At 34.8% G+C, this 72,089-nt stretch overlaps 2 protein-coding genes across 4 annotated transcripts; one reads left to right on the forward strand and one right to left on the reverse strand.

Moving 5' to 3' along the window:
• Window positions 1-11,461: 11,461 nt before the first annotated feature.
• LOC149575005 (O-fucosyltransferase 35-like) lies at window positions 11,462-54,862 on the reverse strand. 3 transcript variants are annotated; one of them, XM_089814853.1, is made up of 10 exons: window positions 54,674-54,862; window positions 14,950-15,036; window positions 14,541-14,615; window positions 14,158-14,230; window positions 13,981-14,051; window positions 13,741-13,829; window positions 13,518-13,650; window positions 13,178-13,410; window positions 12,555-13,031; window positions 11,462-12,437 (listed from the first exon to the last, which is right to left on the reverse strand). In XM_089814853.1, exons 2-10 carry the CDS (start codon window positions 14,986-14,988, stop codon window positions 12,212-12,214), a joined length of 1,416 nt encoding a protein of 471 aa, XP_089670979.1. In that variant the 5' UTR covers window positions 14,989-15,036; window positions 54,674-54,862; the 3' UTR covers window positions 11,462-12,211. The 3 variants fall into 3 exon arrangements, with proteins under 3 accessions (XP_089670979.1, XP_089670977.1, XP_089670978.1); XM_089814851.1 differs by lacking the exon at window positions 14,950-15,036 and adding an exon at window positions 53,679-54,415; XM_089814852.1 differs by lacking the exon at window positions 54,674-54,862 and adding an exon at window positions 53,679-53,815.
• LOC149575006 (uncharacterized) lies at window positions 18,733-20,810 on the forward strand. Its single transcript, XM_089814854.1, has 4 exons — window positions 18,733-19,601; window positions 19,713-19,837; window positions 19,932-20,208; window positions 20,316-20,810. The coding sequence occupies exons 1-4, from the start codon at window positions 19,380-19,382 to the stop codon at window positions 20,700-20,702; spliced, it is 1,011 nt and encodes a 336-aa protein (XP_089670980.1). The 5' UTR covers window positions 18,733-19,379; the 3' UTR covers window positions 20,703-20,810.
• Window positions 54,863-72,089: the final 17,227 nt, after the last annotated feature.

A 72,089-nucleotide genomic window follows, 5' to 3' on the forward strand; every position in this document is an offset into this window, starting at 1 on the left:
ATTCATCTTTATGATGTGTTTCCTCACCTCTTCATGGATGTTCTTCAAATGTTTAGCAAATTCTTCTGCTTCAACACTACTTATCTCGCCTTTATCCAACTGCCTCAATTCAGAAGCATTTCTAGGACTACTCCCATATATAATCTGGAATGGTGATTTACCAGTACTCCTATTCATAGAATTATTATATGCAAATTTTGCATATGGTAAAATCAGATCCCACCCTTTTGGCTTGTTTCCAACCAAACATCTCAATAAGTTTCCCAAACTGCGATTCACAACTTCTATCTATCCATCAGTCTATGGATCATGTGATGAATTAAACTTTAAATTTGTCTTCAACTTCTTTCACAATGTACGCCAAAAATACCCAACAAATTTGGTATCCCTGTTTGAAACTATACTCTTTGGAAGACCATGTAGTCTCACCACTTCTCTGAAAAACAACTCTGCTACATGAACAACATCACTAGTCTTCTTACAAGGAATAAAATGTGTTATCTTTGAAAACCTTTCAACCACCACAAAAATAGAATCATGCACACATTGTGTCCTCAGTAATCCAAGAACAAAATCCATACTAACATCCTCCCACAGTTTCTCTACTATAGGTAATGATTGATACAACCCTGTATTTTGCTTCACTCCTTTCACCATCTAACATACTCTGCAACTCTGCACAAACTTCTTCACATCTTGTTGCAACTATGGCTAGTAATAATTCTCAGCAACCAAAGCAATGGTCTTATCTCGGCCAAAATGTCTAGTCAATCCTCCACTATGCTTCTCCTTGATGAGATTCTCTCTCATTGAACTTCTTGCAATGCACAACTAGATTCCTTTAAACAACATACTATCTTGGATCATGAAATCCAACCACTTTTTCTTGTCAAGTATAATAGGTTCTCTACAAGCCTTCCATGCTTCGCCAAAATCAGGATCATCTGGATACAAAGTACCAACTTCCTTGAACCCAACCACCTCTATCTACATTTCTATCAGAAAAAATTGTCTTCTACTAAGAGCATCTATAACTCTATTAGACTTCCCACTCCTGTGTTTCAAAACAAATGTATAACTTTGCAAAAACTCAACCCACTTCAAATGTCTTTGGTTCAATTTTCCTTGACTGTTTAAATATTGCTAATCTTGATGATCAATATACAAAACAAACTTCTTAGGAAGAAGATAGTGTCTCCACTTCTTTAATGCTTGAACTATAGCATAAAATTCCTGATCATAAATAGAATATTTTCTTTTTGCATCATTCAATTTCTCACTGAAATAAGCAACGGGTCTACCTTCTTGACTCATAACAACTCCTATTATAGTATCACTAGCATCACAATCTACTTGAAACACCTTGTTAAAATTAGGAAGTGCTAAAATAGGTTGCTCAGTAACTTTCTATTTCAACAGATTAAAACTCTTATCTGCTCCTACAGTCCACGTAAATTCTTTCATATCCCCTCTCATTGTTTCAGTCAAGGGTCCACAAATACTGCTAAAACCTCTTATGAACTTAAACTAGCCAGTCCATGAAAAGATCTTACTTCTGTCGCACTCCTTGGAGTAGGCCAGTCAAGGATAGTCTTCACTTTCTCTAGGGCCATTTTCAAACCTTCTACTGAGACTACAAATCGCAGGTACACCAACTCCTTTACAAAATTGCACTTCTTTAGGTTTATCAACAACTTTTCTTCCCTCAACTTATCAAACACCTTGCACATATGAATCAAATGCTCCTCCAATGTCATCTAGGTAAACAATGACAAACTTACCCAGAAACTCCTTTCGTACCTCATTCATGAGCTGCATGAAAGTGCTCGGTGCATTGGTTAGTCCAAAAGACATGACTAACCACTTGTATAGTCCTTATTTGGTCTCGAAAGCAGTCTTCCACTCATCACCTTCTCTGATACTAATCTGATGGTACCCACTCTTTAGATCTATCTTTTTGAAATACTCAGCTCCACTCACACAGTCCATAATATCATCCATCCTTGGTAATGGAAATCTATACTTGATTGTGTTCTTTTTGATAGCATGAGAATATGTGCACATCCTTCATTCTCCATTCTTCTTTGGTGCTAATACTGCTGGTACAGCACATGGACTCAGACTCTCTCATATCAACCCCTTCTGCAATAACTCATGAACTTGTCTATTCAACTGTTCACTTTCTAATGGTGTCATTCTATGCACTGCCTTGTTTGGAAAACTAGCTCTTGGAACCAAATCCATCTAGTGATTGATCTTCCTCATTGGGGAAATCCTTCAGGTACATTATCAATAGAATATCAAAAAACTTTCCCAACATATCTGCAACTTCTGCAGGTACCTCCTCTACTTCTTCTTTACTATCTTTTGGAATTATAGGAAAAAACATATATTCACACTTCATACCTTTGAGAAACTCTTTTCCATCAAAAAAACATATTTTGACAACACTACATACCTTTTCTTCTTTCTCCTACAACAACTTCAACTTATGTTTCACTCCATCCTTGGTCAGAGTGTAGGTATTTGCTTGCCCATTGTGTACAACATGCTTGTCAAACTACCATGGCCTACCCAAAAACATATGACATATGTCCATAGGTATGATATCACAAAGTACCTAATCCTAGTAGCTTCCAATCTTGAACTTCACTAAGCACTGCTCATTGACCATGACCTTGTGGTAATTTTGCACCCAAGCAATATGATATGGATGCGAGTGTTTTTGCCTCTTCAGCTTCAACTTGGTGACCATTATTTTTGACACCAGATTGTCAGTACTTCCACCATCAATGATCACATCACAACACTTATCTTCACATCTACACCTTGTGTGAAACAAGCTCCTTCTTTGATTAGGTTCATTCTCACCACTTATCAGGACTCTTCTATCGATTAGGACATCAACATCTTTAGATTATGATGATCTGACATCTTCATCAACATGTGCAACTCTAGCCTGGCCTTCAGTTCTTCGATCTATACTTCCTTGGCACTGGGTACATTCAAATGCTCTATGCCCTTCTCTGTAGTGAAAACATTTCCCACAAAAGCCTCCTCTTCTAGATCCTTGTCCTCTACCTCTTCCTCTCTGATCTCTATTGTTCTGATCATGGAAACAATTGGTTTCCCCTCTGGTTCTAACTGCTACTTCCAACCTCATCCTTGTTCTTTTGATCGTCATTACGACCACCATAAGATCGTCCACCAGATCTTCCACCGTGACCTCTTCCACTATTCTTGTTGTCAAACTTCTTGCTCAGTTTCTCCTAAACTCTTAGGGAAAACTGGTATGCCTCCTCAACACTGTTCATTCAAACTAGACTCAGCTCATTCTGAATGCTTGGCCTTAACCTACTAAGATAATAGGCGACTTTCTCCTTATCAACTTTTGCATGGTTGATTCTAATGAGAACTCGGTAGAACTCTTCGATATACTCTTGAACAAATTTTCCTGCTTGCTTCAACCCTTACATTTTCTTCCATAGATTAGGATCATAATCCATGGGAATGAATTGTTTCTTCAATTTAGCTATCATTCATTCCCATTTGGTGATTTTGTCCTTTCTCTTTCTATTTCACTCTAATTGAACCTCTTGCCACCAAATCTTTGCATGTCTCTTTAGTTTTGCCTTCGCAAACTTGACCCTATCAGGATTGTCAATATCTTCATACTCAAAGTACTCCTCTAGTTCATTGATCCAATCGGTCAGCTCCTCTAGGTTAAGATTTCTCGAAAATGTGAGAACTTCAAACTTAGGTCTTTTTTCCAATCTTGGAGATGGCCCTAAAAAGCCTCTCTTCCTCTGGGTTTAGAACTGCCTCTGCTTCGGCATTTTCTTCTACTTCGTCCTCATGCTCACTTTCATCTCTTATAGGAAGATTTATCACTCTATGCATTTGTTCTTCCAATGCTTACATTTGTCTTTGGAGGGCTCTAAAACCCTTAAGTGTAACACCTACCACTCTTCTGCCACACTCTCTTCATGGAGGCATTTTTGCACTTCCGCTGAAACCCTAGTGCAAACTGCCTCACAATCAATGATCTGTCTACATGCTCAGCCCAAACCATAGTCCTGGTGCAAACTACCTCACAGTCAGAAATCTATCCACACACTCAAGAAACCTGGCTCTGATACCACTTGACGAAGGGTACTCCCCTTAATACCATAAACACGTAAAAAAAAAAAAAGAAACAATGGCAAATGTGAGAACAAAATATGAACTTCTTATTTGTGCTGCAAATGCAATATTACAGAATTCACAAGTACAATATGCTAACCCACATGGGCACCTTCATTACAATAAATCTGCAAGACAACTGTGAACTATCACCTAGAGCTATCTTAGAAAATGTTCGAGCCTTTCTTAAATAGGCAATTTTATGTTGCCCGAGAAAGTTCTAGATGCTCAAATTTAATACCTAGGGCCAACAGATCCTAACTATACATATAGAGTCGGCTAAATACATTTTTGACAAATTATTTTAGATATTTTGGTAGCCCAACATCGAAAGGCCATAACTCTTGAACCATTGTTCTAATTGGCTATTATAACCACTTTTCGAAAACGCCAGCTTCTAATCTATAAGCTCAAAACAATGCTAGTGCCCTTCTGTTGAGTTTTTAGACCTCATCTGGGCACTCTAAGGCCTCCAACAGTGAGCCTGAAGATTTTTCTCCAATTTTGTCTACCGAAAATCTGCAATAACTTCTCTAATACTTAAGCTGGAGCAATAAGATTTTTATGGTAGGCTTATAATTCCAAAATGAACCTTCATGTAGAAAATGAGGACATTCTGAGCTCATATGAGAGACTTACTAAAAATAGAAAGTTCTCATTAATAGTAACCACCCTATCTACTAGTCCTTATTAAAATAGAAAAGACTGGAAAAAAAAAAAATTTGGCTGATGCAAGATTGCTCTTACACCCAGGATGCTCTTGCATCACGCCCCCAAACCTTCGTAGTAAAATCTAGGGGGGAACCGTGCCAAAAAAAAAAAGTGGGGAAAAATTAACCTCCGAGTCTAATTAGGCTCCACATCACACCAACAATATGTGTTACATTTTATTTCTTGCATGCAATGCAATGTGGCATTTAAGAAAACTATCTACCACAACAAAAATTGAATCAGTACCACTTTAAGTCTTTGGAATTTTGAGAACAAAGCCCATGGTTTTTCCCATATATATTTTTTAATGTAGGTCCATGCTACCAAATTGTACAACTCTACACTTTGTTCTTCACATCCATATTCATCCTTGGCCAATAGTATCCTTCACTCAATTGTTCCAATGTCTTAGCTATTCCACTCCTCCATGACATCCCATATGTTAATTTCTATAAAATTCACTCTAATTGATTCTTGGGTTATTCATATTTGTTGTCCCTCAAATAATAAATTGTCTTGAATGGATTATTCCAACCATTGTATTTTAATCTTATTGACTATTTGTTAACAAGCTTTCCATGCCTCTTTAAAATCTAAATCTTCCATTAAATGAAATCTCAATACATCAACCCTCAACTCATTCTATAACAAAAAACTTGTACTTAGTACACCAACTACTCAATTATATTTGTCACTTCTATGTTTTAAAACAAAGAACAATTTTGAAGAGATTTTACCATCTACTATATACATTTGACTCAAATTCCACGGTTATTTATAAATTATATTGTATGATTATCAATGTACAAGACCATTGGTTGGGTTTAGGAAAGAGCATACAACACAACGGTAAATTGTGTGCCTCTTATCTAGGAGGTCTTGAGTTTGAATTTACTTGAGTTAAATAATTAATTAATTAAAACACATAATAATTCATCTTGACTTCGACCTCTTACTAATAAAGGAAAGACAATTGTTTGGGTATCAAATAATGTCTCCATTTCTTGTTTGCTTGCACAATTGCATATAACTCTAAATCAAGCTCTAAACATTTTCTTTTCACTTCTTTCATATTCTTAATAAAGTAGGCTATGGGTTTTCCTTTTAGACTTACAATTCATCCTATTATTGTCTCACTTGTATCACAATCAACTTGGAAAACTTTGTTACAATTTAGGAATGCCACTAATAATTGTTTCCTTACTTTTTCTTGACCAATATCTTGAACTTGAACTCTTTTATACCTCATGTATTGTCTCCATAATGGGTGCACAAATACCTTGAAATTATTAATGAAATTCTATTGAAACTTTCCAAGCCATGATAACCTCTTTCTGCCTACATGTTTTTTGGTGATGGCCAATCAACAATGCCTTACTTCTTTGTTCCTTCCCTAGCCTCATTAAATAACAAACTCCAAATCAACTTATTTTCTTTATATTTAGCTACACTTTTTGAAATTGACTCATGATTTTCCTTTTTCAATCTTTGCAAACAATTCTCAAATACATCAATTTATTTTGATTCTCTTTACTTAAAACCAAGATTTCATCCAAATACACAATGACAAACTTACTATGGAATGGTTTCAGCACCCTATTTATCGCTCTAGTGAATGTCCTTGGAGTATGGTTAAGTCAATTTCCATTACTATGTACATTTAAATTTTCTTTTTTGAAAGTAATATTTCCCTCATCCCCTTCCTTAATTTTTATTTGATGATATTTACTCTTTAGATCAATCTTGGTGAAATACTTGGTTCTACTTAGACAATTTTTTGAATCATGAATAAGTGGCAATGCAAATCTATATTTGATTATTGTCTTGTTTCAATAGTTGTTGAATTCATACACATACACCACTAGTCCTTTTTTTATGCAATTATTGTTGGTGATGAACATGAGCTTGCACTTTCCCTAATCAATTTTTTATCCAACAATGTTTGTACTTGTTTGTTTATCTATTCTTGTTAAGGTCGTCCTATAAGTTGTCTTATTTGGAAAACTTATTCCCAATATCAAATTCATTTAATATCTTACACTCATTGCAAGTAGCAGTCCACCCAATAATTCCTATTTTATATGTTGATTTGGCATTAAGAGGCCATTGCCCAAAAAACTAGAAATTACATCAATAGATCAACAATGAAAGATGAAAAAAGTAAACAAAGATCCTAGCCAGTACTCTGTCACCACCTCTACTAACACTTGTCCTACTATGCCCAGAATAGGGAATATAGAAAGTCTATATGCCACCTTCATAATGCCCAAGTTATATCCTTAAGGAGAGTAATTTCTATGCTCACATAAACTCATCAGAACTCTTCATCCTCTTCTCACAAATAGATAAGAAAGGGGATCCATGACCCATTATAGTAGAGGCTAGGCTATGGTTAGAACTCTTCTATCAAACAAACTCCAAACCCAACATTTACATGTCAAGATAATGATGCATATGTGCCTACCATTTCACCTTAACCATTGCCTACATAAGGAACTTGATAGCACTCTTCTCCTTGAGTCTGTAGTAACCAATGCATGAAGATAAGATAAGATAAGATAATTTATTAATGTCCAATAGGAGACCACAAGCGAGTCTAAGGGATTGAGAATAAAAATAGGGGCTAGAAAGCAGCCAAACCACCAAACAGTGTCCAAATACAACAAAACAAAACAGAAACAAGAACAAGAAGAAAAGAAAGAGGGGATCATGTCACTATTGACTCAAAAATGATAGGTTGACAAAGGATGACCTCCTCAAGAATATTTGAGATGGCCTTCATTCCATATTGCTTCATCTTGTTGGATATTTTCTTAAATATATGCCATGTAACTCTCCTACTAAAGTTTGTTTGCCTCACTTGAGCTATTAAAGAACACATCATTTCTATTTTGTAGAATGTCATCTCTTGGCTTAGTGTGGCAATTAAATCCACTACGCCTCTCCATCTCAGCTTCTTAAATGCTCTCTCACTTCAGGCATTAATGCATTATCATCAAACATAGTTTCCATCAATCACATCTCCCATGGAAAGGCTTGATAGATGTCAATCTAATATAGAGACATGTGTAATCATTTTGATCGCAACTTTTGATAGCACGTTCACTTCTATGTTTCCCTCTCAGAAGATATGTGTAAGTTTGAAGTCCTCTAGCTAGGCCAACAACTATTAAATTTTGTGGGATTATCTTTTTTAGCTTCCAATTTGGTGCATCTTAGCATTGAATTGTGTTAATCACAATCATTGAGTCTTCTTCAAGGTGAAGTTTTGCAAACCCTATTATGCTGCACAAAAGGACTCCAAACCATGCCACCATTAGTTTTGCTTCATCATTTGATCCTATTGGTAGTTTCGCAGCCTCTATCACCAAGATTATCACCATGTGATCTTTGAAAACTCTACTCTTTGATTAGAGGAAGGATCAACCCAAAACGGTCTATAAATGAAGCATCCAACACTTACTTCGTTAATACAATAGCAAATTCCTTTAAAATTTCCTTGATTTCCATTAGAATTCCATGTTCCTCATTTGTTGTCCCAACTGTTTGTAGGTAATGTATAAAACCAAAATATGTTACTTCTTTATTTCCTTGAAAAAAAAATTAAGAAAATAATATAGATCCTTGCGCCATCGTCCCGTTCTTCTCATTTGTCCTTAAATGGACACAAAAATATGATTTCCTATCATTTTGATTGTTTAAGTATTTTCTCTACCATCATGGACAATTTTATATCATATTGTCATGGTCTGTCCAATAGAATGTAACATTTGTCCATGGGAATATATCACACATAACTTCACCTTTGTAATTTTTAAACTATCCAAGAGTTGATGACCTCTTTGCAACCAAAAAAGTTTGTAGGGGTTACGATGCTTTGTCCTGTTCAATTTAAACTTTTCTGTCATATATTGTGACACCAAATTATCTTAGTGTCATTGTTTTGTATTGCCTTTCAACATGTTTCACTAATCCATAGTTCAAAATAATTTGTCCATTGTGACAGTTCTTGTTTCTCTGTCTTTGGGTTCAAAAGCACTATTTTCATTATGTAGGGCTATCCTTGCTTATGTTATTTTGTTTCTTTAGGTGAAGCTACTTTGGCTTCCGTAAATTTTGCAACATATACTCTTACAACATTGTCCTTTCCACTACTTTATTATACTTTGAGGGCATTGGAAGACTCAACGATTAACCTACTCACAATCATATCATGTACCAAAATTCTCTTTGTTTGTCTCTTTCATTCTAGCCTCTTCCTTTAGAAAATATCTTCTTCTTAAGAAATCTCCTCTTCCTCTTGTATTAGAACTATTATTGTTTTGCAATGAGCTTGATTCACCTTTTATTGATTACCCTCCTCTTCTATTTGATTGCCCTCTAACTCTAGATGATTTTCCTTTATCTTCGAAATTATCTTATTACACCTTAGCCAAATTTTCTCGCGCTTCCATATAATTTAATAAGCTTCTTCAAGTGTCCTCATCCTAGTTACACCAATCTAAATTCTATTGTACGCCATTAGTGTATCTTAACACCTTTTCATCATCTTCAACATGCCCAACTCAAATGCCTATAAAATTCTTCAGTATAGTTCTTAACTCACTTTTGTTCTTCAAATTTTGCAATTTCTTGTACAAGCTAAGGTGGATAGTCTATTGGCAAAAATTTAACCTTCAACTTTGTCACCATTTTCATGACCTCTTTTCCTTACCTTTTCTTTGTATCTTTTTATTTTTGTTCATGATCCCACCAGAGTTTTGTGTGTCCTTTAGCTTTGTACAACCAAATTTTACTATGTTCAAATCTTTTATAGATTCAAAAACAAAGTACTTCTCTATTTTGAAAATCAATCTATGATTTCTTTTGGGTTCATAGTTTCATGTTAGTTTTGTGGATCAAATTTTAACTGCCTACTTATTTTTCAAACAACCCATAAAAACTTCCTTCTTGCTCATCTATCTAATATTTTATTCCAAATTTAATTTCTTCAATTTCATTTTCACTTACATCTTCTTCGCTTACTCCCCTTCATTGTGTTGTTTTTATAACATCCAATCTTCTTGTTATTCTAACAATAAATATAAAATTTCTTCCAATCTAAACTCATTCTCTATGTTCACCATGTCTCCACAAACCCTCTATAGTTGCAAGTCTTCATTTTCTCCCTTACCAACAACAAATTTCTTAAAGGTTCAACAAACCACAAATCCAAGCATTAATTTATACTATTTCTTCACTAATCACATGCTTGGCCACCTATAGCTATGAAATGTGGGTAAGCAATACGTTAAAATGCAGTTGAAGATAGCTTGATAGAATTTATAAAACATCTAATCACAGGTGATCTCAAAGTTAATCCACAATTAATGAAATTATTTTGGCTGAAGGAGCACTTCTCCTTTGGAAACATTGGCAATAGTATGGTTGGCAAGTTATTTTAAAAAGGTTGAAAACATGCATAACCATGGGTGGCCCAAAATGGTTGTGAAGTATGCTCTTGACCACAGGGAAAAAAACCTGGATGAAGCAAAATAACTAGCATCAACTTGTAAGAATATCTCAGCATCAATGAAGAAATAAAAGGTTATGCAACGAGTGGACAAGGCAGATTGGGCAAGTCAAAATATACTACATGAGAAAAATATAACACAACTAAGGAACATGGTGAAAAAACATATCTAGGAACTGCTACTAAAGGAAAGTGAGATTGTTAGTTGCACAATTGAGGATGGGATCAATCATCTTAGGTGTGAAACTGGTAGGTAGAATATGGCCAAGGAAACTTGGGAAGAAAGAACCTACACATTTTGAGTAGAAACGGAATGACAGTTCATCATGGAGTGCACAACTTATGAAGATGTTTGTATTCACTATAAAAAAATCTTGAATGTTGACAACATGCACCAGCTATTGTAAGAAGAAAAGGTTAACCAGACAGCCCACTTCCCCAGTAGAAAAGTTGATAAAAAAAAGAAATTCTCAGTCCCGTACTCTTTGATCTGGTGGATGTCATTAAAATCAAAAGTTACAACAAAGAGAAATGAACCGAAGTACATTACCCAAATACTCAACAAATTTTAGAATATACATCGCAAATTCCTTCCTTCTCGCACTTTTATTCCCACCAAATTTCAATGATATATTCATTGCCAGTAAAATGCACGCATTAACATTGCTGGGTATTTTAATGGGTTAGACGTCTCTATATTTTCATTTTGTTTCTCTGAGTTTTATCCCACTCTCTTCGCTTTTCATTTCATTCTTGTGCTGGGCATTGGATTTCTCCCTCTATTTTTGGCACTTAAAACTGCCATAAATGAATTCCGTAGCTCCCTGCTTGGTGGCTGCAAATATCCCACTAAGCATCCCATTTTGGGTACACGTTTCGATTACAAAGTAGAGAAATTTTTTTCTCAATTTGGACGACCCATACATGATTCACTTTAAATTAGTGTCAGTTACCAATTATTTAGGATTCCTTCAACTATCAGAATTGACCCTGTAGTAGAGCATGAAAGGAATCAATAAAAATTGATTAAATGAAATCAGCAATCCATGAGAAAAATGACATTAATTTTGAGCTTCTTTATATCATAACTTCCACTTGGGAATTTCACCTGAAAACTCACCAGAATGCATAAAATGATCTCATGATACCCTCGGAGCCATTTTTCTCCGGCTTTCGAAATTTTTAAAAATATTTTTTTCCGACAACCAGAAAAATCATGCTTTTGTTGATTGGCAAATATTTCAGTCATAAATACTTTGCAAAATGACTGAAATGAAGTTATAAATGCCCCTGCAAAGTGAGTTGACTCTGGCCCTAATTGATTTTTCTAATTAATTATTTTCATGATTTGCCTGTTGAGCTTGTAACTGTGACTAGGCAAAATTGTCACAAAACAAAACCTGAGTCAACCAAAGACTCCACACAAACTACAGACTAAAAGAATCTTCTGCACCAAGACAAAATAGAAATGATCACGAAAAAATATCGGGATGCAGGATAGCCTGTGGATCTGAATGCTTCTGCATCACAATGCCATTATTCTCCACCGCAATCATTGGTTCCAAACAATGAATGGGCATTAGATTCCGAAGATAACTTAATTGGCTGTTGTCTTCCGCGTTGGTACAATTAATATGTCAGCAGAAAAGATCTGAGTGCTTTCCAGTCACAGCTAAGTTGCAGAGAATTTTGTTGTGCTAGGAGAAGTAATTTAGAGAAGGAAAAACATGCTTTCGTTTCCTCCTATTAACTTGTATTATAATACAAAAGAACTCAAGATTCTTCTGCTTAGTAAGATGTACAAATTCAACTTCCATCTGTAAATAGTCTTTGCTTGCTGTGATGCTTCTCACATATACAGCCTGGTAAGGGATTTGCATAGAAATATTCCTCAAATTTTGGTAAATCACCAGCTTCTCTTTGATAAGGAGTCCCATCTCGGTCAGAGTGTATGTTTTTCACTTTTGATGCGAATTTCTTCCATGAAATTTGACCTTGATCTAAGTTATCTATCAGCTTCACCAGGTTTTGCCTGTAATGATTTCCTACTGGTAAATCTTATTTGCAAGTCAAAATTTAATCACGTGGAACATAAAGAATTCATGAGCATAGGAAAATATATATATCTTTAGAATGTTAAACTGTTTACCTGTCTGGACTGATGGTTTTCCTGAAACCTTGAAAACGCCTATGCCCTTGCACTGCTTTTGCCATGTTCCCGTCATAAGTGTAAACAAAAATATCGCTTTCTACAGCCACTATATAATCCAAGGCAGCAAGCCTGTTCTGATAGTTTTTAAAAGGTTCCAGCTCCTCTTCTGTAGCTAATGTTGAGTGGGTAACTATATTGGGGAATTCATCATATAGAGGCTTCATGCTATCAGGTCCATATGTTTCACCTGCTACAATATAGATATTTGTATTGGGTGGGAATCCTAAGGCCTTCAATAGAAGAGAAGTTTCACGGGGAGTCATAGGACAGCCACCTTGCCTTCTTTTCTCCTCACCATCAATATCTTTCTCCTTCCAGTGATCTACTGCATATCTCATTTTCTGCAGCTCCTTAGCTTCTTCTAATGTCAAGTTGTGTGAGCAGCCAGTGAATGCCAACATATCCTTCTCAAATCTATACCATTCCCCAAAGCAATTAAGTCAATACACAATTAACTGTTGCAAAACCACCTTTTCACCAGTTTAAACCCCGACCTTTTAGTAAATGAGCACACCACTGTTTACAAATTTACATGCATATCTAATTCAGTTGCAACTTACCTTAAATGAAGTGCAATGTATGGATTCCCATTCTTGTGCATCCTAGATACCAAGGTATTCCCAAGTTCCTCAATGGATGATGTATATCTTAGGGCTTGAAAGTTTGCACGGCATCTCAACTTCTGAATGGAACTGGGAAGACCATTATTGGCAAGCCGAGAATCTGTATGAGTGAAGGATAGAACCTTATGGTGCTTCAGCAAGGGAAGTACTTCCGTCTTATAATAAGAGACCTGCATTAAATAATAGATTTACAACAAGCTGTGATGATCAATGACAACCACTTGTGATGTATTAATTTAATGAACAACTTTGAAAGAGATCTCCTGAAAAGACTGACCTTTGACCAGGATATAGGAGTTCTTTTCAGAGGTTCAACATTTGCATAGGACTGTGGTAGGGACTCCACTATACTGATATCATCCTCCAAAGTTCTAATGAAGTGTTGCCAGTCAAATAGATCCTTAAAGTCACTGAAACCAAAAATACCAACATAAGGGCCTTTCGAAAAATAAAATAAGAGCTTAAATAAGCTGACTGGTCAAATTTCAGGACAGACAAACCTTGGATCATCCCAGAAAGATGTATGGTCCAAAGAGGGGAGAACAAGAGTTACATTCAAGATTCTTGCCACAGCAACCATGTCGCATATCTACATTGTCCAACGCAACCAAATATAAATGGCACCTTTGGTTCTGACTCAAGAACGTCTGACTTAATAAAGTATAATTTTAGATCTGATATACTGATGAACTGACAAAGAAATGATACTCGCAAGAACAGGTATCTAAGAGAGAACATACCCCAGTTCGCATTTGATTCAAACCACCATTAGCATTGACTAGAAGGTATCCTTTAGTTTCTACCCCAGGCTCTGCAAAGAACAACTATAACATTAGTAAAATGAATCATGATTACCAAACAGCTATATTGGCATGACAGCAAGATACAATTTGAAAGAAATAACACTTGCAACTTACTTGTATAGGTTTTTGAATGACGAATGCATTGTTCATACCTATTGCTATTTGGCTTCAACCAGATCACAGAATTCTGAAAGAGAGAAAGAAAACTAATCAATAATCGACTTAGTACTAGGTAGCTTTTACAAATGATCTAGCCTCCACCAAGTTAACCTCCTAACATCCATCAAATATTTTGATTGCTGCTGCAAATGGACTAAACTGTTTGTTTGCGACACAAATTTAGCCGAAAACATTATTGAACAAATATAAACAAGATAGACCAGATTACCAGTACTCCGTTAAGGTTTTAACATTTACCTGTTATTACCCTACTTGTTAACTAGAGTTGTAATTGCATCTAATGGTTCAGTCAAAACAGCTTGGCTGCTGTCCCTTACCTGTAAAATATGTTGAGTATTCTTCTGCTTGGAATTTGTGAATGATTGTAGAACTATTGAATTATGAAGAAGTTCCTGGTAATCCAACCATTGGCATTAATAATAATTGATAGAGATCAAAGATAACAAAATATTCAAAATCCCTCAAATATTTTAATACAGGAATAGAACAGATACACACTATAAATAGATCCCCTCCAATACAGTACGTAAGCTTGTAATTTTATGAAATAGCGAAAGAAATTTGATTAAATTCCTTGACAGAAAATCCATCATAATAATCTCCCACAATATGTAGAGCAAAACAATGTCATGCGTTTGCCACAAAACATTACTATCCTAAGCTTTATCTTGATTGATTAAGCATTTGAAATTTCTTAAAAAACTAATAATGCCCACAATACTCAACTGGGGATTTGCCGGTTGACTCTAAACACCCATATTCCATCTGTTGTATTTTTTCATAATCTTTATGCAGGAGGCATACTCATGAATTCTGTAGTCAGTTTGCATCATTATCAGTGGCAATATTTCACTGTGAGGCCGAGTTTTTAAATAATGGAAAGTGGACTTTTATTTTACAATATAGAACTACGACAATGCCTCTGGTGGTTGTGTTCACTCAACTTATTGCAAATTTAATGATCTGCAGATTTTAAAGATGTTTGATGCAGCAAATACAATTTCAAACCAGACTACTAATACAGAAAAGATAGTTGGGGCAATACAATGATAATCTACTGAATAAAGGATGCAGTGGAATTAAGAAAGTAAAACCAGCTATTATGTACATTTGCAAAATTTGAAAGACAGGTTACAGTTTAATGCATGAAATATCTGAAGGGTAAACAAAACCCTTCTCTAAGATTTGCACTTATATACTTGGGTTATTTTGGTGTAAAATACAAAAACAATGAATTTAAAGCATAGAAATGTTTTTCCGTATTTGCCAAGACTTTCAAATTTGATAAGCTAGTTGGTACATAGAGCCCTTATCCTGGGAAACAGATCTGCATGAAAAACAATTTTCGAGGGTACCTGCATCCTTAAAATTGAGACGCTCATGAATACTCAACACACTGCCAGATGAACAAGCACACTTCTGAACAGGAAACATAGATGTAGGTCTTATCTTCTTGCAAGGCACATAATGGTTCAATAAATGAACATTTACAGTTCACAATATGCACATTCACCAAGTACCTCATACTTATGGAGGAGTTTTGAATTGATTGCTGAGGTTAGTAAAAGATAAAAACTTGTGGCACTTAGTTGATTGGTTACCCACCTCATCAAAACATGAAAGAATGGTACTGGGCTTGTTTTTAAACCATGAGTTTTGTTGGGTGAATATTTTGCAATCAACTTAAATCAACCAACTGCAAAATAGTGATTTCAACCACAATGTGTGAGACAAAGTCTCTCCTCTTGAGAAGGGGTGGCATCCTTCTTATTGCCACCGAAATCAACTTAACTAAGATTATTTATATTAATCTAACAATAGGGTGTTATTTTCACCATATTCTCTTCTTTCAGGATAGGCATTCTTCCCTTCATCATGTTCTCCTTTCAGAATAGACTATTCTTTCTTGCAACAAACTTTCAGAGTTAGTAACCAAGAAGCTCACAAAAGCTCAAAGACTTTCCATGACTTCTTATCAAGATCAAGAAACAATGATGACATATACATGTAGCTCAAAGACTTCCAAAATACAGTACACCTTAATCACACCAAGATGAGAATAAAAGCTGTTCAAAAACTACAACTTATCTTTAGTTTGAACATATAACACTAGCTCCAAATACAATAAGCAGTTCAAAGACTGCAAGATCAGGTTTGAATCCCTTTTAGATAACACTACAATACTCACAATTAATTCTGGATAATATCATTACATTACAATTTGTTCCAACACAAAAATTGTAAGCAATTTGCCCTTTTTATTGATTGCAATTTGGTTTGAACCACAAATCAAAGCTTTGAAATGCTTCTCAAGATGACAAAGTTGTGTTGTTTTCCCAAAAGATGATTATTTACAATGAGCACCTTCATATATAGGCAAGAGCCTATGACCAAAACATGGAAGAGAAAAGTATAGTCCTATTTGACTATGACTTGTATTGTTACATGTAATTACAATATTTCATTTTACATGCAATATGTCAAAAGCAACTTAATGCATAACCAAAAATAAACTAAGCATCTAAAAATGTGTTTTTGTTGCCAACAGTCTTTGCCAATGGAGTCTTCATATAATTGTGAGGTATCACATACTTCAAGGTCTTCTAGCCCTGGTGTGCAAATTTTGGCATCCAAATAGACTTGTAGCTTGGATTTGGAAGATTCTTGTAGTTGGAGAAATTTTGACAAAAACCTTGTACTACCGGAGAAAAACCCAGAAAACACACAAAGGAGGGTCAAGACTCAAAATTGTCTAACTCTGAGAAATATTGTAATTTGGGTCTTAAAACCTGAAGTAAAAATGCAAAGGAACGGAGGGCATGTCAATCAGGTTTTAAAACCCAAATTACACAACGTATTTGCAATTAGAGTTTAAAACCCAGATTAAATGGTATGTTTGCAATTTGGGTTTTAAACCCCGAATTAGAAGTGAAAATGTAGAACACATCAATCAGGTTTTAAAACCCGATCAATAAGTTTGCAATGGTCATGCAAGTCGGGGTGATTTGCAAATCAGGTTTAAAACCCTTAATTGCAACTATGACTTGCAAATCGGGTTTTAAACCCTGCGTTGTAAATATGATATGCAGATGATGAAAATAGTTGATTGGGATTTAAATCCCAATCAACACAGGACAAAACATGAAAGGAGATCCAAACCATTGAAACATGCAAGGGCATTCAAAGACTACCTTGATATGTATGCCTAGAGGGCATAGGCTACAACAAGGAAGAACTTTGTAGGGTTATCCCCTTAGTTACCGGATTCGCCTGGAAAAGGCCAGATCCGATTCGGATCCGGATCCACGTATGGATCCGTGAGGATCCGGGCAGGATTAGTAATCCTGCCTGTGGATCCGTAAGGATCCGCGGGCCGCGGATCCTTACGGATCCACAGGCAGGATTACGAATCCTGCCCGGATCCTCGAGGATCCACGCGCGGATCCGCGTGAATCCGCGGCAATGACAGGAGGAGTATGCAAAAACGTGGGCCCATTATCATTTTTTAATATTTTTTTTTTGCCCTAAAGGCCCTAAACCCTAAAAACGACCCTCTAAATCACAATGCAAGTTCATTTGCTCTCTATTTTGCTCTCTCATACTTGCTAGTTTGAAGTGAAGTGCTTGGATTCGAAGGAGATCGGTTGTGGAGCTTCAAATACCTTGCAAGAAGTGTTTAAGGTATGCATTTCAACCATATTTTTGAATTCTTTCATAGATTATTGATTTATTTTTAGTTTTCCAAATTTTCAAGTTTTTGTGCAAGTGTGAAGCATGGTTTTCTTTCACTTTTTCTAGATTGCAAGAATAGAACAATGAGTAGTCAAGGCTCAGTGGGTGGGGGTGGGGCTGCATCACCAAGCTTCAAAATGGATAAGGGGTCTCCTTTATGGAGACACACAACAAGAGTTGCACAATGTCCTGGGGGTGGGGCATACATATGGAAATGTAATTTTTGCAACATACAACATAGAAGCTCCTATTCCCGAGTGAAACTACATTTTTTGGGCCCTGCGGGTGAAGGAATTCACATGTGTCAAGGTAGTGATAAGAAGGGATTACCAGCTGCACAAATAGCAGCATTAGCAAAAGAGCAAGATGATGCTGATAGAGCAGTTGCAAAAGCAAAATGTGGTGCTTCCCAAAAAAAAAATATACCAACACCATCATTTGATCAAACAAACACAAGAACACATCCTTTTTTGCCTATGCCAACTACAAATGATGAAGATGAAGACCCATCTCCACTCACCCGCAAGAGAGGCCCACTAGATAGGGCATTCCAAATTGAAAAGAGAGACATTGCTGATCACAAAATTGGACGTTGTTTAATTACAAATGGTGTTTCATTTAATTTTGCTAGATCACCTTATTTTAGGGAGATGGTGGAAGCAATAAATGATGCACCCCATGGTTACAAACCGCCTGGTTATGAGAAGTTGCGCACTACCATATTACATGATGAGAGGAAAAATGTAGAGGCTCAACTTCAACCAATAAGAAATTTTTGGGTTCAATCGGGTGTGTCTATTATTTCGGATGGTTGGAAAGATTGTAGAAACCGTCCATTGATCAATGTTATTGCTGTATGCCCTAAGGGGGCAATGTTCTTGAAGGCAGTTGATTGTGAAGGGCAAGTGAAAGATGCAGAATTTATTTCACGCATTCTCATTGATGCCATAGAGTCAGTGGGTCCTGATAATGTTGTTCAAGTGGTCACGAACAATGCAAAAGTTTGCAGGGAAGCAGGGATAATTGTAGAGTCTAGATATGATCATATCTTTTGGACACCATGCACCGTCCACTCTCTCAATTTAGTGATGAAAGCAATTGGCACCGAAATAGATTGGGTGAAAAGGATATATGAGGAAGCTGAAGAGATTCAAATGTTTGTGACAAATCACCACATGTCACAAGCAATTTTTAGGAGTTTCTCGGACTTGGAGTTATTGAAGGTAAATTTTTATATTTAATATATAATTGAATATTATTGGATTCCACAATTATTAATTTTTGTTGTTGTTTACATTAACATGTTTTAATTTTTAAATGTTTTACTAACTTGAGTTTAACATGTTCTTAGGTTGCTGAAACCCGCTTTGCCTCACACAATCGTCTTGAGACGACTTGTGAAGGTAAAAGAAGCATTGAAGCATATGGTCATTAGCCCCCAATGGGGCATTTGGAAGAATTCCAATACAGCAAGGGCTTTAAATGTGAGAAGAATGATACTAGATGAGGATTGGTGGGGTCTTGTGAGTTATGTGTTGGAAATCACCGATCCAATAATGGCAATGCTTCGCTTCGCAGATAGTGATGAGCCATGCCTTGGGGATATTTATGATTCCATGGATAGTATGCTGGAAAAAATTAAAATGGTAAGTTTTACGCTCTTTTACAACAATTTTTTATTTGAGAGATATCTAGATTCTAAAGTTTAAATTGACATATTCACTAATTATAATTATTATTCATATTTCATATCTTAGGTCATACAGAGGAGGGAGAATGATCCTGAGGACACCCTTTACAAGAAGGTGGAAAAAATTGTTCATCATCGATGGAACAAGATGACCACACCTTTGCACCTCCTTGCATATGCTCTATCCCCGAGGTACTGTAGTTCTTATCAAATGTTTGTGCTTATTTTATCCAATGTTTGTGCTATTGATATTTGATAGTGTTCAATTGTCTTTTGTTATCCCCAGGTACTATAGTGCAGATGTACTTCGCCTTCCAGGTAGAGTGCCACCATTTAGAGATGCAGAGGTTGCAGATGGGTATAAGAGGGCACTAGCTAAGATATTCCAAGATCCAGAGATTGGGGCAATTGTGAGGAGTGAATTTGCTGCTTTCAACTCAGATGAGGATTTCGACCCTATTGCCATAGCAGACCAAAGCAGGATGGGTGCCATCAAATGGTGGTACCTTCATGGGCAAGCCTTCACGTACCTCCAACCTCTTGCCATAAAGGTCCTATCCCAAGTAAGTTTGTAAAATTAAGCTTAAGGTTAACATTCTCAATTCCTTGAATTTATTATTTAATTTATTTATCTTGATTGTTGTATTGATAATTTTTAATTTCTCTTTAGGTTGCCAGCTCTTCTGCCGCTGAGCGGAATTGGAGTACTTACTCCTTTATCCACTCAATCAAACGCAACCGGTTGGCTCCAAAAAAATCAGAAGACCTTGTGTTCATTCACAACAATTTGCGCTTGTTGTCACGGAAGGATCCTAAGTACAAGAAGGGGCCCAAAAAGCTTTGGGATGTAGCACCCGAGACTCCTGATTTAGATATGACCATCCAAGATCTTGCTAGATCCACTTTGATTGATGTGGATGATGAGGAGGAGGATTATGAGTTAACAATCCCCTCTACTACTAGTGGTTTGGGTTCCTCTACTAATACAGATGCAGCACTTGCAGCTCACCAGTACCCCTCTTATGCGGATTTTCTTGAAAATCCATTTGATGATTAAATAAAAAACTTTAGTGTTGACTCTTGACTCTTTTATGAGTAAATCATGTTATAAACTTTAAGTTTAATGATCTATATTTTGAATGTTACAAGCTTTCACTTTCAGTAATTCAATGTGAATGTGTTGATTTTCTTTATAATCGTGAAAATAGATTAATTATCAATGTCATTGATCAAGTATACTAGATTCATACTATGAAATGATTTAGTTTTAGAATTATGTATATTTCTCTTATTTTTTAGTATATATAATGCATATATATATATATATATATATATATATATATATATATGCACGAATCCTCCACGAATCATAATTGGGAAAAAAAAAATATCCCGAATCCACGGATCCGATTCACGTACCCGAATCGGATTCGTGTCACGAATCGGCAACTAAGGTTATCCCTACATTTTTGCCAAGCTAAAATCGAGGATAACAAGTTTCAAAAAAAAAAAAATCTTCTATTGCTAGTTCACAAAAATTCATTAATTTAGTTTATAGAAGTCCTACATCAACAGATTTTGGTCATGAATTAGGAAGGTTAAAAATCAGCTCAACTCAAAATCTTGTTACTAGACAATGAGTTACACTTATGGAGAAAGATAATTTCTTGTTAGCTACAATCTATACATACGAATGGTAAATTGGAAACTGCACTAATTTTGTGCTTTTGTTTTACTCAGTGAGGATTGATAGAAAGCAATATATATTTAAAGTTTACAGAAGATCAAGTGATTTGTCAACGATGTTGGGAAAGCACGTCCATTTTATGAATGGAGAGAAAGAGCTCTACAAACTAAAATTTGAAATGGCCACATTAAGTAATCAAGTACTTAAATCATCAGATATCCCCAAAAAATAGTGAAATATGTTTATCTGAATGCATTTTCTCAACTGATTGTCTTATTGATGATACCATAAACTCTGTCCCTTATTTGTGATCAATCAAACTGAAGTAAATTTATTGAGAATCTTTGACTGTAGTTTCTTTCTTGGTACATAAGCTATTGATACTCCGATATGGTAAGAAGCAGTTAGTTCATTTCTTCACATAGTTGTGTGTAATATTTATAACATCCAATAAAGATATATTAGGACATAGTTCCACTTCTCTTTTGTTTCGCATTCAATTGCTTAAGCATTCGATGTTCGGTAATCCATTGGAATCCAAGAGTGCTCCAAGTTTGACAAAGAATGGAAAATATTACTTCTTGTATCAGAACAGGAATTAGTTTGTTTATGTCCTGGCATAAACTTAGCAAAACAGAAATAAAAGGTATTCTCAAAATATTGAGGCTTAAGATTTACAGGAAGAGTAAACCTTTTGTTGTGGGAAAATGAAGTTTCTTAATGGCTTGTCGTCAGTTGTGCTTATTTAGAATTATCAAATGCTTCTGCTCACACATTTCTGTCTAGGCTTACTGGGTTGAAGTTTTTTGATGTAGCTTTCTAGTTAATCCCAGTAAAAGAATTTTACTGATAGAAGTTAGAACCATGTTGCAGAAGGTGCTAAAGAAAAGAGCTTGGATGCCCTGACTTCCAAACCCAATGAGGACAGAGTAATCAAGGTTCTATGGGAAGTGGTGAAAGCAATAATAGTCCACATTCTAAAGCTTTTACATGCAACCAATTCTCTCTTTCAAGTCATATCTAGTTAAATGCAAAGAAGAAAATTCCATATTCTCACCATATCTTTGCCAACAGAAGAAAATTCCATATACATACCATCTATGGACTCACACCTCTCCCTCAAAGCTACCAAATCAATGCTCTTTTTTGGCCTAACATCCTATCCTAGGTGTATATTACATCCCCATTCCATCACCACAGCAACTCTTTTCTACAGGTTTGTATGAATTCAACAGTCCAAATGAAAATGATAGTTATTAGTGACGCATCCACAGTCCATGTAAAGGTCTGAAAAATAAAGAAGGATGTGAAAATTACTTTAAGTAATGGGAAGCAGGTTTGGGGAAAACAAAAACCAGAGGCAAAAAGAAAATTTTCAACATTGCAAGTAACTAAGATAAGGCAACACGGTTCAACAAGAAAATACTAATCTTTTGACAGAATTGAGATGACAATAAAGTATAAATCCCAATATAAAGACTTGTTGATTCTAAAACCTTCACTAGACAAAAAGGCTCATGTCCTACTTATGATTGCAAAACCCTAAGTTGCCGGTTCGGATGCAGGTTCCAAATTCGGGTTCGAAATTCGTCCACACTTTTTTGGGGTTGGGTTCGGATTCGTTTTGGGTTCATCCGTACAAAAACATATGTTTTTTTAAAATATGTATGTGTGTGTATATATGCAACAACAAATAAGTCCATACATCACTATGCTAATAGTAAAGCATCATAGCAAAATACACCACCATATCTACGTTTCAGTTCGATAGGATATTAATAGCATCATTTAGCCATACATTCAACATCATACACTTGCTTGGTCACATGCATGGAACATATTTCCATATCAAGGGATAGTTTGAGAATGAAATGAATTGTCAAAAGACAAGTGCAATTATCTGAATTTTTATTTTGTATTGGTTAGAGGATTCCTAGCCAGGATAGATTAGAAGTTGAGATTCAAATTTTAAGCCCTAGATTCAAAGATATCATGTTTATTTTAAGAAATTCCTCTACAATCATCAATTTGGATGTCACCTATTGTAATTTGGATTTCCTCTATAAGCAAGTGTTCATTTTCATTCACAACTGCATAAATGACATATAGACCATCTTTTTTGGTCTTTTTAGTGGTCACTTTAGGGTTGGGGGGATCGAATTGACCAAATTAGGAAAAAAGAAAACACTTTAAAAAGTCTAAAAAAATGTTTTGAGACCAAATTCAGCCCAAGTTTGGCCGCTGGGCAGCAAATTCTTTAAAATGCACTGCAAATTCTGCCTGGGTTCCTCTGACAGAATTTGCAACAAATTCGTAGTCTGGAAGAGAATTTGGGGAGAATTTGATAAGGACCAGACTTTGAGGGTGTCTGGAGAGAATATGGTAACTTAGGCAAAACCCTATCAAGATTTGGGAGTGTAAAAATAATCCCAATTAATAGAAGCTGTACTTTAGATTTTTTCTTTGAAAACATCCATAATTTGAACATTGTAAACTGAAATAAGTTGTAAATATAGGCAATAAAATGGATAACCTAAAACTCAATGAACTATTTGACACAAAGAAAAGAAAGAAAATATTTAGCACCGTAGATCATGTGTAGAGATCAATGTGAGATGCAATCCATCCAACTGTTTCAGTTTTCCTTAAAGTGAGGATTACAATGAGCAGCTAACAGAAACAGAACACCATCCCCTCAAACCTAAGTAAACTATCCTGGTACAGATTCAGATTCGGATTTGGATTCAGGTTCAGGTTTGGGGATTCGGCAAAAAAAAATTGGACCGGATTCCAACTCCTCAGGTATGTATGTAGACATTTTTGAAATATATATATTCCATACATCAACGCTCATTCATCATTAGTTCAAAAGTTCAAACTATAATGCTAATAATAAGAAGTTAGAAGCATGACTCTCACAAAATGATAAATCCATAATTGTCAAATATAATTATACCATATTCATACTTTACAAAAGTCTCAAAATGTCATTACATGCTGAAAATATAAACCACTAGCCATATTTCATATTTTAAAATTAAAACAGTAAACGTAATATCCAATTCCACATTCTTCTTCATCAGCTTCATCAAAACCAAAGTGAAAAACGCTTAAGAGATGAATGAATGACCATCAAATGACTTTAGGTAACCTTTATTAGACAAATTTGGGTTTAGAAGTCATATTTTAGCTTCACTTTGGTTTTTAAAAAAATTAAAAAACCCAAAGTGGGGCCTGTTTTTTAATGCCCAAACTCACAGGTTCCTCCGGATTCACTTGGATTCCGCCCAAGTTCCGGGATGGAATATGGATTTCCTGTGGGTTCCTCACTGAGGAACCCATATGGAACCCAGATTCCATTCCAAAACTTTGGAAGAATCCAAGAGAAATCCACGAGGAACCGGAACTAGAACAGCACCAGAACCAGAATCTGGGGGTTTTCAGAGAAACCCGGCATCTTAGCCTGAAACCAGTAGAATTGTTGAGAATGTTGGCATTGGCTGCGGTGATTTTGAGCAGTGCTTTGATATGCAAAGACCTGTGGCCCAGATGCTTTGTCTCGGACAGATGTCCTCCTCCAACACTAGTTGTTTTTCTTTGTACATATTGATTTCTGTTCTTCTTGAACACGAGAGATCTCATTATGGGTCATGAATTTCTAGTACTGTTAACAAGTTGGCTATATCTTTTCCTTGCGTTCCTCATTGATACAGACTCTTCTCCAATGTGATTCATAGTACCTATAGTGAACCCAATCCAATCAATGCTAATTCTGTGAGAACAGATGCTTTTAATACAGAACCCAATCTAATTGCATCAGAAGTGTGCCTCTGAATACAAATGAGAATAATGATATCTGTGTCATGGACGCGAGTTCTCTTAACTAATTGGGTTCTTAAGTCAGATTATATGATCATTTCATCAAACTTTATATTTCTTTAGACTTTTTGTTTCCTTTACTGTAATATACAAACACGATGAATTTAAAGAATTGAAATGACTTAAAAATGTTCACCAGGACTTTCAATTTTGTCAAATTATCTGGTTAAAAGAGCTATCCTAGGAAAAAGATCTGTGTGAATTAGAATTTCCCATGAGACCAGCTTCCTCAAAGTTAAGAGGTGCATGAAATGCTTGGTACAGTAACATGTGATGAGGCACTTCTTTGAACAGGAAAACATATATGTAGGCCCATTCCCCTTTAGGACACGCAGTGATTCAATTAATGGCCATTTACCGTTCACAATATGCCCATTCACCAAATACCTCATACTTACGGAGGAGCTGTTTTATATGATCACTGAAATTAGTAAAAGATATAATTTGCAGAGCCTTGTTGATTGTCTGCTAACCTTAACAAATGTCTAAACATGAAAGATTGAGTCATCTAACCATTACAGGGCTTGTGTGTAAATCATGAATCTCGCTGAATCAAAATAAAATCTTCTATCACAAGCTCATGGAAATCATTGATTTAAAAAAACAAAGGTCCTACATGAACAGATTCTGGTCATGAGTTTACAAACTTCAAAACTAGTTCAAAATGAAATCTTATTGCCAGATTATCAGATACACTCCTGGATCGAAGATAATTACTTTTTAAGATACAATCTTTATATGTGAATGGTGGTTGCACTAATTCTACTCTATGCAGATTTTGTTTCATTCAATCAGGATTGACAGAGGACAATGCACATGCGTAGCTTGCAGATGTAGTTCTTAGTTTAGGCCGTTGGGAAAGCATGTTCATTACTTGAACGGAATAAAGGGATTAGTCCTCAAAACCTCTCAGAACTATAATTTAAAATGGTCTGTTAAATCCCAATTTTTGTTCCAATTTAAAATAATCATATAGCTGTTATATATTTTACTTGAATGCCAGTTGGATAGTTAAAACCGTTGAATGTTCCGATTGTGTGAAATGGAAATTATGGTTGATCATTTGTATTCATGTGAAGATGGCTTGTTAGTAGTTCATTAAAATTTAAAATTGAAAGGAATATTTATAGTTCTTCATAAGGAGTTATAAAAAAAAATTGTTAGTAGTGATGGTGGTTAGCCATTGTAAAAAATTTGAAATACTTCTGATTATGATTATCTTGATTCCAAATTAAGGAAAATGATCACGGAAACATTATTTTGGATGCAAGAAAAGATGAAGGGGGGAATGCATTGCTAAACGGGATACAAGGATTGAGGTACCAAAGGTCCATTGATAGGTTATCAGGCTTGGATTCTAACCATCTTGACTAAGGATTTAATGACTTGACAACAAGAAATATAGCTTGATCAACCATGAGTTACCCAGTCGGTTCATAAGACAAGAAAACATTAAGCATTTTGTTTAATAATTTAAATTGTTACCTTCGATCATTGTGGAGTCTTGTGAGTATATTGGCACCATGTTATTATGACATCCATACTTGTGCATACATGTATACGTATATGTGCATATATCAATATAATGATATAAAATAAATATATAATTAAAACATATGCACATGTACGTACAAATAGAGATGGCACAATATCATGATGCCAATATATATTGTATATCATGTGGAAGGGGAACGCTTGTATTTATCTTAGTATTTTATTGGCCCCATAATGTTGAGCAATAGCCACCTTCATATTGGCTTATATTTATCTTTTTAAAAAGTTTAATGGATGGAGTTACTTGAACCGATAGTTGGCCATGTTCCGCCACCTCGGTCTCCTTGTAACTGAGGAAACGTTGCTGATTGCTTATTAATTGCTCACTCCTAAACCATGTGAGCTCTTCATTCTTTTACTGAATTCTTCCATCTCCTATCATTGTGAGAATTCTTCTTACGGCCTTAAGCCAAGTCTGCTATTGCAGTTTGAACCATTGAGAACCTCTGTAAATCATAGTGAAGCTCGCAGCGGTGTCGGCCATATCAATCTCATTGCCAGTCCTCTTAGCCAGTGAACATCGTGTGCTAAACATTGTTCTCAAGCCGTGCCAGTCAGCGCATCAGACATAGGTTATGTCATTATCGCTCCTACTAAGTTGCCTTATGCGCATTGTTCTTGTGATATATATTTTGATGCAGCTTGGTTCCATTAAGTTGCTATTTAGTATTGATCCTTGATTGTCATGTCTCCTAAGTTGCCTTATGCGCATTGTTCTTGTGATATATATATTTTGATGCAGCTTGGTTCCATTAAGTTGCTATTTAGTATTGATCCTTGATTGTCATGTCTCCTAATTTCTTATAGTATAATTTAATAAATAAATTGATAAAATAATATAAGTATTAAATCATATAATTAAAATAATAAGAAAAAAAAAGAAGCTACAAAATATTATTACATAAGTCATTATATATTATATTATTATTATAATAATATAATTATTACACTAATAAGAACATCAAATATATGATTATTTCTAAATTATTATTATAAAAGAAAACATATTATTAAATAATATTATTAATAAATAAACACATATTAATTAATAATCAAGATATTTACATGTTATAGTATAGTTATATTAATTAATAATTAATCTATATTACTAGTGACTCAATGAACAGTCACGACTGTTCAGGAAAGATATATAAAAAAACGTCTATATATATAGAACAGATCATGCATTAAAAATGCGGGAGGAAAAAAAAAACCATCAGCGATCAAAATCTTTATTTCTTATCCTGTTGACATTTCCTTACATTGATTGTAACAGTTACTTAACTAGCAAAAGAGAGGGAAAAAACAAAATATATTGGAGACGATGATAAGGCTAGCAGCAGCAGACAAATAGTTATAATAGCGCATATAAGAAGTGGAAGTCAATATAGAAGTCTCAGTTCATTTATATAGATCACAGTGCATAGACCAATCAGTTGGCACCCAATAAAATAAAAGTTCCATCGTGAAAAAGAATAACACGTCAGCCTCCAGCAATACATATCTCAGAACGCAACTTGTGTACAATTCTAGAGTCGCAGAATGAACAGAGGATATAACATGGACAAAATAATATAACAGGAAAAGAGTTAGACACTATTCATAAGTAAGGTTCAAGAGAAGACATCAAATGAAATGATAGATTGTGACCAGTAACAAAGAATCAGGAACATAAAATTCAGATAACAAGTTTACACAGTAGCAGAATTATTAACAATTACAGTAACATAGATTCGGTAAAAGTAAAAGAATGAAGAGAATGATTATGTCTTCAGAAGATATATATTCAGAGCAGTGACCGAGAGTCTTAAGGATAGAGAATTGGGTAAGGCAGCATACATGTATATTTATATGTGCATATATCAATATGATGACACAAAATAAATATATAATTAAAATATATGCACATGTACATACAAATAGAGATGGCACAATACCATGATGCCAATATATATTTTATATCATGTAGAAGGGGGACCCTTGTATTTATCTTAGTATTTCATTGGCTTATATTTATCTTTTTAAAAAAGTTTAACGGATGGAATTACTTGAACCGATAGTTGGCCATGTTCCGCTACCTCGATCTACTTCTTGTAACTGAGGAAACGTTGTGGATTGCTTATTAATTGCTCACTCTTAAACCATGCAAGCGCTTCACTCTTTTACTGAATTCTTCCGTCTCCTATCATTGTGAGAATTCTTCTTATGGCCTCAAGCCAAGTCTGCTATTGCAGTTTGAACGATTGAGAACCTCTGTAAATCATAGTGAAGCTCACAGCGGTGTCGGCCATATCAATCTCATTGTCAATCTTCTTAGCTAGTGAATGTCGGGTGCTAAACATTGTTCTCAAGCTGCCCCAATCAGTGCACAGACAATCATAGGTCATGTCATTATCGCTCTTGCTAAGTTGCCTTTGTGCATCATTCTTGTGATATATATTTTGATGCAACTCAGTTCCATTAAGTTGCTATTTAGTATTGATCATTGATGGTACTGATTGATGCAAACAACGGTCATAGTAATATTGCCAGACTGTTGCCATAATTTCTATTGTAAGGTTTTGAACACCATAATGATGCTAAATTATATAGTGGTACTGGTATTACAATTGTGTAAATAGCATGGAATGAACAAAAATCTCTGAGAATACCACTGTGGTTAATTACCTTGTCACATCTTGTGCGTGAAACCATTTTTCTTGTAAAAGCAAGCACTGTTTTTTTGTGCATAAATACCAACCTGACTTATACAGAGGTATTGACAATATACCCTTGAGATAAGATCAGCTCGGAAGGTTAAAGAATACTGGAGGCCAAGCTGCTAATTGATTTGTATAAAATAGTGGGATCTCCTAGATGCACCCAAGCCCGGAAGGGCCAAGTAAATATTGGGTGGGAGGAGAAACAATCCTGCAAGGACAAGGAATAGTCAGAATTTGAAAGTGAATTAAATCATAAAATTGTATAAGTAATACTAAGTCATCTCATGGTTGTCCAACGTATAATTCTTATTGTCAAATCGAGTGGTGGGTGATTGGGCTTAAATGGTAGGCCACTGAAATCCTTGGCCAAGGTAGGTTAGTGGCATGCATGTCACAATGATCACTAGAGGTCAGAGTGCTAGCTGATAGAGGGGAGGTTGTTGGATGATATCGACTGTCTTGTTTACTACTTAACCGACACTCTAACACCATAATGCTCAAGTGGCAGGACCATGGTACCCCAAGCTTAACCCCGAGGTAGGGAAGGCCTTTCTCGATTGAGATTCTGTGGGGATAGTTAAGATCTGCGGTTGGGAGGTTAAGCCCATGTCAATGCTTCTCCCCTTCACCAATGTCGAGGCTTGCTCAACACAGTGAGCATATTTTTGCTTTATGTATGGTACTTGATTCTGTTACCCTCTTTATCTTTAGCATTTTGTTATTTGATCAAGATAATTAGGTAGTTTCTTTCTTTATGTTATTTGAAAAGATTGTAAATAAAATGGAAAGACTTAATCTTGAAGGTTGGAACTAATTATCCATAAATAGAAAGTTTAGTTTGGTATTATACCCTTGAACGTGAAATGCAATAAATGAATTAGTTAGTTAATCTTTCTCTTTCATATGAACTAGTTGTTATAACCGTCAATTTGTCATTCTGTTATGAATAATGGATTATAATATAGTTTAAATTTGGGTTGGGAAAAATAGCACATTACATGGTCACACTAAGTAATCAACTAATTAAAACATTAGATATCTAAAACCATAAATGGATATTATTTTACCCCAAACCATTGTCAATTGATAGTTGTACAAATCTCTCTCTTTCTCTCTCTCTCTCTCTCCCTCCTGCATGATCTTCATACTCAAGCCAATTTGTTGAGAATCTGATGAAGAAAGGTGTCCAGCCTTCAAACAACTCTAATAGAATTGCAAACAACAAAAAGACAAATGAACAAACATTCATACATAACTCAGAAATTAGTTTAAATATTCCATTCCATCATTTAGAAAATATGTACATTATTACAGAGAATCAAACTTACTTCCTCTCCTTATCCAAGCCAAAAGTCCTAAAATACAACCCAACTACCATCAATGCATCACAACTACAAACCCATCACCTCAGGAAAAGGATGGTGACAGAAGCGCACCAAGGGAACATGAAAATCAAGAGGAATGCATCCCTGCAGGAGCTGACTAAAATATGTCAGTTTTTAGAATTTCAGTCACACTATCCTCCCCATCTTTAAAAGATTCTTAACCTCCAGCTTCAGAAAAGTCTGAATTATCAAAAACTATCCTTCTGACTTGAAGAACCAAGCCAGCACATTCCTTTCCACCAAATTAGATATCTCTGCAAATCATCATACGCTTTCTTTGTTCACTTCCAACCTCTAGCTAGAACAAAAATTCTCTCTATTCCCAGCTCCTTGAAGGCCCAGTAGTCCTCCACTGAAAATAATCATTTCTCTTTGCATCATTTATTCCAGCTTCTATTAAACCTGCACATAAATCATTAAAAATATAAATTAAGCGAATAAAGATATGCATGCTCCACTTCATATTTTGTCAGGTGGCCTTTGTTTACAAACTCGGTGTGATGTGGTTCACAAGTCAAATCTTTTTGGGCATTGTCCTTTATACCATAACTGAACTTATCTCTACTCTCTCCCTCAATCATCCTTGTTCCCTCCTTTGGGAAGTGATGATCTACTCCTTTTTCATCACTAATGGAATTCCCTATACCTTCCTCTGGCTGTTTTTGGCAACTTACTTTTTCTATAAACATTAATCTTCACCACATATGGAGCTCCCAAAAATATCCATCTCTCTTGTAGATTCCTTTCCAATGTGGACTCCTCCATTGCTACAAGATTTGGGCCTCCTCTTGTGATAGGTAGCATTCCTTCTCAATGCAATTTTTAAAACTCCTCTTTTTGCATTGTAATCTTCACACCTTCCCTGTATCTAGGGGAACACAACTCAACAACTCCATCAAACTTTTCTCTCTATTTATCTTGATCCTGTTCATCTAACTCTACTCTCTGTACCTGGAAGACCACATTTAAGGCTTTTCTATCCACTAATATTTTGCACACTCTTTAATAGATTCAATGTTTCCTTGTTCTAACAATACCACCCCTTGGCTAATCCTTGATCATTTTTCTCTCCAAAAAAGGTGAGTCTTAAACCTCACCACTCATTTTCACCTTGTCTACCTCTTCCTCTGTCGGCAATAATAAAACAAGAAAGAATAAATCCAAATTTTTATTCCCCTATATGGAAGTATATTGATATTATAAGACACCTTCCAAGAAGCGGTAGATTCTATTAGAAATGGTGGGGTTGTGATGTAAAAAGAACAGTTCATATTATTAGGTGGTAGGCCATCTATGTGGATACTCTACAAGAGGAGTCAAGAAATGCCCTGGAAAAAGAGATGCACCTATACCAAATGAAACAATATTATAATATATCATGGAGAATGAAGAAGTAGAAGAGAGAAAAGCACGTAGACAAAATTTGCCCGTTAAATAAAAATCGAAGGGCATGCAACCCCCATCTTCAAATATTGTGATAGAAGACTGCCCCTTTTATATTATTGCAACTAAGCCTTACACTGAAACTCAAGCACCCATTCCATGCAAAAGAAAGGGACCTTTGAAAGCTTCATTTCAAAATGCGAGTAGGGAGATTGCTGGCCAAGATATAGCGAGATGCATATAGTAGTCCTTCCATTTGCAATGTTTTTCCTTAGCAGTTTGCTAGTGTTTTTCAGGAGTTTGGAGTGCATGGTTAAGGATTTGTTTTTAGATTATATTTTCTGATAATAACAACATTATTCACTGTTATGTTCTGTTATTTAACATATCAGATCTGTTGTTAAGTCAATTTTTCAGTTTGGGTTTGTTTGGTGAAGTTTGATTCCAGACATTATACCTTAGCATTGCCTATAGGCAGTAGTTGTTTCCAGAATTTTGAATAAAAGTTTGTATGAACCTTGTTGCTGTAATGAGACATATTGTTACAGTAAATACAGGTTATTTCCTTGTGCGATGTTGTGAAATCAAGTATTGTCTCTTTGTGTGAAGTTTTTTGCTTCCTGAGAATTTATTCAATTGATTGGTTTTCATAGTTAAAGTGATTTCTGAAATTTGGATAAGAGCCAAAAGTTGTTTTCATATTTGATGTATTCATCTGAAAGGGAGTATTACAGTGGTATCAGATCTGTGATCTTACCAAACTAAGGGCTTCCTAGATTGATGCAGCCTAATGATAGAGAGAGAGAGAGAGAAAATTGAAGTAGAAATTCGAAAGAAATTTGGATATAAAGAAATAATCTCCTTGAAATCCAGCAAAACTTTAAAATTCCTGAGGAAACTAGAGAAGTGGTGAGACTGTTAACAGAAAAACTACAAGGTTCGTTAACTGTTGATAAAAGAGGGAAATTTCAGAAGTTCCTAAATCTTCAGAGACCATTTTCCTACCTAAAGGTGAAGTTTCCACACTTAACCACCTTCCAATCATATAGAAGAAGATACGAGAGATCTAGTTGTTAGCATGAATGCTGATGGTGTTCCTTTGGGGGAGTATCCTAAGCATTGGATAGATGGATAGTAAGATTGACATGTTGCTTTCATGACTATGTTTGTCATTGATATGATAGCATTGATTCTATGAAAACTGGCAGAGTAGGAGACAGAGAACGAGGTCGCACAGACTGTGTATTAATGATCAGTTCAAGCACAGTAGAGGATGTATTCTATATTGTGTCCTGATGATGTGGACAAGTGCACGTACAGGGAATCAAAAATGTGCAGAAGTTATTCAAGAATAACATAAGGCAATATGCAGACAAAGTACCTGATCAGTGGTTTCTGATGTTTGGATTGTATCTCTTACAGGGATATAATCGTGATGAGCGCAATTAGATAGTTACAATAGACAGCTTGATGATGATGTCAGCATGTGTGCAAGGTCACCAGCCACATGTATGAAAAGTTGTGAAGACTGTGAGCCGACAATGATTTGTAATTGCGAAAAGATGTAATGTTTTGTAATATCTTAACGAGGTCCTATTATAATTAATTAAGGAATTGTTTTGAGGATATGGTATAAATGAAGGTTATTTTCTTTTAGTGATGTGTGTTCCATTTGTATTAATCAAGTGATACGTGAAGTTGGTAAATGCATGTAAGCGATCCAAGGGATTATTTGGATGCAAAGTCGGTGATCTAATATTGAGATCAGAAGAGGTTTTGGTCCGGTCAAGAGGACAGAGGAGTTTGAGTTATTTCATTTCTATTATTCTACAAGGAATAATATAGAGATGAGTTGAATAGCGAGTTCGGTGATCTTGCCCTGAAGTTGTTTGGACAGTGGGTCCATCTGCCTTCTACAACTCCTGACAAGGTTGGCACAACTCCTAACAAGGATTCAAACTCTCCTAACAAGGACTAATATGTACTGAATGTATTTCATTGGCTCCTAATAGAGTCCATCCTCTTACAAGAAAATTTTATATTAGTGCATTTTGTGGGTACCATCCCCACTGGGGTTTTCTCTCTGATCAAGGGTCTCTTTAGTTAACATATCTGGTGTTATTTGTGTATATGTATTTTCTTATGGTTGCTGATTATATTGTTCACATGGTTAAGGATTATTAAGGTTGATAAATATTTTATGAGTTGGATAACTGATTCACCTCCCCCATCAATTATCTTGTTGGACTTTACTTTCTAACAATTGGTATCAAAGCATCAAGTCCTTAAAGAAAAAGCTTAACAGCTTAAGGAGATCAATGGCGGATCACTTCAGAAAGAAAGTCCTAAATCTGATAAAGCTGACTACGACAGTTGGAAGGAGAAGATGAAGACTCATTTGCTATGTATGGGTCCAGGGTATTGGTTGATGACAATGAATGGAAAGAAGATTGTGGAAGAAAGCAAACTTGAGGAATTCATTGAAGCTGAAAGAGATTTGTGCTTGACAAAGAAGCATTATTGTCAGCTCTTCGTGAGAATGAATACAATCAGGTAAAATCCTTAGAGACATCTCATGCAACTTGGGAAGCTTTAGAATATACTTTTGAAGGTGATAAGTATGCTAAAAGAATCAGACTATAGAATTGGATATGTTTGTTTCAAGATGCTAAAATGATGGAAGATGAATCTGTAAGAAGCTATATTTAAAATATCCAAAATTGTTACACGAATTAAGTCTTGCAGTAGATCTAAAGATGAAAATGCAATTATATAGAAGATCTTGAAAACTTTGACACCACCATTCAGACAAACATCGCAAACGATTGAGCAAGTGATACCTTGTACTGAGAAGTTTACCAGAGAGACTCTACTTGGAAGATTGGAAGCAACAAAAGTAAGCTTACAGCAATCTAGAGATTTTCCCAAAGTGGAAACAACTTTTAGTGCATTAAGTGTTTGTCCTTCTTTATCAAGAAGTATAAGCACCAGTGGAGACTATGCTAGTAGCAACAGATCCAGATCTGAGGAGGATAGAAGAATTGAAGAAGGAATTGCCCTGCTTGTAAGAAGAGAACCAGATGGTAAGAGAATTTTTAAATGTTGGACTTGCAATGAATTTGATCATTATGCTTCTAAGTGTCCTAAAAGAGAGAAAAAATATAAGAAGAATTTCAAATCTACAAGGCCTAAAGATTGTTTGTATGCAAATAAAGATGATGAGTCTAAGGAAAGAGTTCAGAGTGAAAATGATGATGAAAGAGGATTTGTAGCTATAAAAGAAGAAAATCCTAAAAAAGAAGTTAGAGAAGAAAAGTCCCTAGTTTCGCAAGTTGAAAAGAAATCTTATTGAATTATAGATAGTGGTTGTTCACAGCATATGACTGGAGACATGAATAAGTTTGTTAAGTTTAGTGGTCATGATGGAGGAATTGTCAGAGTTGGTAACAATGTAGCTTGTCAAATCAAGGGAATGGGAGCTATTACTCTTAATGGAAAGACTAACGCTGATGATGTCTATTTTGTTGATGGATTAAAGCATAATCTATTGAGTGTTGGACACTTGGTTGATAAAGTTTATTAGTTGCAATTCACAGAGAAGACATGCATTACCAAGGATAAAGATGGTAAGATGATTGGCACTGGTACAAGATCCAAAGGTAATGTGTTTCAATTGAATCCTACAGAGATGACTTATTTAGTTGTGAAGGTGGATAACAATTGGTTATGACATAGAAGATTTTGTCATAAAAACTTTGATATTATTGTGAAGGCTAGTAGTACATTTATTGTCAAGGATTTACTTAAAATTGTGAAGCCTACTAATGTTGTTTGCAAAGAATGTGGTATGGCTAAGCAGAAGAAAGTTTCTTTTCTTGGCAAAAAGTTCACTACTACAGCGAAGTTGGAGATTGTTCATATAGATTTGAGTGGTCCTACCACAACAAGAGGATTCTATGGTGAAAGGTACTTTATGTTTTGTTGATGATTTCACTAGAATGATGTGGGTAGCATTTCTTGAAGAAAAGTTTGAGGCATTTGAAAATTTTAAATTGTTTAAGAATAGAGTTGAGAATGAATCTGGAGTAAAGCTAAAATCTTTGAGATCAAATAGAGGTGGAGAGTTTACCTCAAGAGAGTTTAACACTTTCTGTAAAGAAAATGGCATCAAGAGAAATCTATCAGCACCTAAGACTCCTGAGCAAAATGGGATTGTTGAAAGAAGAAACAGGTTTGTAATTGAAGCAGCAAGAGCCATAATGTTTGAGAATGATGTATCCAAGACATTTTGGAGAGAAGCGGTGAATACGGCAATATACACAATGAACAGAGTGCAGATTAGAAAATGTACAAACAAGCTTCTCTATGAATTATGGTTTGGACATGCACCTTCAATAAAATATTTCAAAAATTTTGGAAGTGTTACATAAAGAGAGATGATGATATTGGTAAGTTTGATGCAAGAAGCTATGAAAGTATGTTCCTTGGTTATTCATTGAAAAGCAAAGCTTATAGATGCTTTAATCAAAGAACCAAAACTCTTGTTGAGTGCGCAAATGTGTAAGTGGATGAAAAGTTTGGAGTTAAAGAGAGAATGTTGGATTATAATTCTGATGAAGAAGAAGATAATCCTAAACCTATTAGAGAGAATGTTGAAGTTTTCTTTGAAACTAACAATGATTTGCAAAATGATGTTCAAATTGTTGAACAAAGATCTAAACGTAGAGAAGAAGTAAGACTTGTAACAACGCCTACACCTAACAGGAATTTGACAAAGAATCACTTGCTGATCAGATTATTGGAAGCAAAGACAAAGGAGTTATAACAAGAAATAGAGTACATGAAGAATTGTGTTTGATTTTTCAAGTTGAACCAAAGAGTGCAGATGAGGTATGCAAGGATGATCATTGGATTCAAGCAATGAAGGAAGAACTAGATTAGATTGTGAAAAATGAGACATGGGAATTGGTCCCTAAACCTAAAGACAAGAATGTTATAGGAACTAAATGGGTTTTCAGAAATAAGATGAATGAATAAGGTGAGGTTGTGAGGAATAAAGAAAGATTGGTATGCAAATGATATTCACAACAAGAAGGCATAGATTATGAAAAGACATTTGCCCCTATTGCCAAAATTGAAGTAGTAAGAATGTTCTTAGCTTATGCAAGAAGTAAGATGTTCAAAGTGTATCCAATGGATGTAAAGTCAGCATTTCTGAATGAAGAACTTGAAGAAGAAGTCGACATTGAGCAACTTGAAGGATTTCCTTTGACAGAAGAAAAGGATACGGTGTGCAGATTGAAGAAAGCATTGTATGGTCTAAAGTAAGCACCTAGAACCTGGTATGCAAGGTTGGACAAGTATTTGGCAAAGTTGAGATTTGCTAAAGGTATGACAAATAGCAATTTGTATTTGAAAAAAATTGAGAATGGATTGTTGATTATTGTAATATTTGTGGATGACATAATCTTTGGAGGTAATGATGAAACAATTGACAAATTTGATGATGAAATGAAGAATGAATTTGAGATGAGTATGATTGATGAGATAAAAAAAATTCTTAGGTCTACAGATTATATAGAATAGTGATGGTATTTTCCTATCACAAACTAAGTATCTAAATGACTTGTTGAAAAGATTTGGCTTGGAAAGTTGTAAGCCTGTTGGTACACCCATAAGAACTGGTCACAAGTTATCTTGCAAAGATGAGACTAAATAGAAGAAGTACAAATCTATGATTGGAGGTTTGCAATATCTTACTTACACCAGACTAGATATAACAAATGCAGTTGGGATAGTAGCAAGATTTCAAGCGGAAAATAAAGAAGGACATTATGCAGTAGTAAAGAGAATATTCAGATATTTGTAAGGTACACCTAATTTTGGATTGTGGTATGACAGATTAAGTGATTTTACTTTGTGTGCTTATACTGATGCAGATTAGGCAAGTAGTATGGATAATTTCTAGAGCACTAGTGGTGGAGCATTTTCCTTGGAGGAAGATTGGTTTCTTGGCTAAGCAAGAAACAAGACTGTATCTCACAGAGCATGTACAACAAAAGCAGAGTATGTAGCAGCTGCAAACAATTGCAATTAGATCACGTGGATAAAACAGATGTTGAAGGACACTGGGATAGAATTCTTAGAACCTATTATCATACATTGTGATAACACAAGTACAGTATGTTTAAGAATCATGTGTTGCATTCTAAGACTAAGCATATGTCTATTAAGTATCATGTTTTGAGAAAGAAAGTTGCAGAGAAAGAGATCAAATTAGAGTTTGTGAATACAAAACAGCAGATTGCAGATATCTTTACAAAGCCTTTGCCTAAAGATACATTTGAGTATTTGCGAGATATGGTTGGGGTTATGCCCCTGCCTATTGCTAAGTAGATGATGCAAAAAATGCAACAGTTTAGTGGTACAGAGCACTACTGTTTCTCTGGGTTGAATGTTGATGCTTTATGTATGGGGGAGTATCTGAGATGAGCAAAGTCATCAAGGACTCTTGCTAGTTGGTATTAAACAGTGTCTTTGGACACTTGAGCTAGTTGAAGACTTGGAGCAAATGATTGACATAATTAAGCCTTTGTCATTGATGTCAATGGGGGAGAGATTGCATGAAAAACATCTCCTATGTATTGGGGAGAAGTGTTGTAGATGGAGAATATAAACTCTCTGACATAATGGGAGAAAGAGATTGTAACAATGGGGGAGAAATACGATTGAAAGTGATTGATGTCAATGGGGAGAAACATTGATGTTTATATCAATGGGAGAGAAGTTGTGAACAATTGATTTGCATCCATGTAAGATAGATAAGAATGGAAAGTCGTTCCTGTGAGCTAGAGTATGAACAATTGATGTTGATCCTAAGAATAAGAAAGCACAAACAGAGCAGTGCTCCAATGAGTTTCAGATTTGATTGATGAAGAGGATTTGAAAAGAAGAGAACAACAACAGAGTTTGATTTGGTATTCTTCGAACTTCGATGTTTTTCATCTATGTTGCCATCAATGCCAAGGGGGAGATTGTTAGCATGAATGTTGATGGTATTCTTTTGGGGGAGTATCCTAAGCATTGGATAGATGGATAGCGTAATTGACATGTTGCATTCATGACTGTGTTTGTCATTGATGTCAACATAACATTGTTTCTACAAAAACTGGCAGAGTAATAGACAAAGAACAAGGTCATACGGACTGTGTATTGATGATCAAGTCAAGCGCAGGTGAGGAAGTATTCTACATTGTGTCTTGATGACGTGGACAAGTGCACGTACAGGGAATTGAAGCCATGCAAAAGTTATTCATGAATTACAGAAGACAATATGCAGACAGAGTACCTGATAAGTGGTTTCTGATGTTTGGATTGTATCTCTTAACAGGGATAAAATCGTGATGAGCGCAGTTAGACAGTAATAGACAGCTTGATAACGACGTCAACAAGTGCACAAGGTGTTACATCCCAAATTTTGACCTAATTTAAATTATTGTAGTCGTTGAATTGAATGGATTTTTCTTTCATAATCATGTGAAAAGGGTGGTTAAATATAACCATTGTATTCTATGAAAATGTTGTCAATTATTTGTCTAACTGTTTAATGATGATGGTCATTAACCATTATTTGTCATATGATGATGATAGTAGTTAGCAGTTGCTTGGTTTCAGAATTATGGTTAATAATTAAATTCCTTGCTAATATTTATGTTAAATGTTATTATGGATTTATCATGGAGCTTGATATTATTGTGGAAAATGTTGCACGGGTGATTGCAAGAGAAGACGAAAGGGAGAAGCATTGCTTAATGAGATCAATGAAATGGGGTACTATCTTAGTCCATTTATTTGGTCGACAGGAATGACCTCTAACTATCGTGGTAAGGACCTAGCGACTTGAATATCAGGATACAATCATTGGACACGCATGAGCTATTAAATAAACAATTAAAATATTAATCATTTTAACTTAATTAATACATATCTCAAATGGCTTTTGGTTGACTTTTCCATCACTTCATTATAATACATACTTATGTACGTGCACATAGATATAAAATTAAAGGTGACACCATAGAATTATTTTTATACAAGATTTTATCTATTTAATACGTACATTTAAATGCATGTACAAGAAGATAAAATAATCTTTCAAGATGAAACATGTATTTAGATATACATATTTAAAAGGTACGACCTTGGATAAACATTTACTATGTGCCATCCTAATAAAATATATTTATGTGCAAGTAAATAAATATGTTTATAATGTTCTTTTGATTTATAAACTTCAAGTTATTTTCCGTATTTATTTATTTCCTTAAGAGGCTGAAATGAACATTTGGCATTTGATATCGATGATTCAAAAAGAATCTTTTAACCGTTCATGAGTTACGGCTTGCTATCTTTGAATGCTTCTTATTTATGAAAGTCGAGGGAAGCCAGTAAAAACATGATTTGATTTCTCCCTCCACACCATTTACCTCTAAAATTCTTGTTACGTTATTTTCCTTCAAGTACTACCTCAGCTGAAAGTCGAAATTGATTATCACTCTGGGATTTGCAATCGGATTGCTCTCGTGAAGGAGCTGCTTGTTAGCATCAAGCCAAGGCTCACTTTTCTTCATATATGACCAAGTTATGTGGTCGGCTTCCCATATCCGATTGATACATGTTTTTATCTAATTACTACTGCATTTGTATTTACAGCAGTAAGGAATATTTCCATGAAATACCGTATTTCATCCCTATTTGATATCACCGAATAGGTTCTCAATGAGTCAAATCTTTTCATACTGAGTCAAGACCAATTGTTCATGATAAGTTCATACATCTTATTTTACTGCAGTATATCAGAATCAAATTGTATTCTTGCAATCCTTAAGATTATTTCTCAAGTCATAAAATCTGTGATATATTGAAATATGTAATATTCTTACACAAGATGAGGATCAACAAAATGAGTTGTTTTACTCTAAGATTTAAACACATGGGACTCACCCGACTGTATGGCCAAGGAAGAGGTGAAGAGGCGAGAAAAAAACTACAATAGCATGAAAACAAAATCAAATGTGACATAACAACTATTTATTATTTTGAAAAGAAAATCATTTAATAGCTCATGCATGTTTATATTTATTGTTCTCCTATTGCCAAATCGAGCGGGGGTGATCAGGTAATTGAACCCATCCAAAAACCTTGGCCAAGGTTGTTAAAGGCATGCTCACCTTTTTAAGATCATATGATGTCAATAGTGCCAGTTATTCAGACATGTCCATCCATAACTGTGCAGACATTCTAAACACTGGAAATGCTCAGATGGTTGGACTAGTAGTACCCAAGCCCGATTCTAGGGTAGGGAGGACCTGTCTTGTCAAAAGATTGTGTGCGGATGGATATGGTCCATGGTTGGGAGGTTAAGCCTAAGTCAATGCTTCTCCTCTTACCGAAAGCCGAGGCTTGCACAACTAGCTAAAGACTCACCAGTTACTTCTTGTATGTTTCCTCTTTCCATTTCTATTATGCATTTATATACCATTTGTAACAAATTATGTATTTACTTGTATGCAAGGAAAGATAGGAAAACATTATTTCAGTTATTTCAGTTATTTTAGTTGATCATTATTTCAGTTACTTCAATTGAATGATTATCTCAGTTAATCGTTAGTAGTTAAATCAATTAATGTCTCATGAAAAGGATTTAAGATGTTTTGTTTCAATAGTTAGTTGATGAAAACTCTTTCATTTCTATGTGAATCCAGATATTAGTTCTTTATATTGTTATGAAAATTTGTTTGTTACACAAGGTCAGAAGTCACATGTGTGAAAAGTTGTAAAGACTGTGAGCCGACAGTGATTTGTAATTGCAAAAAGATGTAATGTTTCGTAAGATCTTAATGAGGTCCTATTATAATTAATTGGGAAAGCCTCAAGGCTCACTCAAGGAATTATTTTGAGGATATGGTATAAAAGAAGGTTATTTTCCTTGTAGTGATGTGTGTTCCATTTGTATTAAGCAAGTGATATGCGAAGCTGGTAAATGCGTGTAAGCAATCCGAATGATTATTTGGATGCAAAGATGGTGATCTGTTATTGAATCAGAAGAGGTTTTGGTTCGGTTAAGAGGATAGAGGAGTTCGAGTTATTTTATCCTATTATTTTGCAAGGAATAATACAAAGATCAGTTGGACGGTGAGTTCGGTGATCTTGCCCCTGAAGTTGTTTGGACAATGGGTCCATCTGCCTTCTACAACTCCTAACAGGGTTGACACAACTCCTAACAAGGTTAGAATCTCCTAACCGGGATTCAAAGTCTCCTAATAGGGACTGATATGTACTAAATATATTTCATTGGCTCCTAACAGAGTCCATCCTCTTACAAGGAACTTTTATATTAGTACATCATTTTGTGGGTGTCATCCCCACCGGGGTTTTCCCTCTGATCAAGGGTTTTCCTAGTTAACATATCTATTGTTATTGTGTATGTGTATCTTTTTATGGTTGTTGATTATATTGTGTTGGAAACTACAATTGGAACAATCGTTATGTTGTCATTGATGTCAAATCTATTTGATGAGACATGTTGCTATTTAATCTAAATGTCATACTATTTGATTGATGAAGAGGATTTGAGAAATTGCTCGTAATAAAAGCACCTAAAAGAAAGGTTGAGTTATGAAAAAGAAGCTACAATGGATATTTGATTAGTTACACTATGGCAAGATAATTTGATAGTTCATGTTATGAAGACATGTGAAGTCACTCAAACACTACATAAGCTTGACCGAGCAAGAGAGTAGATCAAGGAATTTGAAGTTTATGCCAAGGGATGCTAGTGCCAACCAAGCTTCAGTACAAGCCAAGCGAAACTTAGTGTTGACCAAACATTAGTATCGACCAAGTGATAGTATTAATGCCAAGCAAGAAGCCTTATACCAACCGAGAAATTCAGTGATGACCGAGTGTTAGAACTTAGTAATGACCGAGTGATGGTAATTTGAATGCGTATGAGAAATCGTGATTTCCAGCCGACTTAGTTGATTTCTTGGGATATGGAAAGTGTGTTGAAGACAAAGATTGATGCGTTGGATCATTTAATTCAAGGAAAGGATTAGGTAAGATACCTAAATGAATGAATTCGATGAGAAGTTTCTAGAAAGAGATGGAGATGAATAGATACAATGAATCTAATGGATTAGATTGTAAACCCTAAGATCTACGATGATCATGGAAAATGACAAAGGACCAGAATTACCTATTTAAGGAGGTACAAAGACGAACTTTAGGGCGATGCACAAGAAGAAAGAAGAGCGCGAATGAGATATGCGAAGAAGAGAACACAACAGAGAATTTGTGCGTGTTTGCAGTGAGATGGAACAAAGCTACTAGGTTGATAAGTAAATTTGAGCAAAAGGCTTAAGTTTGTTTGAAAAGAAGGATGATTGCTTGAAGGGTTGCCAAGTGAATCAAGGATAGAGGTGACAAAGAAGGTTTATCAACGAATTAGCACATGAACTGAACAGAGATCTGAAACTGCAAAGTGAATTGTAATCATACAAATCAAACCCTACTGTTTTCTTTCTAATCATTGTAAACAATTTGTATTAAAATCCTTTTAATCAAGGTTGACCTAACAGTCATTGAAGGACTTAACAATCTGTGTAAATCCTTTAGCAAGGTGACATTCTAATGGAATGTTCTAAAGTTCTAAAGTCCTATAATAAGGCCACTTCTAACAAGGTGTTTAAATCTTCTAACCAAGTCACATTTAACAGTGTGTATTGTAACTTTTAATAGGGTTGGCTCCTAACAGGGCTCACTTCAGAAGAGTGAAAAAGTGGTGACATATTGTTGGTGGTTTTTCCCAAATTGTGTTTCCATATTAAATCCTAGTGTCAAACTTGTGGTGAATGTTTTATGGTATTTTACATTTTAAATGTTTACATTCAACAAATATGTTATATTATGACAGTGAACTACTAGTAATTTTGTTTATCGGTATTCACTAGAGACCGAGCTACAACAAGTTGAGTAGAACAATTAATGTTTATTGTTTGATTGTTCAAATGGTACTTATGGACCTTGAGTGACTGATTCACACCCCGCCTCTCAGTTATTCTAAACATTCTAACATATTGTTCACATGGTTAAGGATTAATAAAGTTGATAAATGTTTTAAGAGTTGGATAACCGATTCACCCTTGCCCCCCCCACCCTCTCTTAGTTATCTTGGTGGACTTTACTTTCTAACACTAGTTGCTATTAAAGCTACCCATGTCATACAACAATCTAGATGAAGGATTAAACAATCCAATCCCATACAATGACTTGTTGACTCAATTGCAAGGCATGTTGCCATAAGAGATTATACACAATAATAGAGTTTAAATGGTAAAGAACCTCAAAATAATTTGAAAAAAGCTTCAAAAATAAGGGAACAAGAACAATTGAGGGTTAACTCAAAAAACTACATGAAAAAAAAATCAATGAGCACAAAGACTACAGCCAAAAATCCTATGTAGTTTGGCTTGGCCCTAGGAGCTTGGTCTGGGTCCAATTCAAACTGGGTCCGACTCTGGCCCAATAATGGCTTTGGGTCTAGGCAAGGTTTGTGCCCACTACATGTGGTTCAACACTAGTCGAACCCAGTTCAAACCTAGGTGGACCACTTTGTATTTGGTCAAATCAAGTTTGAACCCAACCAAAAAAGTGACAACCAAAACATTGTTTTGCGAATTTTATAAAATGTTGAGATTTGTAACCCTAAAAAGGTGATTTAAGCTAACTTGTTCTAGGTTTTATGGCTCATTGGTTATGCAAATAGATTGTTTTCTCTTTAGGTGGAGCCAATAGGTGATTAAGTAAAATTTTGGTTGAGCAAGAGGGAGTTGGAAGAATGATTTGAATTTTCATCAAGTGTTTATGCCTCATTCCTACACCTTTGCAAGCTTCTAATGGGTGAAAGCGGTAAATGTTTTTTCAGTTGATTTTGTTTTTGTTTAAGGTTTTAAATTTTATTCATTTCTCTTTAATTGTCCATAAGTTCTACCTATTTTTTTCTATTCTCTAGTTTTTATTTTGAATATGTATAAAATTTATTGCCATGGGAACTACAATAGTGTCTACCTCTTCCTCTGTCGGCAAAAATAAAAGAAAAAAGAATAGACCTGAATTTTGATTTTCCTTCACGGAAGTATGTTGATATATAAGACCCCTTCTAGGAGGTGGTGGATTATATTGGAAATGGTGGGCTTGTGATGTAAAAAGGAATAGTTCATATTATCAGGTGGTAGTGCATTTGTGTGAGTTCTCGAAAAGAGGAGTCAAAAAATGCATTGAAACAAAAGATGCACCTATACCAAATGAAACAATATTAAAATATATCAAGGAACATGAAGAAGTGGAAGAGAGAAAAGCATGCATACAAAATTTGCCCACTAAAAAAAATCAAAGGGCATGCATTCCTCATCTTAAAATATTGTGATAAAAGACCACCCTTTTATACTATTGCAACTAATCCTTAAACTGAAACTCAAGCACCCATTCCATGCAAAAGGAAGGAACCTTTGAAAACTTCATTTCAAAATGAGAGTAGGGACATTGCCGGCTAAGATATAGCAAGATGCATATATGCATGCAAGTTGCCTTTAAGTGTTGTTTGCTCCCCATACTCAAAGAAGATTATGAGTAGTGTCAATGAAGCTCCGAGAAGCTTTAAGAGGCCCAGTTATGATAAAATATGCACCACCTTGTTGGAAAGAGAGGTCAAGGGGGTCGAGGATGCATTGAACCCTATTAAGGGATTCATAGATTGAGAGAGGGGTATCAATTGTTTCAGTTGGGTGGAAAAATGCAATAAATCGCCCCTTAATCAATGTCATAGAGATATCCCCTAAAGAGGTAATGTTTTTTAAATCTATGGATTGTGAGGGGCAAGTAAAAGATGAGCAATTTATTGCTAATATTCTCATCTCTGCCATTGAGTCAGTGGGATCTAGAATCAGTCAATTCATAATAGATAATAAAAAGTATTGTAAAGAAGCTAGTTTGTGTATTGAAGCGTGATCTCAACATATATTTTGGAAACCTTGTGCAGTCCAATCGCTCAATCTTATGCATGACTCAAGGAGTTTTTAAATTATTCTTAAATTTGGAGCTATTGAAGGTAAGTGAACTTCAACTTGAAGTAATAATTTAATTTTAAAAAATTAAGTCGATCTAATGCCTAACTCAAGGAATTTTCACATTCCTCTCAAATTTGGAGGTATTGAAGGTGAGTGAACTTCAACTTGAAGTAGTTATGTTATTTAAATAATTAAAATTAGCATTTACATTTTCTGATTTTCATAATTTGATTCTGTAACCTGTATTCTTTTTTAATGTTTGTCTCTATTTAATAGTATTTTTTTTCTCTAATTTCTATTAAAGGTTGTTGAGACCCATTTTGCATCAAACTTAATTGTCTTGAGATGACTTGTGAGAGTGAAATTGACACTTTGCAAACTAGTGATCAGCAATAATTGGTTTATACAAAGGCAAAGCAACACTAAGAGGGAAACAAAGATCAAGCAAAGGATAATGGATGACTCGTCGTAGGAATGTGTAAAGTATGTCCTTCACTTCACCAAGCCCATTATGAGCGTGCTTCCCTATATTCACATGGATAGGCATTGCCTTGGAGAGGTGTATGATGGCATTGATCCAATGCTTGAGAAGATGAAGAAAATCATAAATGACAAAGAGCAAGTCCCTAAGGAAACCACCTTCAAACGATTGCAAGCAATTGTTGTAGAAAGATGGAGCAAAATGACCTCTCTTCTATATTTGCTTGCCTATGCATTGGCACAAAAATTATTGCAACCAAAATCTTGATATACCGGGAAGGCTGCCACCATATAGAGATTTAGAAGTGTCTAATGGGTAGAAGGCAGCATTTGAAAGACTCTTTTCTGATGATGATGACGACGACAACGATGATGATATGTAGGATTTGATTACAAATGAGTTCATACTGTTTGTGAATGCAAAAAACCTAAGTAATGATGTTTTTTGTCATTGATTTAGGAAGGATGTTCATAGTTGGGGATACCTCCATGGCCAACGATTCCAATTGTTGCAATCCCTTGTAATCAAGATTATATCACAAGTAAGTTTTACTTATTATATTAATTTACTGTCTTCATAGGTTGCTAGTAATTTTATAGCTTTAATAATGTTATTTTGACTGCTTACTTTGTTTTGTCTTAATTTGCTAGTTCATTTGCATTAGAAAGAAACTGGACCACATATTCTTTCATCCGCTCAAGAGTGGAGAACTTAGTATATGTGCATTCCAACTTGCGTCTCCTTTCCCACTAGCGGAATGAATATAAAGAAGGGGAGACAAAGATGAATATAATTGCAGAGCATACGGACTTGGATGCTTCTAGTTCTCAGCTTGTGATTGATGACTTGGACAGCGATAATGTTATTGGTGCAGCTAATCCAATAGGCCTTGGCATTATTGTGAATCAACTAATGCTATTTACATTAAAGAATAAAATGATAAAGAAGACAAATCAATTATTAATCTAGTAGTTCAATTTGAAACTTAAACAATGATACTTGAACTTGATGTTATGATTTTTCATTTGACATTTTAATATTTTGATGTTGAACTTAAAAGTTGAAGTATATGATGCTATGATGGTATGATCATGATGCTATGTTGACAAGTTCATGGTGTTTTTGTTGTTTATATGATATTATGTGATATTCTAATCTTAATTCATGTTTATAGGCTGCATATATATATATATATATATATGAAGAATAAAATGATGAAGAAGACAAATGAATTATTTATCCATTAGTTCAATTTGAAACTCAAAAAATGATACTTGAACTTGATGTTATGATTTTTCATTTGACATTTTAACATTTTGATGTTGAACTTGAAAGTTGAAATATATGATGCTATGATGGTATGATCATGATGCTATGTTTACAAGTTCATGGTGTTTTTGTTGTTTATATGATATTATGTGATATTCTAATCTTAATTCATGTTTATAGGCTGTATATGTGTGTGTGTGTGTGTTTGTACTAATGAACCCAAACCCCATTTCAAAGTTTTGCTGTGCTAGTGAACTGATTCTTCAAACCCAAGCCGGCTACTTAACAAAAATCTTAAGGTAAAATTCCAATCACAGAACCTGATTTAAGTTCTAATCAGTATATGTTGCGGCCCAAACTTCATGGAGTCAAGACTCAAAAATAAAGATTTGAATTTACAAGAAAAATGAAAGAAGCTTTCAGAGGTTTCAACAGAGAAGTTTCTTGATCTTGATAGTGGAATCAAGGAAGATGTTTGGGACAACCCTAATCAGGAAGCTTATGGTCACAAAAATGAAGGTATCAAATATATCTTAACCATTCCTCTGGTAGATAAGATGAGAATGTGTTTATTGCAGCCCAAGGTATGATATAATATTTCCTACCATGTATCTAGAAGATTTCTATCATTTGGAAAATGTTCTAAAGAGGAATATAGGAATAAGAATGTAATTTGCAGTTTAGAGCATAAGGGTTTATTAATCCCAATTCAATATTTCTTTGGTATATCGGATCATATTTCTCATTAATTAATGCATGTTGGAATATGTAGCACGGATAGGAAGTGGTTTGGAAATAGTTCATTTTATTACTTTCACTTTTGTACTTTATAAAGCTTCAGGTTGGATGTGTTTCATTGATGAGCTTACAAGTGAAGAAGTGTTAAAGGGAAGATCCAAATTTTTAGAAATACAAGATGCAATGGAATATTGTTATGACTCCAAGGTGACTAAAACTCCATATTCAAATCATATTGTCAGCACTCTTAACACACGAGAATGCCAGCACTCTTAACACATGAGAATGCCATTCTGAGGACATTCAATGTATCTATGGTGGTAATCAAACTCATGCCTTGTTTTTTACATTTCTGATTATTCACATGTATGTGTGGAAGAGTATGGTGTTGCAGGAAAAGCTAAGTGACACCAATTTGCTTGATAATGAAGAGCATGCAAGTTCTGATTTTCACCTCTGAGCATCATAGATTTCATTCTATTATTCCAATACTTCCATATCAGCGAAGAAGAGTGTGCACTGTGTACACATATGCCTCCAAGGTCATCTTTGGAGAAGATATTTCAGCATACCATTAGTTGTGAAGATGCCAATATTATTCCATGTTGTGATTTGACATTATGTCATTCTCAACTAACAATTATCTGTTTACAAGGAACAGATTGAGTACAAGCTCCCTCTTTACAGATTGACTTCCAATTCATGATAAATCAGCAACAAGAGTTCTCTTACATGGCACCTTTTTGGAGAATTGGTGACACACAGTAGGGTTTCAATATTGGGACTGAAGAATTATATTTTTCAGAAAGGATATGTAATAGGAATGTCTACTTTCATATAAAGGTAATTGGTACCACAAGAAACTCCAAGGAGATGTTCAAAATGTCATGGTAGTACTACACCATCCTTGTGTAATAATTTTTAAAGTGTTGCTGATTTTGAGCGTTTGCAATAGTATGCAGGTGCTTATGGAAGGAATATGAATCAATGGGTGGCATGAGTTTACTAGATGAATCAATGGGTGGCGTGAGTTTACTGGTGTGATGTGTGCATATAGAGAAGCTATTTTTTCTCAATCTTTCTTTTAATTGTCATCATTTTTTTGAGCCTTCTAGAGGAATTGGAAAGAAACTATCAAATAGGCCTAGTTATGCCCTTTTCTTTACAAGAAGATATTAACAGAATGAAATATGTACTTGAAAAACTACTTATAAGATGTATAAGAATTACATTTCAAACGGAACTTTGGAAATTAGTAAAATAGGAAAATTGCAAATGCTAAAAGCAGAATTTTTGAATACTTGGAAATTAATTAAAGTTTGACAAATGAAAATGTCAAATTAGAGATTTTCTATCATATAGAAAATATCATAAAGATGATTGCAATGAGTAGCATGGTACTAGAACAAGTATTTAATGTTAAAATGAAATGAAGAGAGGCCTCTAATCATCCCCAAACTCGTCATCACCACTAGAACTACTTAACTCCCCATGGTCAAGCTCCATTGAACATACATCAACCAGCCATACATTCAAGTCATAGCATCCTCGTCAATTTGTGTTGGCTCTGGCTCTACATCCCATCGTGCTACTAGACTCTCTTCGTATACAGATTTCGGCCAAGAAAATAAAAGTAAAAACCCAATCATAGTAGGGGTGCAGGGAAACGTCTCATTTTCCACGGGCCAAAAGTTGGGGTACTGGGGCAATGCCCCGCATAAAAGAAAATAGAGAAAAAAGAGAAAAGAGAGAATGAAAATCATGACCAATGAAATCCCCACAACAAGATATTTAAAAAAATTAAGAAAAAAGAAATTTGGGTTGTCCAGTAAGGGAGCCCCTGCGTATCCTTGGGCCACATGAGTGACATCTAGGCATCCCGAAGACATCTTCGCATCTCCGTCACTGCCCATGTCTTGACAGTAGTGGCAAGGGAGCATCCCTTTGCTGTCCACCCATCCCGAAGACATGCCTATCCCAAAAACGAGGGGTTTTGGTGGAGGGATGCATCCCCATGGTGCTACGGAAAAACTTTGAAAGAGGGAGATTGTTGGTTGAAGAAGATGTTAAGCTTGTTACAAACCCACCAGTAATTTGGAATTTTAAGTTGCACATTAAATATTGTTGTTACAATATTACAGCAACGGCTTTCTCCCAATTCTTCCACAGGTCCTCAGAGACGGCTTGGGACTTCTTGCCCTAAGGCCTATCTGTTAGTTCTGAACCTTTTCCCAGTTGCTTAGAGCAACTAGCTAGGTTGTTTGGTTTGGTGGTTTCCTCTTGCTCTGTTATTCTGTTCTAATTTTATTTCCCCGGACACCATTCGGTGCTCCTGTTGTGGGTTGTATATCTGCTTTGTTTCAGCAGTCCCTTGGACCCCCTTGTTGGTCTTTTGTTGGACAATAATAAATTTATCTTATCCTAAATACATGGCACTGGGACATTTTTCAGAGAATTTTTAGGATGCTTAAGAGAAGAAGAAACTTAATGTAAATAAGGATCAAGGCTTGGTATGCAGTTTGATATGCTTAATCATTTGGCTACGTGATCTTGGAACCGTATGTTTACAATTGCTTGAGGATGAACAATTTTTGGGAGGGAAGGACTTGTCATGTCCCCTTTTAAAAAGCTAGCAATCACCATTTATAGTTAGTCCGGCTATCCAAATATAGGAAATCAGGACTTATGGATGAACAAGAAAATAAAATCCTTTTTTAAGATTTGATAACATCAAATATAATAATTTAATCATCAAAGATACAATTTTAAAGTTAATATTCAATTTTTGGCGTGGGCTTTTGGAGGGAATATTTCTGGCTTTAGAAACTACCCTTGTTGCATTTTGAAAACTTTTGCCAAGATGGCACTTTCTTTGTTAAATAGGTGGAGAGCATGTGACAAAGGCAGTTACCTACCTTGTCTTGCAAGATGTTTGATATTTCCCTAATTGGCATGTGCCTTGAGCACCTATTTTGCTTTTGAAATTATTCTGGGGTATAAGTATTGTTTTGGCTCCATTTTCATTCATTCTCTCATGTTATTCTAACAAGCCAATGCTTTATCTTCAAGGACTGGTAAACCTGTGAAAACCAATCTTCAAGGCTGATAAACCATGGAGAGTTGAGGCTCAAGGGCAGTGGTCCCAGGGATCTCCAGGAGTAATCTCACCCAAAGATTGCCATTGTGCTGAAGACTGTCCATTTACAGCATTTTTCTTGCACAGTTTGCATCTGTTTTGCAGGAGCTTGGAGTGCATAGTACAGAAGTTGTTTTCAGATTATGTTTGCTGGTAATAGCAACATTATTAGCCGTTCATTTTTTGTTATTTAAGTTTTTGACAAATCAGACCTGTTTTATGATTCAGTTGGGTGATTTTGGCGAAGTTCAGTTCCAGACAATATAGCTTGGCATTGCCAGAACAAGTCATTTCCAGAATTTTGAATAAAAGCTTGTATGAACCTATTTGTTGTAATGGGACATCTTATGACAGCAAAAACAGGTTATTTCCTTGCTGCAACGTTGTGAAATCAAAACTTATCTCTGTGTGAAATTGTTTGCTTCCCGGGTGCTTATTCAGTTAATTGATTTGGCATAGTTTACATAATTTCTGAAATTTGGTTAAGAGCCAATTTTAAATTTTAAAAGATCCTTTCAGATTTAATGCATTCATCTTAAAAATTGTTAAATTCTTTTTCTCCCATTTTTCCATCCAGACTTACTGGTTTGATGTTTTTTTTTTTTTGCAGATTCCAATTTAATCCTAGTAAGACTTCTAACAGCAGATGCTAAAGAAAGATCTTCGATACCTTGATCTCTAAACCCAATGACGACACAATGGAAAATGGCGAAAGCAATGATAGCTACATCCAACCAAATCTACTTAAGCCAAATCTAGCTCAATCCAAAGGCAGCCTGCAATGCACCCATAACTTTGGCAACAAACAAGATCACCCGTGGCCATCCTTCAAACCAGCCCACTCAATGCTCTCATTTGGCCTAGCATTCACCCTAATTACGTTTTGCAACCCCATCCAATCATCACAGCAATCAGATGCTAGAAGATTATATGAGTTCACAAATTCAAATGAAAAAGTCAAGTCATTGGCGAGACATATAGAGTCCATCTAAGGGTCTGAAAAACAAAACATGACCATTGACCAGGATGCGAGCTCAGGCTTGCATGCGGACCATACCGTTTTTATCACGTATTGATAATAGAGATGGCTGAAGAAATGGATAGATGACGCATATACCTCTATTCTAGGAATCGGAGAAAGATGCTGGCTAGTTGGTAAAATGGGATGGGAAAGATGCTAGCCGTATCGTAGTAGTTGCAAATGGAATAATCACAACAACTCCCTATCAATGAATGTGGAAACGTGAATCCATATTGTCAGCATATTAGGTTATCGAAGAAATTCTCTGCTTAGACCAGTCAATCCATACCAGGTAGACCTCAAATTTTCCAAGTAACTAAACGAAGAAAAGAAACGATTCAACAAGAACATATTAATATTTCTGTATGACACAGAATTAAGATGACTGTAGATTGTAAATCATTCATTAGTTCCAAAACTCACACCAGACAAATCCTAACTATAATTGAGAAGCACCAGGATTTTCGTTGGGTCAAAAAAATCCCAGTTATTGCAACTCGTGCTTTGGAATGTTTTCAATATACCCATAATCTGAACGTTGCGAACTGAAATATAATAACATGAGTGGTAAATGTAGCCGAAGATTTTATGACCTATAATTCAATGAACTAGGACTACCCAGGTCTCAAACTAGCTAGACACAAATAAAAAAGTAAAGAAAATATTTGACACCTTAGATCGAGCGTGGAGGTCAGTGTGAGATGCAATCCATCCAACTGTTTCAATTTTCATTAAAGTGAGGATAACAATGAGCAGCCCACAGAAACAGAACACCCATTGCCTGAAACTCTTATCAGATTCACTGACGGAGCTGGCAATGGCTGCAGAGTTTTTGAGCAATGTCTTGATGTGTAGAGACCTGTAGCCTTGATGTTCTTCTCCTTCATCTCTGCCCACTGCTACCTCTACGTCTTGATTAGGGTTCTTCTTGAACGAGAGAGCTCTTCTCGTAGTGGGTCCTGAATATCTAGGACTGTTAACAACCTGCCCATAACCTTTACTATCATTCCCCTTCACTGCAGATCCTTCTCCAATGTGATTCACCGTACCCATATTTGATCCCAATCCAATCAACGCTAATTCTCTGAGAACAAATGCTTTCGTTGCGGAACCTAATCTTACTTTGCCTCTGAAAAGAAATGATAATAATGGAATCTTTGTAATGGACGGGAGCACTCTTAATAAACCAGGTACTTCAGTCAGATCTGTGTAGTCAGTTCATTGTACATTGGATTTCTGTTTGTTTTCTTCCTCAACATAAAAACATTTGTTTTTGTGATCGCCATACTCGTCCAGTAATTTGTCAATAATAATCCTCGTGCCCTCGTATTTCAAGCAACCTGACCCATTCAAAGTCAAATTTGTCTATTGCACTAGAAAGATCTTGTCAATGTCCGCCACTTGCTTACCTATGATAAAGTATCAAATATCAAAATTCACAATCAACTCTTCTGGGTCAGCTCATTGACCAGCAGTAAAGAAGTGGATTGATTCATGATTTAAATGCAAACTGGTGAGGGATCTGACTCTGTGAAAGAGCGGAACTTCTGAACTGATCTACTCATTCCTGTGATAAATTTATATTTCTATATTGCATTTTACATTAAATTTACTTTTATGTCAAGAATTTCTGAACAAACTCTGTAAATTTATTTTTTCTATCTTACCCTCTATTTTTTTATTGGTGACATTTTCCTTCTTTGATACGCATTTGAGAACATGGGTTCAACTGTGAAATGGCCTGAAACCCAGTCTGAATTCTCTGAATCGATTGTTTAAAAAAAATAAGTTTGTACTCTTATTATCAGTCCACTAATGTTCCCGATAAACCCGAGGCGACGGTATTAATTTTCGATAGCAAAAACATATTGTTCCAGGCTTTAAATAGAATTTTTTTTAATTCATTTTATAATATTTAATTTCTGAATTATGATTGGTCCAAGGCCAATTTCTTAGAGAAAATTTCAATTTTCGAGAATCAAAAAATCAGGAAAAATACAAAAGATTAACCATAACACACGCGTTCAAAAATATCTAAATGTCTTTGCATTTATATGGCTGCACTGCTTTAACGCTTATGATTTATTTAAACTTACTTTTTCCCAAATAGCTGTCGCCAATCCATCTTTTTATTTTAATAGTAAGTTTTTTAAAAGTTGTTATATTAAAGGTTATATACATGTCCAAAAATATTTTCATGTTTTTATTTTAATAGTAAGTTTTTATTTTTTAAGGTGAGTTTTTAATATATATTTAAAACCTAATAACTTATACATGTTGGACATAATTGTATAAACAATGATAAAATAGAGGAATTTTATAAATAAAATAAAAAATTATTTTTAAAAAAACTATTATTTGATTATAGGCAATTATCTTGAATTTTATTTATTCATATTATCATAAGGCAATGATAATAGACAATGATAAGGCCCATTATTTCATCATTTTCATTTTCCTTTACTTTTTAAATATGATATTTTTATAAATGTAAATTAAAGCTTCCATATGTTTAGGCTTCCTTTATATATCATATATTATTGATATATAGATATATTTGATATTACATTTTATTAATTTACCTCGATTATATAGATCTAACCTCTAACCTTGAATGAAAATTTAAAACTTAGGGCTCGTTTGGTTGCTAGAATACCATTAGAATAGGAATAGAAAATTAGAATTTAGTTTTAATTCTATGTTTGGTGTGCCAAATCGGAATTGGGAATAGGAATACATATTCTCATTTTGCCCCAAAATGAGCATTTGTCCATTCTCCAAAATACTTGTAATTGGAATTGTTATTCCCATTCCCATTTTGAATTTTTCTTATTTGAAAATGTTTTTAGATCCGCTTCATTATAACTTCTTGTCGAAGCTCCCCAAAATGAAAAATCATGGCCATTTTCAAAGTGATGATACTGATGTGTGTGTGTGTGTGTGTGTGTGTGTGTGTATTCCTCAGATTCTACTCACAAAAGACCAACGCACAGTGGCCAACGAATCGCTCAACAGCGCCATTCGATCGCTTGATGTGGGGATTTGGATTCACCCACTTTATTGTTTTTTGCTTTAGATTCTTTTTGCAAATGCCATGAATTTATTAAAAATAAGTGTGTGAGAAGATGAAACCCTCTATAAATTATGTTTTTTCTTTTTCATTCATAAAATTTGATGGGGTTCAAACCTTCAATTTTCAATTCAAGTTTGTGCAACCAAACAAGAGATAAATAGAATTGGATTGTAATTTCCTATTCTCATTCCCCATTTCCATTTCCATTCAAAAAAATTCTTCTAATTCCCAATTCCTATGCTTGCAACCAAACGGGCCCTTAGGGTCATTTGGTTGTTGGAATTCAACCAGAATAGGAATTAAAATTTTGAATTTGTTTTTAATTCTTCGTTTGGTGCGTCAAATCAGAATTGGGAATAGGAATATGTATTCCCTTTTTAGCCCCAAAATGAGCATTTGTCCATTCTCAAAAATACTTGTTATTGGACTTGCTATTGCTATTCTCGTTTTGATTTTGGCTATTTGATTAAAATTTAAAATCTAATGAAAGGAATCAATAGCAATCTCCTCTTATCTATGGAGGTTGAATTGACAAAAGACAATGTCGTAGGCATTAATCCACTTCCTACTCCTCGTATTTTTTGGTATGACGCAGTTGATGGAGAATGAAAACATTGAAATAGTTGTTGCTTCCACGAAAGAGATTGCTAATAAGTTGAATAGCTGATATCAATTCTAGTAAGCATGTTGTGATTATCATTTGTCCCCTTCTTCGGAAAAGTTCAGGCTAGTAATCATTTGTGCAACAATAAAATCACAGAACTTCTAATATCAAAGTTTCTAAACTTTAATCCGAATCAAAGCATGGTCATTATCAAATCTACCAAGAGGCTGTGGCAATTCAATTGTTGTTTTAGAATATTGGCTCACCAAATGGAGGCTTGTGGCGAATCATGACAGGTAGTGGGCAGGAGCCACTGGGAGCAAATGGGAGATTCGTATGTAGAGTTACAATTTAACTCTATTCTAATTCAAGTTTATTCAACCAAACAAGGGATAAGCGAGATTCAATTACAATTTTCCATTCTCATTCTTCATTTCCCATTCTCATTCACATTTTCTATTATAAATCTCAATTCCTATGCTTGCAACCAAACGGGCCCTTAGTGAAAGATTTCTTATATATTTCAATTTATTTTTTTTGATTTCAAGTGTAGAAAAAATTCAATAAATTCTAACACTCTAATTGTAAAATACCTTCTTAAAAAATAAAATATTTTGTCCTTCTAAGCTAAAAGGCAGGGACTCTAGCTCTCCAAGAGCTCTTGTTAAATAGTTGGATATTCTCCTTTGATTCAATGTTGAAATTGAGAAGGGATTTGAATTACAAGGATTCATGATATCTTAAAAGAAGTGTTCTAATCACTTTAATTTGATGTTTTATATATATAATCATAGAATATATATTAGCACGTATACTTGAAGGAGTGAGGGATATGCTTCTAGTGACAAAAGGTGATGGTTGTTGATGCAATTTTTTTTTTTGGGTCTACTAAGATTAAAAGATTATGCCCATTTGAGATCGTAATGAAACTTGATAGTCATTTTACATGCTCTCTACTTAAAAGATTAGGAAGCAAAATTTTAAATAAGTTTTTGTTGTTTTAGAAGATTAGGTAACTTTAGTGATAAAATACTACAATAAGGTAAAGAGGCACACAAAATTTATGATTTTTTTTCTACATATCTCTTCAAGAGCATATGCTTGATGTTAAATGTGTTATACATTTTGCTAATTTACAACACATAGGTGTTTTGAGCAATGTAATAAAGAGAAGAGAACAGAAAAAGAATATTATCAATTTCAAGATTTGTAACTTAACTTGCTACAGACAGAGTACCCATCCAAATTCCATGTCAGGATGGTGTTTTCATAGTTTTGGAATACAATCTCAATAAGCACCCTCTACACTTTGGATATCACAATAAGGAGATCTTCCATCTAGGTTATTAGGGATACCGCTTAAGACAAACTATCTACCTATGTTGTAGTAATTTGCAAGTTTCTATGTTGTATCAAGTTGTACAAAGGGAATGTCATCCATTGTACATTGTTGTTTCTTATTGATGAAGGCACCTAAGTTTGCAAGCTCAATGTTTTTATAGAAATGGTAATGTTTCCATAATGGTGTGATCCTTGGGGGTCAATATGAGGGCCTCTCACTATCGAGCTCCATATGTACAATAATTGCATTGATTTGTTTAAGACAAAATAAGGAAATTAAAACTATGGGCTCATCTGAATTCCCTAGTCATGTTAGAGAATACCATTGTCACAAGGTGTCTTTTCAAAACTATCAGATTGATCTATTTCAAGAATATTATTCCTCGTTTCTCTGCATTTTCATATCCATGCCAAGATTTCATTATCATTGTAGATATGAAGACATCTTACAATAATATTAAAAAAACGTATTAGTTTTTCACAATGAACATCTATATAATATTACCTTTGCATACTACAAGCATGCTACATATTATACATTTTACACAATTCCTTTAGGACATTTTAGGGTAAAATTAAAGTTGGAATTCACTTTCAACACAAGTATATTTTGTGCCATAAGTATATGTTTACTTTATGAATATTAAACTATAAGTATTATTATAAATAATTTTAAATTTTAATTGACTCGAATTGAAAAATTTAATCACTAGGTACAAGCTATTATCAGATTGATCTATTTCAAGAATATTATTCCTCATTTCTTTATATTTTCATATCCATGCCAAGATTTCATTATCATTGTAGATATGAAGACATCTTACAATAATATTAAAAAAACATACTAGTTCTTCACAATGCACATCTATATAATATTGCCTTTGCATACTACAAGCATGCTACATATTATACATTTTACACAATCCCTTTAGGGCATTTTAGGGTAAAATTAATGTTGGAATTTTCTTTCAGCACAAGTATATTTTGTGCCATAAGTATATGTTTACTTTATGAATATTAAGATATAAGTATTATTATAAATAATTTTAAATTTTAATTGACTTGGATTGAAAAATTTAATCACTAAGTACAAGATATTGCCTATGGAATGTAGGAGCGGCCCCTTCTTTCATATTAGTCTTTGTGAGCCACCTATTGAAATGGTTATTGATGATCACATCCATGGACCACGAATGGTTCAAGCCTGTGTTCCCATGTTAGAAGAACTAGCTAATAAACTAAATTGGTCATGGATAACTTAGAATTGTTTAGGGAGGAGAAACTAGTGGGAAGCTTGATTCTGATTTGTAGTCAGTCACTGACACTTAGTCAGTCATCGTTTGTAAGTGATGTGTCAAAAGAGTGAGCAATTGAAGAAGTACTAGAATAGGAGTTTGAATGAAGAGTATCGGTGTCCTAAAGGAATGAACTAGGGCACCAACATTAGATGTTCAAACTACTACTTTAAGTCCTCCTTTCCTATCACCTGATCAAACACGACACATATCAATACTCAAATGTGCATTCAAATCCTACCATACTATAGGCCCCTAAAATTATATGGGGTTGCACAAGCGCCTTTGGCCAATTCCTACCCTATGGATGTAGTTAGGGCTTGTTTGGCTACAACAATAGGAATTGAGAATTGAGAATTGTTATTCTAGATTAGGAATTAGGAATAGGAATTTGTTCTCTATGTTTGGTTAGACAAAATAGAAATTGGAATTTGAATAGCAGATGAACAATGTCGGCAGAGAAACGAAGCGCATTTGTTGTGGCTTTGCTTGATATTTATCCAAGCATGCAGAGATTGGAGTCGATTGACTCTTGGGCCCAACTACTATGATTTGGATCATGGGCCCATCTTCACAAGTTTCCATCAATCATCTAGGTGAATATTGTTTGTGCACACCTAAGGCATCCACTCCAACTAGAAGGGTTCATCTGCTCAAAGTGACATTCTTTGTTCAAAATAAACCGAGCTAAGATTTGAGATCAACTTGAAGATATCAATTTTCCACAATCCATCATGTATAGCAGTAAATAGTTTCTGGAAGAGATTGTGTTGCAATTTTTTGTGTCAACGTTTCAGATCACACTCTGTGATCCATCATCAGGACAAAGAGCTGAAGGATCAGAAAGAATAAAGAATGTTTGAGATCAACATTCAAACATTGAGTCATTCTCATGTTCCCATTATATATATATATATATATATATATATATATATATATATATATATATATATATATATATATATATATATATATATATATATATATATATATATATATATATATATATATATATATATATATCATTAGTTTATTTTATTTTATTTTATCAGAAAATGGCCAAGGCCTTGATAGTATTTATTAATAAAACTGATAATTTACAACAGAGTATCTTCGTTCAAAGGGGCACTGGTAGGAAAGAACAGAGAAGAAAACCTCCAATCTAGCTCGGGACCAACATTGTTTATTATTACATCATAAAAGGGGCATACCCCAATTAAATTAACTCATAAGTTATTATTACAAAGAAAAGATTATAATACAAATTAATACAATAGTCAACAATTCTTAAATGCAGCTGAGACCAATAATGGTTGGACCATTCCAGCCATTGCATTTTGCATCCTTCCATTATTGAGCAACATGCTCAACCCTGCCTTATTGACTTAACCATTAGAATTGTTAGTGATATAGCTGTGTAATCTTTTTAAATATAATGGACGCCTTAGAGAAAATCACTATTCCTTTCTTTTAATTTATTTGTACTATCTCCTACAATAGTTAAAATAAGGCATACATCAAAATAATTCTTATTATTCCTTTATTAACAAAATCCTTAAAATGTTTGAATAATTAATATTAGATGCCTTTCTAACAGTACCTTTGACACTATATTTAAAATAATAAACCTTAACTCTTTTTTGTTGTGTTAAATTATAAAAATCAGTATATACGCTCATTAAATTCCTATAATATTCTAGTGCCATAACTACATCCACATTTCCTTTATAGATTCCAATGAATTAGTCTCAAACAACCAACACCTTAACTAGTCTTACATAACAAACATCAGAACTTAAATATTATTAACTGAAAATTTCTACTAAATCAATCAGCACCTCTAGACTTATCACCTCAAACCTGATTAATAATCTCAAACATTTGACAATTAAGCTACCAAAGACTTTAAATCTTAATCTATAACACCCAACCAAGAGAATTTTTGAAAACAAGGTACCTCTCTTGATTCGAATGTTACCTTAAAGATATTAATTTTAATGTTAAATTTAGGAAGCTAATCATCAGAAGCTTTACTGCCCACTCTAAATTTTTAGACCAATTCTCAATAAGTATAATGCTATGTTACTCAAATAGCTGAATGTAAATCTTAATAAGCAAATCACAAAAATGAGAATCCCTTCCATAGTAGAAGAAAAACATATTCTTCTTATATACTGTATTTATATTAAGTACAGAACACTACCATAATGCACTAACATGTATACAATCAAGGGCATTTAAACTACCCATAACTTTATTCTAAACCATTATCAACCTATTTACATTTTACTGCAAACCAAAACCCTAATATAAACAGAAATTAATCTAGATATGAACAAAATGGGCCTTTTACCCAGATTCCCAATGCATGAAGGGGAAAATGCTACATGACCCAACCATCTAACTCGAGTAAAACAGAATACCTAAAACATCAGCTCCTTGATACACCTCATTTCTTCCACTACACCATAATTACTTCCACAACATCATTTGGATTTTCTGCCTGAAAGTTTGGAGGAAATTCAAAAGAGAACCTTTCTCTGTTGGTCTTCTCTATATTAAGAGTACAGAAATCCAACCTATCCAGATTGCCAAATTCCACTCCCTAGTGGATGTAAGTCTTAAAAAGGCTAAGATAGTTGCTGAGTCATCCTTGATCAACATTCACTGTGATCTTTCTCCAACCAAGGAGGAAATGGAAACATACTTCCATCTTGGGCTAGGCCATATTGAAAGCAACCATGTCTCTTATTACTAGGGTTGCTCTCTTAGGAATATTGGCCACTGCAAGACTCCTCAGAGGATGTCCATATAAATCTCCAAAAGGGGCACTCTCAAATCTTCATCCATACTAAATATAGCTTCTATTATACTTTGGCACCAAGTGGAGTCAAAAATATTTAGAAAAAGTCTTACCATAGTCCAATTGTTGATCCTGGCATAGGCCATGCAACCGATTAAAGTGCCTATAATATCACTATTCGTCCTCCAAGTGTACTCATACTTGAAAAATCCTTCATTGATAGCTCTACTAACCGCAATGTGGGTCATCCCATCCACCACCCCGAGGATTCAATTCTATCTCTCAAGTTTGATATTGCCTCGAAAGGCCATGGTGTGGGCCTTGATGGTATGGAACACACAGATATTCAAGTCCATCATTAAAAAATGCCTAGCCTAATGACAGATACCAGGTACTATGATAAAACAAATAGACCAAGAGTTGAAGCCTCTAGAACCTCTTCGACTATCCTGAGATATCAGTGGATCTTGATGTCATCTCAGAATGATGATGCAAACATACTCCAACCATGTGAATTTCATCTATCAATATGGAACGTAATAGACCTATATGTTTATTGCCATCCTATTTGAAATCTGATACTACTTATCTGATGACCTAATGAAGGCACCCCAAAGATACCCTTACTTGCCTTGGTGTCATTATAAAACCAACTTTTAATCACCTAATTGTTATATGTTCCCCTGAATATATAAAAAGCAAGGTATGTTATGAAATGCTAATGCCTTGAATAGCCTATCCATGTATATAGATTTCCTAATCTAGCTATCCCAGGATAATTTATATCATAATACCAAATGTGTCTATTTAATAAAAAAAGACTAGGAACTGAAAATGTTAGAAAAACTAAAAGATCATCGCCCATCTTTGATTTCCAGTAAGTTGACACCATCAACCCCTTTGTTAGCCAAAGTGTTTGCCTTCTTATTACCCTCTTGATATATATGACAAATCCTGATATCCTCAAACCTATCTATTAGACTAATAACTTCTTCAAGTTTGGAATTAAGGACCCAATTTGGGGTAGCTCTATTCCTTATAGCATTTAAAATGATTTGAGAATCACCTTCAATGAAGATTTTTAATAATCCTAAATGATTACACAACTTTAGCCCTTCTTCTAATGCTCCAAGCTCTACCAAGTTAATAGAAGTGGGATTGGTGGACATTACTTTTTTGGCAATCCATTGACCTGAGTCATTGTTGATGATGCAACCAATTCCTGCCACTCCTAGATTACCTCTGGCTACTCCATCGAACTTGAGCTTTGCCCATCCCTCCAGGGGGGTCCACTTGCAGGTTTTCCTTGCCTCCTTACTTTTCTTAAAATATTTAAGTGGGGTGGATTTATCAAATTAGGCCATACCTTTTAAATTTGACCATCCTAGAAAGAAAAGGAACCTTCTTCCATTCTGGATGTCTGAAGATGAAAATTAATTGTTTCAACTATGCTAGCTTCTATTTTTAGAACTAGCTCTTCTGATTTCATCTCAGAATCATTAAAAATTCTTCTATTCCTTTCTTTCCATAGTTCCCAAATGAGGATGGAGGGATAGATGTTCCAAAGTTTATTATAAATGCCCTTACATAGGTTTGAAGGCCACCCCTTAAGGAAATCAATAAATAATTTCAGAAATGGAGAATGCCATCCTAACTTCTGACTAATTCATTCCCAACAGACTTGGGAATATGGGCAGCTATAAAGAAGATGGTCTACATTCTTACTATCTCGCTTGCAAAGAACACACCTCGAAGGGCTTTCAATGCCTATTTTACTAAGTCTATCAGCCATCATAATCCTATTTTGAAATGCAAGTCATAAGAAAAAACCTACCTTCAACAAACAAGCTGGATCCCAACAAAGTTTGAGTGGGATTTCCACATCCTCCCATCTCTTGGAGTTTATTAGTGCTTTGTAACCATTTTTCACACTATACTTGCCATCATTTGAAGCCGCCCAAATGAGCTTGTCATTCCTGTCGAGTTGCTTGACTTTCCTATCTTGTATATTTTTTCATATGCCTTGATTTCAGCATAATCCATCTCTACTTCTTCCAGTGGTTTCTAGATCCAACTAGACTAATCACCCATAGAAATCTTTGTTCTATAATCACTTACTTTCCTGCCCCTCTGGCTAATAAGTTTTTCTTTTAGATTTCCTGAGATAAGGTTTTTGTCTATTGGTGGATGCTCATCCCAAGAGTCTTCCCAAAAAAGGGCATCATCGTCCTTACCAACATCCCAAGTTAGATATTTGCTAATAAGGTGGCAACATTTAACCATGAAATTCTATCTTTCTGATCCTTTAGGAAGGGTCTTCATTCTAAAAATTGAAATAGGGTCTTCTGCATCCAAATACTTATTATACATTATATTGGCCCATTTTTGCTCTCTTTCTGAGTATAGACGCCATATTAATTTAGTCCCTAACACTTCATTTTGCCATTGTAGATTTTTAATACCTAACCCTCCACATTCCTTGGGTTTGCAGATGTTGTCCCATTTAATGAGGGCCAATTTTTTAGATTCCTCAAAATCATTCCAAAGGAAGTTTCTAAGTTTAGACTCCAATTTATGATAGAGGTACTTGGGAAGTGGAAGGCAAGAAAGTAGGTATATTGGAATGGCTGATAAAACCAAGCTTATCTTTATACTCTTTCCTACTTTTGTGAGGCATTTATCTTTCCAACATTCAATCCTTGCTTTCAACTTCTCCAATACATTATTCCAAACCTTTCTTGATCTCACACCCTTCTCTAGTTTAATGCGAAGATACTTTCAAGGGAATTAACCTTTGTTATAACCCATAATATGATAGATATGGTCTTCCACCTTAGAATCTATGTTGATGAAATATATCTCTGATTTTGATTCATTCGCTTTCTGGTCGAAGGCTTTAATGTATCTCTCTATGATGGATTTTAGTTTATTTGCCTCTTTCATTGAACTCTCACCCAGCAAAATCATATTGTCTACATATTGTTGATGAGTTATGTTGGGGATATTGCTAGTGACAGTGATCCCTTTAATTTCCTTTTTTTTATAAGCCTCTCTTAGAGCTCTCCCAAAGGCTTTAGCCATAATTATATATAAGAATGGAGATAGAGGATCTCCTTGCCTAATGCCCCTAGAAGTCTCAAAAAAGCCCTCGGGGGACCCATTAATGAGGACAAAAATTTTGGTAGATGAGATGCATCTAAAAATAAGATTAATCCATTGGTGGGAAAGGCCAAAAGCTTCTAACCTATTCCACCATATCATAAGCTTTTCGGATGTCAAGCTTCATAAACATACATGCCACTTTGTTCTTTTGGGCCGAGTGAATTGCTTCTTGAATGGTCAGAATGCCATCCATAATAGATATGCCTGGTACAAAACCTATTTGTTCCTCAGAAATAATCTTTGGGAGAATTAATTTGAGTCTATTTGCTAATATCTTTGAAAATATTTTATAAAAGGTGTTACATAACGTAATGGGCCTAAAGTCTCCTAGACTCTCAGGCTCTAGCTTTTTTGGGAATCACACTGAGAAAGGAGTAATTAATTTCAGATAATAAGGATCAACCTTTCCTTGAGGCTTCAATCACCTCCCAAAGGTCTACACCAATAATATCTCAACATTTCTGATAGAAAAATGCCTGAAATCTGTCTAGACCTGGTGATTTATCTGGATTCATGTTGAACACCATCGTTCTTACTTCTTCTAATGATATTGGTTTATTTAATGCTCTATTATCCTCTAGAGTGACCAATTTAGGGATTACTTTAAGCAAATTGGCTCGAGCTACTCTATTTGACCCTTCATAATTATTTAATGTCTTCGAAAAATGATCTACAAAAATCTCTACTATCTCGTTTCATTTATTAGTTAAAATACCAGAGTGATTTCTAATACTTGCTATTTTACTTGTAGCTTTGTTATAGAGGGTTGGATTTGTGAAAACAAAATTGTATTCCAATCTCCCTCTTCTAGCCACCTTTCTTGTGACTTTTGTCTCAAAAAAAATTCTTTTTTGGATAATATATCTTCTTGTTTAGCAAGTAGTTCTTTTTCTAGAATATAGCTATCATTATTCATACCATTCTTAATAATTTCTTGTTGGAAATATTTAGGATAAGATAGGTTACTGAGAGGGGAGGGGTGAATCAGTAACTTCAAAACTTTAACAAAACTTTAACCAATTCAACACTTTAACCATTCATCATTCATTCATCTAATCTACTGCATAAATGAAAGATCAAACATTCATTACACATGTACATAGAGATTTGGTGACCTAGAAACCTTCCAAATAGAAAGTAAAATTGGGGTGGGGATGATACCCACAAAACTTCATTGTTGCAGTATGAAGTTGGCCGATTAAGGCTTACATTGACCACTTCTGGTGATCTACCCTGTTAGGAGCACAAAGGACTGCTAGGTCCACCTTGTTAGAGGATTTACAAACATACACTTAAGTATGCACTCTGTTAGGAGATTTATACAAAGACTGTTAAGTCTACCCTATTAAAGGATTTACAAAACTAATTCACCTGTTAGGGTGAAACAATAGATCTACTTACAAACTTGATTTGCTGATTAGATCCTTGAAGTATATATCACCCTTTTGTGACTGATGAATCATTATTGCTCCTTGTAGACCTTGCTAAATACTCTTCTCTTCTTCTGATTCGCAAAACATTACATGTCTCTCTTGATACTCTAATCCACACACATTACATTTTTACAAATGATATAATACATTACATATATACCATTCCAAAAATTACAATTGCGAGGTCGCCTAAAACACAAGTGAACAAAATATTACTGATTCGGCCAAACAGTAAATAACTCGGGTTCACTGAACTAACTCGGTGACCTTCTGATACTCGATGTCCACTGCATTACTCGGCATCATCATGCACTCGGTAGAAGTGAAGGCTCAGTCCACACTAATCACCTGACATAGTTATGAACTCGGTAACCATTGGAGACTCAATAGATGTAGTGTCACTTGGTAAAAATTAAAACCTTTGTCTACCTTGCTTTCACTCGGTAAATGCTACGCTTCCATCACTCGATAATCGTTGCACTTTCATTGCTCGGTAGGTATTGTGCTTCCATCACTCCATAGCCACTTCGAAGCTCAATGAATACTGTAAGCTCGGTTAACACTAGAACGCTCGGTGTGAACTGTGAAGCTCGGTAACCACTCAAATGCTCTGTATGAACTGCGAAGCTTCGGTGACCACTAGAATGCTTTGTATGAACTGCGAGGCTCGGTGTAAAATGCTTAAGTGATGAATGTACAAGGTAACCACTGAATGCTCGATATACATTGTAGACTGAGTGATGAGCTCAGTAGCTATACTGATATAGATAAGTGTTGTCACTAATGGCAGTAATAACTTAATGCCAACATTTCTAAGTTTAATTCCTTTAATCTACCTTGGATGTCCAATTTTTCTTTAAAAATATTGTTAAAGTGTTCTTTGTTCCACCTAAAAATCTTTTCCTTAAGCATCTTCATTTTGGACACAAAAATAAACATTTTAGATCCTTCAAAGTTACCTTGAGACCACCATTCTTTGATATTACCTACAAAACTAGAGTCTAAAAACCACATTTTTTCACATTTAAACAAATTTCTAGTAGGTTTATGAGGCTCAAAAAGTTCAATTCTAACTGGGAAATGACCATATCCAGCAATCAGTAGGATCGAGGATTGGATATTTAGATTATTTACATTTAAATCTTTGTTGATAAAAAACCTGTCTAATTTTTTTGCAATATATGCAAAATCTATCCGTTTGTTATTCCATATGAAATTTCCATTATTGAGTGGGATATCAATCAAATTATGAGTTTCACACCATTTCTTAAAATATTTAGTAGATTGAGTGATCTATTGAGATCCCCCTATTTTTTCATTTAGGCTAAGAATAGTATTAAAGTCTCCTCCTAGAAATATTTGGCTGTTATGATAATCTTTCATGAATTGGCTAATTTCTTCCCAGACTGATTTTTTCTCTATGTTACTGGTTGGGCCATAAATGTTAATTAGAATAAACTTGAGATTTGATTTCAAGCTTTTGACGACACCACTAATCTAGTTATTGTTTGATCTTAATAAATCTAAGGTAACTTTTCTATGATTCTAAATGACACCTAATCCCTCAGATGCACCTAAGATTCTTGCATAGTTATACTCTAATTACCTAACTTTTTGCCTAATTTGATTCCTTCTATCTTGTTTAGTGTAGTTTCCTATAACAAAATAATTTTGGATTCAAATAGTTTTATATTTTGTTTTAGTATTCTTTTTTTGCTGGGAGCATTTAAACCCCTAGCATTCCATGTTGTGATCTTCATGAATCCTTGGGAAGGATCATCCCCTTCCCTAAGTTAAAAAGTTGGCTGATTTTTTGCTACTCTCGAGCCTTACCATGTGCTTCTCTGAGTTCCTCAAGTGATTTCCTTCCTCTTTTGGGTTTCATCTTGCCATAATTAGGGGATTTAACCCTTGATTTTTTATTATGCCCAACTGTTCCAGATTCTCATGTGCACTTTTCACTGTATCAAACTGATTATTTCCCTTGACCTCCTCTTCTTCATCACCCAACTCTTGTAGTATCTATTATGTTATGCATTGGTGTTCCATAGTGACTCTATCCTCAACCTCATATGATCTACTGGTTGTCATAGTCTCTTTGCTTGACCTATCTTCTTCTTCAAAAGATAATAGGTTCCTTCTAAGATCTTCAAATGTATAATTATCTCCTCCCAACTATAATACTTGCCTATATAGTTCTTCTTTTTGTGATACACGACATTTATCTTCATTTTTGAAGTCAAATACCCAAATCAGTTCCTTAGAGAGCCTTTCTATGTTTTCCTTTTCCTCCTCTTTTAAAACTGCTACTTCTAAGTCTTCATTTTCTTCCACTTCCCTATTTAAAAATTCCTGCTAGACTTGCACTGGGATATCTTTAGACCTATTTTCTTCTGCTATACTAACTTTGATCTTGTCTTCAGAGTACTCTCTCTTTGGTGAGGGCTTCTGCCAAAATGTGGTAAGCTGATTTAGAGTCTTCTTATCTGATGTTGAATTCACTAGAGAGGGTTTTTCAATCTATAGCCTTTGATCTTTCATATGATGTTCCATGTATTTACCTTTTTCATCCATTGAAGCTTCATCGAATAAGAATGATTATTCCATGTCATCAAAATTTCTATGCAGAATAATTGAACTCTTATTACCTGCCAGATTGGTTTCTGAAGAATTCTTCTGATCACTAACTTTGTTGCACCTTTCCTTTCTTTAAATTTCTTTTCTTTCCTCTTATGTTTTCTGCTATGAACAATAATGCTTTGTACTTTGGCCCTCTTATCTAATTTGGGAGACTTTTCCAAGCCGAAGCTATGATTTTCCTGATCCATCAGTTCTAGAGTATGCATATTTTCTTTGCTCTTGTCTATTTTTTTAGTCATTTCTGATTGTGGACTCCCTCTGTTATTCTCCTATCTTGATATGGTTTTTTTCTTTCTAATTTCCTTTATTTTGGAGTGTAGGAATATTATATTTTTTTGCTTTAGCCTTATTTGGCTTTTCTTCCCTTGTTTTACCTAATACATCTTTTGTGCTCTTTGGGACAGTTCCTTCAGCTTCATATTCCTTTTACATCATACTTAGATGCTTTGTTCTGATCATGGAGTGGGATATATTGAGATCTGATGTCTTTTGCAATGTTTTGAAGGAGAGCTTCCGCTCATCATCAAGTCTGATTATCTCTGTGATTTTTCGCTCATATCTCTAAAAGTTCAATTTGTATATAGATCTATTGGTAATTAGTTTAAGCTTCATCTTATTAGCTTTACATTTTATTAGAAGTTACATTTCTCAAAGGAAGCATCTAATTCGATCAATTCACCCATTAATTGTCCTATCCTTTTAATAATACATATTTGATTTAACTCTGGAGGAATAGGGTCTATGGAAAACCACATTGGGATTAAAAAAATAAACTATATTCATTACAGTTTGGTATCCAATCAAAAGCTTTAACCGCATGACCCTTATAATAACAATCAGAATCAGAAAGAAAATTTCTTTTCACATCCTCCTCACTATAGTGTATGAAAACCAATCATTAGTATAGTGAGAAATACTTACAATAGTCCTCCAACCAGTAAATCAGATTATGTAGCTCTATTTTAGGACCATTCCAAAAAGTGAATAGACCCACCTCTTGGCATTCCTGCCAACTATCTTTGTTGTCTGAATTGCTAATAATAATGACCTTGTCTTCTTGATTTGTTGGTTCGACACTGGGGGGCTGGGGGTTAAAAGAGATTAGGTGAAGATAGGAATCTGAGAGAGGCCACCTACGATGCAGAGGAATGTAGATACCTAGAGATTCTAGAGCTGTAGATTCCTAAATCTAGGTTGACTGATCTTTAGATGGTTTAATGGTGAATCTAGTTTGTTGGGCATATATGGGATTCAAGTTACGTCTTGCATAATTTGTTAAATTGAAGACATAAATTTTCTTATCTAGGTTAAACGGTGAATGAATTAAAAAATCTCTGACTAGGTTCAGATAAGAATGAGAAAGGATTCTTTGATTAGGGCATGAATCCAAATCATCATTTGCCTCATGATCCTATAAACCAGTTAATGTGGAGAAGTAGTTGGAGGTCTTAATACCATAATATGAACTTGCTTGAAATGATTCGCCCGAAGATACCTATGCTTGTGTGCCTCTGCATATTTTGGGATTAGATCCATTTACTAGTGGAGGCTCTAGGCTTGATTTTGAAAACACCTATTTTTTAGGGTTTGTATTTCTACAAATATAATGATTGACTCCTTTTGGGTGAGACTTCTTCTCATATTTCGCTTTTCTGCTTTTTCACTCTAGTTGACATTTTTTTGCTAAGGTATAAAAAACAAATATAGTGTTAGCACATATCATTAATTTATTGATATATAATCAATACAATAATTTAGTTATCTATATGAAGTAATAAAAGTATTTAATAATTATTAGTATACGTGCACAAATGAAATAAAAACTTATATTATTGAAGGAACTTAATGAACAGTCATGATCTTTCACACACACATATATTATAATAAAAATAATGATACCGAGAGTATTTATGGATTCTTATTATTATTTAGGAGATGGAATGGAATTTTAATGGTTCTATGAAAATGTCAAAGATGGGATTTGGGGTCATCACAGTAACTACGACATCCAACCCATGCAATCCCTATTTGGTGTCAACAGTGAAGACCACACAAGAAACCTCTCTCATCTACAAGCATATAATCTTATGTGAGCCTCTGAGCATCACACAACAACAAAGACATTAGAGATTTGAGTACCAAGCCCAACTTCATTGACCTCTTTATCAACCATCTCATCATTAAAAATGCTTTCAACACTCACTTGAGGTCAAAGCAGATTAAAAAATTTGATCAAATTTGAGAAAGTCAAAATGAGAATAGGAATGACAATTCCAATAATATGTATTTTGAAGAATGGACAAATGCTCATTTTGGGGCCAAAATGGGAATATGCATTCCTATTCTCAACTCTAATTCGGTGCATAAGATGGAGAATTAAGAAAAAAATGTAATTTTCAATTCCTCTTTCGGTTGAGTTCCAACAACCAAATGGGCCCTCATATTGAACCCTCGACTATACCTCCTACTATCAATGGTGGGTATTTATTATTATCTTTAAATTTTTTAAATCAATTTATAAATTGTAAAATATTTTAAAATTTGATATTTTTCACATTTTTTACATATGTTTAAAAAATTTGAATATACTAGTCACATACAAATAAGCTATATATAGATTAATATATTATATATTATGATACTTAAAAAACATTAAACTCCATGACACATGAAGAGCTAATTGCTACAAGGAAATAGTGTGTGCCAAACTGTATAATTTATTATATACTAGC

Source organism: Cupressus sempervirens, chromosome 2, assembly GCF_028749045.1.
Source record: "Cupressus sempervirens isolate cs-2001-9-10 chromosome 2, ASM2874904v1, whole genome shotgun sequence".
NCBI classification, from domain to species: Eukaryota; Viridiplantae; Streptophyta; class Pinopsida; order Cupressales; family Cupressaceae; genus Cupressus; species Cupressus sempervirens.

Coding starts and splice junctions, on each gene's coding strand:
- LOC149575006 (XM_089814854.1), top strand. CDS start 19,380: ATGGTCATTAGCCCCCAATGGGGCATTTGGAAGAATTCCAATACAGCA. Junction 19,838..19,931: donor GCATATGCTCTATCCCCGAG/GTACTGTAGTTC, acceptor TGTTATCCCCAG/GTACTATAGTGCAGATGTAC. Junction 20,209..20,315: donor CCATAAAGGTCCTATCCCAA/GTAAGTTTGTAA, acceptor ATTTCTCTTTAG/GTTGCCAGCTCTTCTGCCGC.
- LOC149575005 (XM_089814851.1), bottom strand. CDS start 54,059: ATGGGTACGGTGAATCACATTGGAGAAGGATCTGCAGTGAAGGGGAAT. Junction 14,616..53,678: donor ACCTCCACGCTCGATCTAAG/GTGTCAAATATT, acceptor TTGGATTACCAG/GAACTTCTTCATAATTCAAT. Junction 14,231..14,540: donor ATACTCAACATATTTTACAG/GTAAGGGACAGC, acceptor TCTCTCTTTCAG/AATTCTGTGATCTGGTTGAA.